This window comes from Pelmatolapia mariae, linkage group LG1, assembly GCF_036321145.2.
Source record: "Pelmatolapia mariae isolate MD_Pm_ZW linkage group LG1, Pm_UMD_F_2, whole genome shotgun sequence".
Lineage (NCBI taxonomy): Eukaryota > Metazoa > Chordata > Actinopteri > Cichliformes > Cichlidae > Pelmatolapia > Pelmatolapia mariae.
This window is the reverse complement of record NC_086227.1, coordinates 14352217-14413164: the sequence shown is the minus strand read 5'-3', so window position 1 is coordinate 14413164 and position 60948 is coordinate 14352217. Positions and strand designations below refer to the sequence as shown.

General features: G+C 40.4%; 1 long non-coding RNA gene and 2 pseudogenes across 1 annotated transcript; 1 reads left to right on the top strand and 2 right to left on the bottom strand.

The window, feature by feature from the left end:
* Window positions 1-3171: 3171 nt before the first annotated feature.
* Window positions 3172-18636, bottom strand: LOC134636555 (uncharacterized). The gene is made up of 3 exons (XR_010095020.2): window positions 17187-18636; window positions 9186-9369; window positions 3172-6242 (listed from the first exon to the last, which is right to left on the bottom strand). It is a non-coding gene; the product is annotated as an uncharacterized LOC134636555 (long non-coding RNA).
* A 2507-nt stretch (window positions 18637-21143) lies between these two features.
* Window positions 21144-39139, top strand: LOC134644105 (serine/threonine-protein phosphatase with EF-hands 2-like; annotated as a pseudogene).
* A 6348-nt stretch (window positions 39140-45487) lies between these two features.
* Window positions 45488-60036, bottom strand: LOC134627169 (phosphorylase b kinase regulatory subunit alpha, liver isoform-like; annotated as a pseudogene).
* Between the last annotated feature and the right edge of the window lie 912 nt (window positions 60037-60948).

The window sequence follows — 60948 nt, the reverse complement described above, 5'->3', positions numbered from 1 at the left end:
GGTCACATGACTATGTGAACTCTGCAAATTTAACCTTTTTTAGTTTAAAAATTTCTGTGTCTGTGAATTTACCATGGGTGTGTTATTAACTGCTTTGTGTTGCTCACAGAGATGACTGTGAGAAAGAGTGTATACAAATGCGCAGCGCTGACATTTAAATTTCTTTTTACAGCAGATGGTTAATCATGTCATTCGATCATGTGATTTGTAGTAGGACACATCTTAAAGATGTTTTTCTATCACAGGATTACTGAGATTTTGTGTGAAGAAAACTGGTTACAGGCTGTGTGTTGGTGATTAAATTACACTGTGTTGGAGAAAATATGAATGTTGCAGGGGAAAAGTGAATAGAGTGACACCGTGTTTGAAACCAGTGTTACTTCTTTTTTACAGCATCTCTGGAATCTGGGTGGCCGACGCCTGACCACCAGGATGAACCGTGTGTTTGGCTAATGTTTGTTTTTCTTTAAGAGTGCTTGTAAAAGATTCAGCACAGACAGACAAGTGACAATTGAACAAATGTGCAGTGGTTACAGAATAGTTGAATATGGGGCTCATTAGCTAGCCACTATTAAGCTCACAGTGATAAAAATGAGTGGAGTGACATTGCTTAAGGGAAGCCACCGATTAAATTGGGGCAGGTAAAACAGCTGTAATAGTCTGAACCGAGCCAACTAACGTACGGCCTGGAATGACAATTTCATAGTCAATGGGGTTAGAGACACCTAGTGTTATGACAGGTAAAGTACCCTTCTTAACTTTAACCAAAGTGTCAAAAAACTCAAGATTGTCTGGCCATTGAGGGTTTAAGTCTGGCTCAAATATCATGACCATGTCCTGTTTAAATGGCCCTGCTGCTATACGACCCTCAACATGCATGTGGCTCTGTTTAGGTACAGTAATACAGTCTTTCTTCGTCATCACTTTGTACTCGTCAACTGTATCTGCACTAACAGCCTGTATAAAAGCTTTCACCTTGTGTCTTTTGAGGCTGGGAAATGCTTTTCTCACTGTGCTGTACAGTTTAGCTTGGTCAGTCTTATTCACAATGTATTCAATGACATTGTAACCTATAATAGGGCATGTGAGCTGAAAACCTTTCATTACCAACATGGGGATGGTCAATTTCTCCGTTTGTTCAGTTCCAGAAACAAGTTGGAAGGTTGTCTCAACCCACCCAAGATATGGCATGTTGGTCCCATTTGCTGCAGTCAGGGTGAGTTCAGATGTGTCTATAATATCGGCTACATCTCTCAGCTCCGTGTGTGGCAGATAGTCCTTTTTCCATTTCTCATCAATGATCGACACCTGTGAGCCTGAATCCCATAGAGCTTGAAGCCTGTGGCCGTCCAGGAGACACTCAACCAGACATTGCCTGCCCACCAGAGATGTGACTTTGTGAGTTTTACATGAGCTGGCGGCAGTGGTACCTGAACAGTCTTATTGTCTTTGTTAGTCTTTAAGCCAGTGCATTGTCTCTTATGTTGTCTCCAGTGTTGATTCTGGCATGCTTTTGAACAATAAAGTGCGTTTTTACATGCTGAACACTGTCTCATGCCTGACTTTTCTTGTTTACAGTTGGAGCAATGTTGGGACTTGTGGATGATGGGCATGGTTAACACTCGTCCCTCGGTGGTAACCATTGCTGGTTTAAATGTTTCTCTGTATATGGTCTCATACCTCTGCTTCTACATCCAGCCTGAAAGTGTTCTCTACTCCCACAGAGGTAGCAGTGTGTGCAGCTAACTCAGTTAAAAGCTCGGGTGGTATCCTAGCTTTAACTTCTTTCACAGGGTTCTTAGCAGGTGACACATCATCTGACTGCACTGCACTCACACTTGTAGCAGTCTGTGATGCTAAACATCTTTTCTTGTTTTTCCTTTCTGCCTCATTGGCACAAGCCATATTTAACCTCTCTAACAGGAGTTCATCAGGTGTCTTAGAGTCTAACAGGAGTGGCTGCATATCTATCCTGACACTGTCACTCTGGAACCCTGTGAGTATGGTGTGTAAACACATACGCTGGACTAAAGCTGGGTCGTATTTGAGTCCTGACTCTGATTCTTGGGAAGCAAATAGGACTTTCTGCTTTAGATCTAAAACTCTCATCAGGAAGCTTTGGGCAGTCTCTTTCGGGGTCTGTACCTTAGAGGCAAGTTGTTTATAGAGTTCGGTGGCGCTCTTCTCCTGGAAATGGGAGCGCAGGATGCGGCGTAGAGTCGGAAGGGTGAGTTGAGCTTTTCCCTCCAAATAGCTGCGTAGTTGTAGACCTGGTAAGATAGCTCTGATGACAGCATCTACAATGTCAAGCTCTGAGTAGCCTCTGCTCAGTCCATTTTCGATCTGGTGAGCAAGACTGGAAAATGTCAGTTTATCTTTTTGACCTGGTTCGCCAATCTGGCCTGATATTTTGAAATCTTTCTGCCAGTAAGGGCTTGGTCGTTGGGGGGCACTTGACACAGATGAGTTAGGGATAGAGTGATTAGCTTGGGAGTGAGAACTAACAGCTGTGTTAACTGCATTAGCTGTCTCCGTTACCAGTGAGGTTGCAGTGTTTAGTTGCTCTCTGTGCCCTGAATAACGTCCTTCATTTGCATTTGGTTCAGTCTCAACAATTGTCTCTTTCATTACTTCAGCAATCTTATCATTAAACAGTTCTGACATTCCTTCATCCTCAAGTTCTGTTATACCTTCTCTCTCAATGTGTATTTGGATGTGTGTTAGGAGTGACAGTCGTGTTTTTCCGCTAACATCTATTTTCTCTGCAATGCCAAGGAACTCGCAGATTGACACTAGTTGATCTTTGGACAGAGTGTGCATTTCACGCACAACCTCTTCTCGCAGCTCTTCCACCGAAGACATTGTGGCAGTAGGCAGGAAGAATTTTACATGTACAGGTGACGCTGAGCTGAGTCGTTTTTGCAGCCCCTGATGATCTCTGGCTGGCCTCAGGAAACATGCGCTAAAACACAGCTACCAGTTCGCCTCGACAGCAACACTTTCCTCACTGCAGTCTGCCTGGGTTGTATGGGGGGATTTGGCTGGCTTGGACTACGATGTGCAGATTGTGGACACCGGACATCTAAGCAGCGATCCCAGAGGTGCCTCCAAATGTTACACCCCTGAAAACAGGGGGAAAAGAATCACGAGAGTGATTATGACTTGCGTCTCTCATGCAGTGGTTTATTGCAGTCAAAATGAACAGAAACATTTCACACTCTGCACTGCTCAATGTCACATGGTGGAAGAAAACACCAAACAATAAACCAAAATACCAAAGTGCTTACTATACAGATACCTGAGCAGGTTTCCTGACAAAATGGCTGACAATAGCTGCGTTTTTAGCTCTTGCCGTTATCTTAATGGCCACCACACAGTACAAAACTGAGGCTCAAAACCGCCACGTATATGTGCACAAAACCCGTAATATAATGCTTCTAAAGCTTACAAAACAATGAAGGATTATCTCTTAAATATCTTAACAGTGTACACATTGGAAATATATCAACTTTTAAACACTTTTACCTGAAAACAGGGGGAAAAGAATCACGAGAGTGATTATGACTTGCGTCTCTCATGCAGTGGTTTATTGCAGTGAGGAGAGCGCGCGAAAGCCCCCTAGTGGAGAATAGAGACACTACTAATCGATCCCAGAAAAGGCTTACTAGATCACTGATGTATAGATTGCAGTTCTCTTAAATAACATGAAAGCCATTGATATAACATGAAAAATAATAAACTCTTAACCATTTTCTTACCATATTTACATTATCAACTGATATGAATTATTATTAACTGAACAGTTTTATATGCAGTAGTCCTTCAACAGTAGTCCTTCAACCTGTCACATATCCAAGTAATCCTTTCAGCAATCTTCACTGCTATGGTCGTCGTCAGCATCACCCGATAGGGACCACCGTGGACTGGACCAGCACTTCCTCTCCATGGCCTTATCAAAATCCAATCTCCAGACTTCAGACTCTGCTCCTGTGGAGAAACAGAATCATCTGGCAGATCATTTGTTCTCAAGACTTCTTTATTTTTAAACATTTTAAGCATCTAATCTGCTAATATGCTCTCTCTTCTGCTTCTCTATCATCACTACAGAAGACTAGAACTCTAAATGCTCTAACATATATAATCTCAACGAGTCAGACCGTTCTCTGTTGGAATAATCCTCATGTACATCTCAACTAATTCTACACAGTCTAACCATGTCCTGCGTCTCCCTAAGTCTTAACTTTACTGTTCCATTAGTTCTCTCTATCAACCCTGCACTTTGTGGGTGATATGAACAATGATGTTTTAATGTTATCCCTAGATGTTGTGCCATTAATCTAATCACTTCATTTACAAAGTGTGGACCATTATCACTAAACAATACTCATAGTTATTACAGTTGGACAGCTCTATAGTCCATGTGAATAATTTGTAATGGGTGACTGGGTCTGGGGAATTTCCCTCTCTTATGTCTCAAATTACCCTGAGAATTGTGCTTGCAACATATCATACATAACTTGCAAAATTTGTTTTTTAAGGGTATTTAATCTTAAAGTATAAATTACTCATCATCTCCCTCCTGTTGCGACATGGCAAAGCCCATGGCGCAAAATAGCAGCAGTCTTATACAAATTCTAAAGGCAGTATTGGTGTATCACACAGATAATAAACACCATCCTGCAAGCTCGCTCCTTCTTTAAGTCACACCTGTTTTCCCTGCAGTAGGTGAGTGGGCCTGCATGTCTGCTAATACATGTGGTATAATAGACAACGTCTACTGGTGTTGCATTGCTAAAATGTTAACATCATGTTCTCCTAAAGTTGCCTCTTTCGCGATCTTATCTGCAAAAGCATCCTCTAATGCAACTGGATCTTTCCCTCACATGTGTGCTACACATTTACAAACGGCAATTCTACTGGATAATAACACTGCCCAGAGGCAAACATTGGTTTGCCTCTTATTTGTAGTTATTTTTATTTAATTTAATAACTGTACAATACTCTGTATATAGTAACTGTATAAGATAAAGGTCTAATCGTCTCTTACTTTACTCAGATTGCACAGAGTGTATATTTGTTAATAATTTGAATTATTTTGGATAAGGATAAGTGTAAGATAATGGGTAATTTCAGTTTTTTCAGTTTTTATAAAGCAAAATTTCAGTTTTTGCTTTATAATTTTGTTTAGCGTAATTTTTACGGTTGTCACACCTCGTCTCACCCACTGCTACAGTATATTTCTATGTAAATATACTGTAGCAAATGTATACTGGCTATCAGTGTATATTGTCACATCTTGTTTCTCTGCAGCTTAACACGCTTCCGTTAAAGCTATTATCCCTGCTGCTCAAGCAAATATGAAACATGCTAGTTGTCCTGTACAGATAACTTTCTCACTATCTACTACAGTAAAACCTGTTTTAGTCTGTCCCTCTGCTGTTGTAAAAACTCAAACCATCAACAAACCAAACCTTTCCCTCACCAAGTGGCACATCTATTAAGTCATCCCTCGGCTTACACTCCTTCTCTACGCTCATGAGAAGTGCCCTCTTCTTTCGTTGGCAAAAGGTTTGACGGATTCAGAATTGTGCATCACTTTATGGTAATATGTGGTTGTGAGAGTAACAGTAACATTAAAGACAAGCGTCTTGTAGGTGACAGAAATGTAATTTTAGCCTGCAGTAGTAGACATCTACCTCGTGTGGAACTAACAGTGTCAAAAAGGTGAAAAACTACATCCTGAAACATTGTACAGCTTAAGCCGCTGCACATACTGATCACACGCATGGAGGTAAAGCACAAGGAACTACAGCTAATCTTTTAGGATAGTAAGTTACTGGCTTCACTTGTGGAAAAAGTGCTGTTAGTTATTTCACAGTCACCTGGCATTTGTGCTGTTCACAGAACCACAAGTCCATCGCTGGACCTCCTCTGCGCTGTCACTTTTTGGAGCTTGGCACGCTCCCTCAGATTCTCATGTTCCAACGCTGCTGAAGATTTTAAAGGCAGAGCACGTCGTACACCTTAGTAGTCTTCCTCAACGTCAACGTCGAAACTCTTTTATCCTATTCAAGATTCTGCTGTGCAGAGTCTCCTCATGACGATCTCCTGGAAGCCCAGTAGCACAGCTCTCTGTGCTAAAGGTGATCTCCGATCCTCCTGAAGACTCTCTCCAGGCCTCAGCTTCCATCTTATCGATGATCCTCTCAGTCACTCCTTCTCGTCATGGCACCTCACGACATCTGCAAATTAAAATGACACTCCTCTCACCACATGGCTTTCGCCATGTGTCAACTCCCCTATGAGACATGTACAAGAATATTGCACAGTCTCCCTAAAAAAAAAAATCTCCAGGGTTTCCCACTTGGAGCAGCCATACTCCAACCTGTAACTCTGTGTAAAAACATCAGTCAGCAATTAAATGTTTAGCTTGTCTAACTCTCAGCTCCACCTGGAGCCTGTATCCTGGAAGATAAAGTCTTTAAGTTAAAACAACTACACATTTGCAACCAACTATAGATCATAAGAGTAATAAAGTATTCAGCATAAAAGACAAATATCATGTGCAGGTTTTCTCCAATCATTAAATCACTATTATTGCCATAATTTGTCCCAAATCATGAATCATCCCAATTTATTCCACAATTTAATCGGTGGCTTCCCTTAAGCAATGTCACTCCACTCATTTTTATCACTGTGAGCTTAATAGTGGCTAGCTAATGAGCCCCATATTCAACTATTCTGTAACCACTGCACATTTGTTCAATTGTCACTTGTCTGTCTGTGCTGAATCTTTTACAAGCACTCTTAAAGAAAAACAAACATTAGCCAAACACATGGTTCATCCTGGTGGTCAGGCGTCGGCCACCCAGATTCCAGAGATGCTGTAAAAAAGAAGTAACACTGGTTTCAAACACGGTGTCACTCTATTCACTTTTCCCCTGCAACATTCATATTTTCTCCAACACAGTGTAATTTAATCACCAACACACAGCCTGTAACCAGTTTTCTTCACACAAAATCTCAGTAATCCTGTGATAGAAAAACATCTTTAAGATGTGTCCTACTACAAATCACATGATCGAATGACATGATTAACCATCTGCTGTAAAAAGAAATTTAAATGTCAGCGCTGCGCATTTGTATACACTCTTTCTCACAGTCATCTCTGTGAGCAACACAAAGCAGTTAATAACACACCCATGGTAAATTCACAGACACAGAAATTTTTAAACTAAAAAAGGTTAAATTTGCAGAGTTCACATAGTCATGTGACCCAAGTTTCCTCTTGTGGTCTCCTTCTGTTCCTGCAACAGAAGACACACACAGAGATGCGTCCACACCTTTGTCAGGTGGGGGTTAACTTCACACAATGGTGTTAAGTCAGTCAATCTTGTCAGCTTTTGTCAGTCAGTTTTTCCACTCATTCTTTCATTCTTTCTTTCTTTGCTGATAGTGGAAACTATCGTCGAATTCCGTTTCCACCCACAGCAAAGTGACGTCATTTCAAAAGGAAAAAGAAAAACTTTAAATCGGATTACCTCTCTGAATCCTTTTTGGCAGGGACTTGTTTTCTGATTGTCCCAAATAAGTGGCTTTCTCCTAAGCCTATTTAAATTTTTGGAGAAACTCACTTTTACAACAGTTTTCTTGACGACGAGTCGTATAGCATTTCTGTTCTAATCGTGCATATGTGCTCAAACAGAGATCATCAAACGAAACTTTCAGTGCACCATGAAAGTAACAAAATAAAAAGAAAAGAAAGAAAAGAAAGGAAAAAGGAAAGAAAGGCCTTGTTTAAATCATGACACGTGTTCTTCATGCCAGGGGGATAAATCATAACAACCCATTTGGCAGGCTCAACTTAGTAACAAAAGACAAATCAACAGCTAGATCAATTTCAAACATTCATCCAATCAGCCACACACAACATACAGCATAACCCTGTTGTCTCATCACATAATAAGTTTCTTCTCATGTAACCAAACGTGTGCCATGGTAAAACTTCTTCACACACCAGAAACTCACAATCAGCTCACTCATTTAAAACCCCTCATCAGCATTCTGTTTTCTCCCTATGATGCGGTCATCTGTCCTCCTATAATATTCAGTCCACTAGTCTATGTATCACTTTCATCTTACTAGTGACTTGGACAAGATGACAAACAGAATCTCATGCTTAAGATGCTGTCTGGTCTTCATGAGTATCATTTATTGTGTATGTGCATGTAGGGTTAGTATGGTTGATGCATTTTCTGTATGTTTTTGTGTTCCTCTCATCACATTTTCATTAATCTCATCACTGCTTAAAACAAAACACATCTCTCTCTCTCTCTCTCTTTTTTATTTTTTAACTGTCCTTTTCTCCAAAACAGAAAATAGCATTACAGCTGTTTCAGGCTGAGAAACACCAAACACTCTTTGTGTTATCATTCATCCACACAACTATGTTATTTCTTTGTCCGCTGGGCAGGTGACCTACAGAATCACGTCTGCCCCAGCTGGACACCTTTTCACACACACACCGTGACGTCAGACACACTCACACTCACTTCTGCTTAGAGCACAATTTCACTTCATTCTTCAACGATCCACACAACACGTGCTGCCCAATAAAAACTTTGCAGTGTATTTCATCCTCTTTCAAGGCAGACTTCTTTTATGTTTGCAGCAGGCAACGCGACTTACACCAAAACCCAGGCTACGTGTACACAACAGGTCACAGAATTCCATTAACACCGCTTAGGTTTCCTTCTGTGCTGCTGCGTTCACTTACTGGCACTCACACACATATATGCTCATTCACACTCTTTTTAGGCCCATAATCCCCCTTACTGCGGCGAGCTCTTTCCTCCTTACCATTGGTGGAGAAACCATACACTCAACGCCCTTAACTGCGGAGAACCTTTTTTTTTTTTTTTTTTTTTATCTTTATAGAGCTCTATCCTCCTTTCGGTGGAGAAACCGTCCTTACCCTCCTTCTATTCGGTGGTGAAACCTCTTTAAACCTCCTTCGGTGGAGAAACCGACTTAACCCTCCTTAAATAAATCAAAAAGATTAATAACAAAACAAAAACACTGGCGGAGAAACCAGGCAGCTTGTGTCTACACGCACAGCTTGCGCACTCACGTACCTGCTTTAACGCACGGGCACATAGCCGCTCTCTAAGGCCTTCTGTACTCACTGTTCGTGTTGTTTCCGTTCATGGGAAGAGTCTCTGTTCCCCATCAATCGCCATCCAGAGTGCATGTGAGGGGTGGAAAGTGTCCTTCACACGTCGGATGATGTGTTTGTCATAGAGTTGGGAGATGGGCGGGAGAGGGCCTCCAATGATCCTCTCTGCTGTCCTCACTATCCGCTGCTGACCTCTGAAGAAAATGAAGACAATCAAAATTCAAAAGCCTCAACAGTAGAGAACACTTTGGCCTTTTCACATTTACAGTCTCTGATGCCCCGTAACATTAATAAAAATAAATAAAGTTCTTTAGTTAAAAAGAACTTTTTAACTAAAGGTTTTTAGCTCGTGGAATTTACAGATGAAAACATGAATATATTTAATGTAGAGGGTCAATATGCATAAATAATTAAATATTTAAATAATGAATGAAAGGTCTCATTAACTAATGTATTCTTTATAGTTAGTTTCATCATGTACAGTTAATAGTAGAATATTATTTAGTCAATTTTAAAAAAAACAAAAACAAAAAAAACCATACCTATTAAATTGTTTCACTATTTCAGTAGTTATTTCATGGTGCCTGTGCCATAGCACCTCACCCATCAAACACAGCCTACTTAGCAGGTACACAAAGTTCACAGTGAGACAGCAGCTTGGCTGTTTACTGCCTTTTCACCCTAATGTTAACAAAGAAAATAGTATATAACAGCGACAGAATGGGTGTTTTCTTATTTTTATTTAGCAGACTGATTAAAATATAGAGAAAAGAGTTGGATAATTATTTTTAAAAACTGATAATATGATCATTTCTGATGCAGTTTGATATCTCGATATAGGATATCCACGAACTGCACCAACATGCTGCTCCAGATGACAATGCTATCACTTTCCTCATTGTAATAAAATATTGTTTTAATAGTTAGTTTAAATTGAACGTGCACTAGTAAACAAGATTCAGAAATTATTCCATTCAAAAGACTTTAATAGTAAATATCATTTCAGTGAGAAATCTCATAGACACTGAAATTATAATGTGAATAACATCAGTAAGAAACTGTTCGAACATTTGTTGTTTCCTGAAAGTTAACTATTATTATCTTTCAGAAACAAGCTACAGTTTGTAAGCTTTGTTTCCCTATCCTTTAAAACATACATACCTATTACTGCCAGCCAAACTATCAATATTGTGAGAGGAGGAAAATAATACAGGGCTCACAAACCAGAAGGAATAACATAAAACTACATGTATTTCAGGCATTGGGTCTAAAATACAAAATCCTCGATTTTAGAAGCTAAGCGAAGTAAATATCCATGATGAAAGGCAACTAAATATCTTGAAAGGCAGGGAGAACACAAGAAGAGGGCAGGACCACAGACTATTAATACAAACTGACACACTTGGACTAAGCAGGAAATGGGAAACAGGTTTGGAACAAGGAACCCCTGAAGACAATTAAGAAAGCAAAACAAAGGAACCTTGAAAAGCATATAGAACATTTTTCAATATTTGCATTTGCAAATATGTTTGTAAATATCCTCTTTGTGCCAAATTTGATGAATAAATATTAAGCACCTGTTCACCTGACATATTCGGCAACTATTTAAGTTTAGCCATTTAAAGAGAACATGTGCAGTATAGGTTGGGTTTAAACTTTTAATTTGGGCAATTTAAATTGTATCATTATTATTATTATTATTATTATTAGTAGTAGTAGTAGTAGTAGTAGTAGTAACATTATAATTATAATTATTATTATTATATTTACTGATAACTGTACACACTATACCAAAAGGACAGCATACTGTTTTGTCCTACGTGGTGCATTGTTCATTAGTCTAAACACCAAATGGCAACTCCTTGGCAAATAAATAAATAAAATAAAAATGATGAAATAAAATGATGCGACCAAGACAAAACCTGTGGTATTTTGTAAATATGACAAACGCGAATTCACTGTGTATAACTTTATTAGCAGTGTCCTCCAACAACATTGAGACTAACGTCCTCCTCTCTGCCCCTTTATGCTCTCTGGTCGCTATGGTAACGCGTAAATATTTCTTTAAAAATAAGACACACAACTACTACACGGAAAAAGACCCAGGGAAACCGAGTTAACGACAAAAGCAAAAAGAAACCCTGAAAACCATAAATTTTACGCTGAGCCTCAACTCTCGTGGTGCGGTACCAAACGACGCACGGGCCGGACCGGTTGGGGACCGCTGATTTACACAGTATATTCAAGGTTACGTTACGTCAGTCCCACCAATCACGAGTTGCAAAGCGAGAAATACATTTGACACTCACCGCGTTGTCCAATTAAAACTCTGACTTGTGTTTGGTGGTTGTAGAAATCTTTTTATGAGCTTTTAGCTGAGATTGAGAAGTCTGAGTGCACCACACATGCCTGTCTATATTTACACAGCAGACCTGGCATTACAGCCGGTAAAACCATGCGCAGTTGCCCCCGCCCGGTATCGCGGGCCTTGCCCTAGGTTAGCTACCTGACGCCATCTTGATAGCAGCGCTATCAAATGCTAAGACTAGCTAAAAGTCCATGGTGCATAATATACACATATGCTACATTTCATACCCCAAAAAACGCTTACCTGTATGTTCTTAACCCTTTAGCGCATCCATTAGGCTGCTCCGAACACGAGGACATTTAATGTTCAAACATGTCTTGCTTTGCATACTAATAATCAAGGAACTGACCTCACTGTTCATTCACTGGGCTGGCTTCAGTTATTGTGCAAGTGTACTGTTTATAAGGTTGGGGAAAACCTGCAGTCAGCTGAGACTGAAGTCCCTTGGATGAGTGACTAAACGTTTCTCTCACTGAAAACAGAATCAACCTTTTGGAAAGGTTTAAACCAATGACTGTTGGTTTAAACACCTACAGCGGACGGCCTTTAGGCACCGCCCAGCCAAAATGTCATGTGACCTTTTCTTTATGACATCATCACTCCTTGGTTTAGAGTGATGATGTCATAAAGTCAAATTTAGAATCTTAAATCCTTTGAAGTTTTTCCTTAAATAGGACCGAGAAGCAGCAATTTTTAGTCAGTGTTTTCACAGCATTCAAACGTTCACCAGAGAAACATCTGAAAACCTTTTCAAAGTCACTGTAGTGTATACAGCCATGAGTCCACAAAAACACCAAAAACGACAAAACGCATCCCTGTCCTCTCTTTGCTCTGTCGATCTACAAAACAAAATTAAACGAGCTGAAGAAGAGATGCTTGGACTTCAGGAGAAGTGCATAGAAATGGAAGCACAAATTAAACGCCAGCCTGACTTAGAGATCATTAATGAAGGCTGGGGAATCAGGTTTGGTAAAGCCCGAAATGATATTTATTCCATGAAAAAAGACTACAAGAAACATATGGGTCTTTTACAACAAGGGTCCGACAAGCTTGATGCAAATAGTGCTACTATAGAAAAGTTAGAAGAAGAGCTCAAACACACACACAAAATTAATGAGGAGCTCCAAGAAAACCTCTACAAAGTGCTGGAAAAAAATAGAGAAATCCTTCAACAGAAGGAAGAACAAGACATAAAGCAAAGAGACATGCAGTGCAAACTCAAAGACATTGAGGAAAAATACAGAGAGTCAATGGCTGAATTTCAGACTGCAGTCTCTGTCCTCATTACTCCAGAGAATATCTTACCTGCTGTCAGTGAGTGTTTCAATCGGTTCTCCCGAGTACAATGGGGGACGATTGAACATGGAGTCTGGGACTCTGATCTCCAAGCAGCACTGGCTGACATGATAACTGAAATAATTCAGACAGTTTCTACTGGCATCCTGAACTCGGCACTTCCCGTAGTTCAGAAGTTTATGACACATGTGTCCCAAACAGATATTAGCATACCTGTGGTAAAAATAGCTCCGTCGCTGGGAGACTCTCTCTCAATGAGCATTGCCATCTCTCTTAACATCCCCCATGACAAGTATGAGTCCATTAAGACGCTGACAAAACTGATTGAAATGGAGATTTCAGAAAAGGTCAACTCGGCTGTGACTCTACTTTTAAACAACCCGGATTTACGGTCAGATCCCGCTGTTTATGTCAGCGGAAAAATTACATGCATAAAAAACCTTCGACGCATGGTCTCTCATGCAGCCTCGTATCTGAAGAGATGTGCAGGTAAGCTAAGCTGCCTGTGCATGCGAAAGGGGGCCAGTTCGAGTTCCCCTAGTCCCTCTGATTCAAGTGCAGAGAGTACTAAATCAAAGATCCGTGAGAGGGTGACACGTGATGAGGTCAGCATTGCTCTCACCAAATGGAGCACAGATGCAGCAATCACTGAGGACAAAATGGAAAGTCTAACCAAAGTGATCGCAGCTGATGCTGTCAATAAAATACTTGACAATCTGAATTATTTAGCTGAAGATGCCACAGGAATAGAGCAGTGCACAGATGCTGTGGCTGCTGAAAGTCTGCAGCCTCCCAGCACGCCAGAAGAAATAGCTGCAGCTGATATTGTCAACACAGTAATTGATAATCTGCAGTCTTCTGATGGTGAAGATGTCACATCTAGTAACAAATGTGGCTCTTGCAAACCTTTTAATGTGCAGCTAATTATCCAAAAGGTGAAAAACTTTTTTGCCTCATGCATCCCACCCCTAAAAACCAATGAACAAAAGCTGCACAAAGACCACTTCTGCAGCTTTGCCAAAAAGCAGTTTTATAAAGTGATAAGAGAGATAAAACACCTGGTGAAGAAAAACAAAAGGTTCTTCATCTGTCTCCAAGATCCGGTCAAGTCACCTGATAATCAGAGAGCAGATTCTATGGACAGCTACAGTTCTTTCTGTAGGTATGTAAACACACCAACTATGCATACCAGGTTTAAAAGTTCTTCCTCAGTTGATTTTACCAGTTTCAACCCTTATCTTGATCAACTGTTTAATAAATTAAAACAGACAAAACACCTTAACCTTATCCAGAAACCCATGGAAAACGTAAATGCATTTGTTGAAGTTGAGACGTTTTGCAGGGAGTTGACAGATAAAATTTATGACCATCTCCAGTCAACTCAAAGATATTCACTCCCTGTGATGCTACTGGGAAGAAGTCTTTCAGACTCTGTGATTTCTAGGTCTCCAGAGCCAACAGGTGAGTTACCCTTTTCGCCCGAAGTCCTCTATGTAACTGTAGAAGACTCAGTGCAAAAGTTTTTGCAAAACATTCTTCTGTGGTTAGAGAATGATGCTTTGGATGAAACTGTCCAAAGTGACAAAGTTTCTGGTGCCGTGGAAGACATCCAGGATGTGATTTTACGAGCACTAACCCCAACAGAGCAAAGAGAATGCGACAGACTGTCTGAACCAGAGTCAAGTCCAGTTTCTCCTCACAAAAATCAACCCATCTCCTGTGTGAGTGTACTAGAGCAGGACCTACCTCCAGAAAAAAGCCCTGAGCCTGAGCCAGTCGCTGACACTGGGCCTACAGAAGGTCAAAGTCAGCCATCAATCTCTAAAAACTTACAGGAGGAACCTTCAGAATTTTTTATATCACCTTTTGCTGCTGAGAAAATTGCCAAAGACTTCAGCGCCGTTCTGTTACCGAGTCTCCTCGAGAAATGCAGTTTTGACACAAGAAAGACAGTGAATACAGAAAAAAGAAAGGCCATCACCAGGCGTCTTACACATCTGGTTTTAGATAACGTCAGAAGCTCAGAATATCTGAGTGCTCTTGAAAATAACAAACTTCAGATTGTAAAGAAAATGACTAAAGCCCTTAGAAAGGAGCTTGGCTCTTTAGATCAATTCGTACATTCTGTTCTTACACCAGATGATTCAACATTTGCTCAACTTTTTCTGGCTCATCTGGAAATCATTATTGAGGTTGTACTCAATCCCCCAATGAAGTCTAAAATTGCTAGGTTCTTTCGAGCAGTGGGAAAAGCTTTAATGAAGCCGTTCAGCTGCTGCTTTAAGGGCAGCAGTGATGACTAAATGACCATCTTGACTTTTTTCCCCACTAGCATGCTTCTTTAGAGATCTTGAAGCATTTGGCCATCAGAAGTATACTTCATCTTGTCTCCCTATATTTTCTTTTCACACCCCCAACCGGCCGCAGCAGATGGCCGCCCCTTCTTGAGCCGGGTTCTGCTGGAGGTTTCTTCCTATTAAAGGGAGTTTTTCCTCCCCACTGTCGCCAAATGCTTGCTCAAAGGGGATCTTTTGATTGTTGGGTTTTTTCTTGGTAGGACAGGGGTGGCCAACTCCAGGCTTCAAGAGCCCATGTCCTGCAGGTTTTAGATGTGTCCTTGATCCATCACAGCTGATGTAAATGGCTACATTACCTCCTCAACATTTCTTGAAGTTCTTCAGAGGCCTGGTAATGAAGTGATCATTTGATTCAGGTGTGTTGACCAAGGGTGTTATCTAAAACCTGCAGGACATCAGCTCTCGAGGCCTGGAGTTGGCCACCCCGCTGTAGGGTTTTCACCCTACAGTATAAAGCACCATGAGGAGACTGTTGTTTTGCCGTGATGCTATATAATCTTGAATTTAACTGAATTTTAAAAACATCTATTATAGCATCAAAGTAAAAATAAACGACTAAAGTATACTTCATTCAAATGAATCAAAACCTGACATGAAGAAAATATTATTCAGCATCAAATAAAAATCCAAATCACAAATACATTCTGATTTTCTTGTGTTTTATTGTGTTGTCAAGTATGAAAAAAAGTGTTGCATTTGTGCGCTCTGATCATCAGTACTGGCAGTGGCGGCTATGGTTAGTGTTGCAAAGAGCAATTTCACCCCGGTTCGTGTATTCGTCAGGCCTCCAGAAAGAACACCGGGACTCAGTAGTCAATTAACAATATTTTTATTAATACACACTTATTGATTATACCTTCTAGAAGGGAGATGTACAGAAGGGAGATGTACAGAAGGGAGATGTACAGAAATCTGCAGATTTCCTCTGCAGATCTCAACTCCTTTGTCTGTTACATGCAGTTTTGTATAAGTGACCCCCCTTCTAACCCTTCTACGAGGTGCCATAAAACTAATCACCATGTTTACATGTTTGTGTGTGTGCAAGCACGTGAATGCCTACATGTGCGTGCTCCCACGTAGCTACGTGAGTGTTCGTGAGTGACTATGTGCGCCTACCTGTGTGTATGTGTGTGCACGTGAGTGAGTGTGCATGTGGGTGTGGGTGCGTAAATTAAAGCACTGTAGGTGTGTGTCTCAATGTAGTGACTTCCCGGAGGTCATAAAAACCCATCTCCGTTCCAGACCACCGTTATCAGGTCACAAATGTTGACACCCCCACCTAAGTATACCCTGAGGAATTTCCACTTTACTCCTTTTGTCTTAGTTTCACAACTCAAGTGGGGGAGGGCCTCCTAAAATCTACTTCTAAGTTCATGACACAATCAGGCCTTTATTACATTGAGGGCAGTGTCAGTGTCTTTACAATAATTCTACATTCTAACTAACACATTCCTAAACTTCTAAAATAAGCTAAACATCCCTACATTAGCTAACCCTAACAGCTGGCTGAAAACTTCATTCAAGTAATTGTTTTTTCCTTTAACGTAATTCTATGATGAAAATTCTGAAACTGTTACATAATTTATTCTGTTCATTGTTCATTTGGTGTAAAAATATAATGTTGGGTCTAAACTCAGACCCCGCTGTATCCAGGACTTATTCCCATGAAAGAAAAACAAGGCTACAGCGTTCGATTGATTACTTGCGCAAGGGAGGCCTCATCTGTATCCAGCACGAAAGAGACCCCAAATCCGGCCTCCTCTCGCTGCCTTTTATTGAGAGACAGTTCACACAAAAAGTAATGCCCACATAGTTTCTAAGACAAGGCATTGTGTGTGAACTTCTATATGTATGTAAGTGTGTGTGTGTGTGTGTGTGTTTAATTACAATCAATAATTTGACTGTTTTTAAGTTATACATTAAGATTTTAAACACCATTATATTTCAAGAGACAGACTTGCTAACTAGAAAAAAACACGTAGCACATTACCAGCCTTTTTCTTCAGGCCCGTCCTTGGTAGTGCAGGGGTCCTGCAGAGCAGCTCGACCTCATTCACAGGACAGAAGAGAAGTGAAACTGTGTTACCGAACACGTGGCAAACATGAATAATAAAACGCCGGTGTAGCTTTCGGAAATGACTCCTCTCTCTGGTTTCTCCTCACAGAGTCACACTTCTGATGCCTGCGTTCAGACCCGCAGGGAGTCTGACAAGCGGAGCTCCAGGCTGGACCGCCGGCGGGCTCGATCGGCTGACCTGGAGAAGATAAGACGCTTGCAGCTGATGGTGGTGGACGACCACTGGATGACAGAGTACATGCGCTGTTTCTCCGCCCGGCTTAGGTAGAGATGGGCTCCACCTAGAATCCCTAAATAACAAGTTTCCTTACGTGCAAATATCAGGAGGAAATCATGTATCATTTTAATTAATAATACAGAGAGAGAACCGTGTTGCCACAAGCAAACACCGCTCGCTGCGTTGTCTCCTTAGTTGACAGAGAAATAACAAATAAAGTGAAGAAGTGACACGAAACAAATCTAATTAACTTAAAATTAATTTAATTCCCTTCTCTCTGGGATCTTAGATAACTTCTCTCAGTTACTGGGTGAATTAGCGCTTCAGCCAGGAGGGTGTCACTCCTCATATGAGAAAGGAACAGTGTTACACGAGTGTGTCTGATCATTGAGCAGCAGTTATCAGCTAGACTGCAGAGTCCTTTGGAAGATGTTTGATGTAAGATGTGCCCTTACATCAGCGTTTATCTGCATTCACGACCTTGCTGCTTTGGCTTCCTGATGGAGACAAAAAGCTCTTAAAAGCAACTGTAGCAGAGGACAGACACAGCTCGCAGTTGTTAATGCGCCCCCAAGTGGTCAGAAGCTGCAGCTTTAAGCGCTAAAATGCTCCAACGCTCTTTTTTTAATTCAAAATATTTTTATTGAGTATTTGTGGATATAGTTTACAAAGAAAAAAAAGAAGACGGAAAACACAAACTGTTTACAATGAATACAAAACAGAACTTCTCATGTTGGAACATTTTTCTCCCTTATTATTTACCAAACAAGCAACGAGAAAAAAGAAAAAAAAAAAAAAGAGAGAGAAAATAAACGAATAAACATTTATTATGACTTGTGATGGTGTGGTATAGCCTTTCCCACATCTTCACTTGATGTCAAATTACACGGGATTATTTATGATAAACTATCGAGACAACAGGAACAGTGTTTTTTTGCTCCAGCATCCTGTCAGAGCGAATCGCTGCTGTCGAGAGAGAAAGAAAAATACTATCCTTAAATTTCAGACTAAAGCCCATTTATGCAAAAGTTATTAACCATCACCTTTCTTTAATTTTCTTTTTTTGTTGTTGGCTTTCCCTATGACAGTAACGATTGGATCTGCAGGAACAGTTCAGATTTCTGTTTCTAAACACTTTCAGATGAAATTGACTGAACTGTGTTTCTTTGGTGTTGTTTTTTGTATGAGAATGAACAATAAAAATGACTCTTTCTTAGATTTTCTATACATATCTACAAAAAAAAAACACATCCACGTCACTTTTGAATGTATTTAGTTTCTCAGCATGAAAGAAAGCTCAACTGCTCTGCTTTCATTTAGAGCTCATTTCCAACACAAATTCTTTTTTTCAGTTCTCTCTCATGAAGCCAGCTGTGTATTTACACCTCAGAGAGTTTGATCGGAGAAAGGCCCAAACTGGAATTTTTGATATCTGTGTATTTTGGATATGAGGAGCTCAGCTTAGATTAAAAGAAGTTAGAAACACATGATATGTCAAATAAAGCTCAAATCTAAGGTATTTTTACAGAAAAGGTTAGTATATTAAATTGTAATCATTGTAATTATTTAGATCAGGTAGCTGTTAAGCATACAGTATATTTATTGCAGAGTGTAGTTGGTGTGTTTTCACTTTGGGCAGCTTCTTTTTTTTAAATTGATTTTTAATCAGAAATAACCTGCGATTTTGACACAGTGTGTAGTGAATACTCCACAGGAAAAAAGCTTTTAGGGTAATTACGCAAAACTAGATGTTTCTAAAACTTTTAAGTGAAATAAGGAGCAGTCATTAAAAAGTATCGCTGTACTGCTGTCACTCTTATTTTTTTAAAGACAGCCAGAGCGTATCAGAATTCCAGTTTAAATCCAGGCGTTTCTGCAGCGTCCTGGTCCACCAGGGCTGAAACAGAGACCTACATGTTTCCATCAGCGTGAAGAAAAGCGCACGTGTTAAAGCGTTCTGAGTTTGTGGCGTCTGTTATTTGTTGATTTTAACTCAAGATTGTAAATACACTGTGAGGTCATGGCTGTGTCTCATGACTCAAACTGAGGGCTAATCGTCATTACGTACCAAGTTTACAGTTTTGCACTCAAATTCACTGAGAATGCTTGTCGTTTTCACACCAACCGAACCTCCTCACTCTGAATGTTCACAGCTCTTCATGTTTGTCCTGACACCACAGGAAGACTCTAGTATTTTCTAACAGTCCAACTTGTAAAAACCAGTGTTTGTGCTCAACCCGTTCTCACTGGAAATTGTAAATGTGGCATGTCAGGGGTGAACAACTCCAGGCCTCGAGGGCCAGTGTCCTGCAGGTTTTAGATGTCCTTGATCCAACACAGCTGATTTAAATGGCTTAATGACCTCCTCAACATGTCTAGAAGTTCTCCAGAGGCCTGGTAATGAACTCATCATTTGATTCAGGTGTGTTGACCCAGGGTGAGATCTAAAACCTGCAGGATACCGGCCCTCGAGGCCTGGAGATGCCCACCCTGTGATATGTGGTGAGATCACTATAACGCTACCAGCGTTAACGGGCTTCAGGATCGCTGTCTGACTACAAAAACAAAATGATACTGTTTTGTATGAAAATCGTCACACTAAAGCGGCTTAGAAACACTGAAGTAGGTTTTTACAGGTGCTTTCTCAGTCCAATCTGAAGTTTCAGGAGAGGCTGGATGATTCAACAATAGGGTTCAAACATCAGTAAACTTAAAAGGAAAAATCCATCCTTTGAAACGGCGAAGTCCTGACCTTAACCCTGGGGAAATGCTGTGGCATGAGCTTAAGTGCAAGTGTGGCTGGGTGGGGATTTTTCCAGGCTGCCCCCAAATAAAGGCGCTCTCTTGTCATAACTAGGATGAAAACCAGACTATTTTGAGTAAATGTATGTTTTTCTCAGGAGGACAAAGAAGTTAAAATACACACATCCGCTTTCAGGCCGAAATCTCTTCTCATACTTGGATAACAAGCTAATTAAACTGCATCTGAAAACTTAAAACGCTGTCAAAGGAAAAACAACTTCTCACTCGTGAAACACCGGCCCCTCCCGGGTTGAGGTTTCACTCCACCTGATGCCTCCGCCTCTTCTGTGAGCTCTCCTCCTGCACCAGTAGCTCCTGTTGCATGTAGAGCTGCTCCGGAAGCGCACCAGAGTCCTCATATCGACCTGTTTTTACCCTCAAATCGATTTCATAAGCTATTAAGGGAATATAGAGCGCAACCGTATTTTATTATTATTGGTATGAATGAACTGCATGACCCTGTCGCGCGGATAAGAGCTACAGGTAGGTTTGAACTGATGATTTTTGCCAAACAAACACCTCGTTGGAACACGATGCTGTCCTAAAAGGTAACGCACAGTAAGACTATGAGAAGCATTTTTGTTTTATTTTGGTATGATTTGACTCGATTAACTAGCAGGACAATTCTTACTGTCGCTTTTTTGTATTGTATTTTATTTTTGTAAGTTGAAGCCAATCCTGCACTGTGAATACATTGAAGGCAACATGATAATCGAGTTCTGCTTTAACGATGTGTCTCTATAAAGGGAGCACCTTCTCATATCAATCAGTGTCATGTCACCAAATGCCACCAAACAGCTGTGGAAGAAGCGGCTAATGTGAGCCCTCCTGGACCCTCTCTGTTAGCCATCATGGGATGTGGCACCTCTGTCGCCACAGAAAAGCAAGGGGAAACGCTGGAGAAAGGTAAGCATGTGTAGGTGGTTTAATGCTGGAGTACACCGGATATTGGGATTTTTATTGCCCCCCCCCCCTGTCCCCAGAGAGATTTGTTCCTCCTGTGAAAGGTGGGGAAAAACCCACATGCAAAGACGTCACACACACAAAACAGCCCATAGGTGTTAAACACTAATTGGAAAGCAAAGCTCATGTGATGTAAAACAGCATATGTATTCGTGCTGTGTAATACTGGAAATTTTGGTATAGATCTGATACTAAGTAAATGCACTGCCAATGTTACCAATACCGATACTTTTAAATTATAAAGACAGCTTATGTAGGGAAAAGCGGCAACTTAGCAAATGATTAACATAATTCAGTGAGCTACATACTGAACAAAGAAGATGAAAGCAAAGTATCGATCCCATCGCGCTTGTACCAATACCGATACCAGTGATAATATCGATATTTTTTAATGGATCCACCCACCTCTACTGTTTCTGGGCCCTTACAGAGACTTTGATTTCCCGTTACTCGAGTACAAGATAGTTTAATAAATGATTACACATCAGGCACATACAGTTGCCCCTTATTAAAAATGACTGCAGTCAGTTCACCTAAATTGCAGGGTGTACTCCAGGTGTTACTGCATGCTTGTGTTTATGCAAAGGCATTTTGTAATGCTAGTACTGCTACTACTATGCTTTAGTAAGTTACTAACCTGTTCTGCTGCAGCGAGTTGATGATAGTTATTTTTTTTGCTGCAGTAAATGTGCCTCTGATTTTGACAGATGATGCTTTCCCTCCTTTGCAGTCTGTCTTTTCTTCTCTTTAATGAGTGCTGCTGCTCCCAGAAGCTTGTTTAATTTGCTTAGTTTTCCCAATCCCACTGTTGCACACGACCTTCCTTGTGTCTTGTTATCTCTCATACCGTGTGTGTGTCTGTATATGCTCATTTGCACACAGTTTTATTCAATTACGCGTTTCACGTTTTCTCGCTGAATTGTAGTTTTCCCTTCATGCAGATGAACCAGTTAAGACTCCCAGCCCGGCTCTGAGTAAGACCCCGCTCATCCTTAACCGTCAGGCTTTTACTTATGTGGCATGTATATCTGTGTTTGTGTGCTTGTCTGTCTGCAATTTTACATTTTGCAAGAGTAACGGAGGGTTCCTGTGGCCTGTGGAGTTCTGCAGAACTAAAAGATGGGATGTTTGCTTTGAGTGTGCTGGTGGAGATGTATAGGGGAGGTCAGAAGGAGCTTCACTTGTCTTTGTGGATCTAGAGAGTATGAGGAAATAAGGAGTGGCAGAGAAGTATGTTAGGGTGGTGGAGGAAGCATATGAGGATGGTGAGATGTGGAGTAGGAGTGACACAAGGGTTCAAGGTAGGGTTGGGATTTTATCAGCGGTCAGCTCTGAGCCCCTTTTTGTTCGAAGTGGTGATGGACAGCCTGAGAGATGAAGGTCAGGCAGGAGTCTCCATGCACTATGATGTTCGCTGACATTATGATCTGTAATGAGAGGAGGGAACAGGTGGAGCCTGGAGCAATGGAGGTATGCACTGGAGAGAAGAGGAGGGGAAGTCGGTAGAAGCAAGACAGTACGTGTGTTAATGAGAGGAAGAAAGGTGTAACAGTGAAGCTACAAAGAGTACAGGTAGTAAAGATGCACGAGTTTAAATATTTGGGTTCAGCCATGCATGCAGAGCAATGGACAGCGCACAATGTCAGGAGTGATTTGTGGCCTGCTATGATGTATGGTTTGGAGACGGTGCTGCTGACAAAATGACAGGAGGTGGAACTGGAGTTGGCAAAGCTGAAGATGCTAAAAGTTTTAATACGAGTGACAAGAATGGACAAGATTAGAAATGAGTACATCAGAGGGACAGCTCAGGTTGAGTAGAGACAAAGTTAGAGGCGAGGATGAGACAGTTCAGACATGTTCATAGGAGGGATGGTGGATGTATTGGATAAAGTTGAGTATGGAGCTGCCAGGCAGTAGGAAAGAGGAAGACCACAGAAGGGTCATGTATGTAGTGAAGGAGGACATCCAGAGGGTTGGTGTGACAGAGGACGATGCTAGGGATTGGGGTGAGATGGAGATGGCCGAAAAAAGACGTTTTAAACATTTTCATCTGTTTTCATCTTTGTTTGCTACTACATACACTCACTGGGCACTTTATTAGGTACACCTTTTGCCCTCAGAACTGTCTTAGTTCTTCATGCCATAGATTTGACAAGGTGCTGGAAACATTCCTCAGAGATTTGATCCATACTGAGATGATAGCATCACATAGTACCTGCAGATTCATCTGCTACACATCCATGATGTGACTTTTCTGTTCCACCACATCCCGTGGGAGCTGTGATTTGAGCATTGTGGCATGGTCCGTTGTCTTCCTGGAAGAAGCCATCACAAGGGTACAAATTTTAGCCCTACAATCTGAATGTTTCAGCATGAAGCATGTTGCTATCATACAATTTTTGTGATCCTTGAATTGTAGCCACAGTTTCCTGTTCCTAACTGACAGGAATGCCACCTGTAGCCCGTCTATTTCAGAGATTGTAACCAGTGGTTATTTGAGGTACTGTTGCCATCCTATCAGCTCAAAGCAGTCTGGCCATTCTCCTCTGAGCTCTGGCATCACCCAGAGATCAGCAGTTTGTCACTAACAACCATGCCATGTTACTTACATCCCCTTTCTTCTCTATTCTGATGCTCAGTTTGAACTTCATCAGGTCATCTTGACCTAAATGAACTGAGTTGCTGCTATTTGATTGGCTAATTAGATATTTGTGTTGATGATGAGTTGAACAGGTGTAGCTAAAAGAGTGCCTAGTGAGTGTATTTTCTCACATGTTGAGCCTGTAAATTTAAAAAATACAACATTTTGTTGCAGCTATGAAGGCAGCTGTTTTGATCCAGCGATGGTACCGGCGCTACATGGCCCGTCTTGAGATGAGACGCAGGTACACCTGGAACATTTTTCAGTCTATTGAATACGCCGGGGAACAAGACCAGCTACAGGTGTCTCTCACTACAGGCATCTATTTTGCAAATTTCAGAAGTATCATAAAGCTTAAACATGTGTTTCTTTTTGTTTTTTCAGCTCTCTAGTTTCTTCACTTTCATGCTGGACAACTTCACTCAGCTGAATGGGAATGGGCCAGGTTAGGGGAGAAAATTCTAATATCTACAGCGTAAAAGGGTGTATTATTATTATTACTTTCACTATCATCATCATTATTATTATTATTATTATTATTATTATTATTATTATTATTATTTTGCATGTCTAAAACTTAGATTTTTGCCTTTAATATTTGGAACTGCTGAAGTAATGTTTGCTTCCTTTTGGAGTAAAATATCACACTGTAGCAGCTAAATAAATGTGCCTAATTTTAAGAAACATTAGTTTTCTTATCAGTTGGTGTTTAATGATTGTTCTTTTTAACTTTTCCAACACCCCCATTGCTTAAATTAACACCATTTTGTTTGTTATGCCACTGTACTTTAGATATTTTGATCTAGACGAGGAAACCCATTGCGTATACCCTGTTGCTTAGCAACTACTGTGAATGTGGAGGCCAATGTGTCAGTGTGGTGCGCTGAAACAGCTGTGGCTTAAGTGTGTATTGACCCGCTCTTCCAGCTCAAAAGCATAATGCTTCATTGACAAGCTAATCCTCAGGGAAGCCCTTTTTTGCTCATCATCTCCTGAACATCTTCTTCATGGGTTTTACATTAAGTCTACGTAAGGGATGCAAAGAGGCCAGACTCTGCTGTCTCGGTTTACTACGTACAGGATCTGTGTTTTTATATTTGTTTGTCAGAGACAATATAGAGGAAATAACACAATGGGAGAGGGAAATGGGCCTCTGGGTAGACGTCTGTCCCAGCACTGTTTGTTTGCATAATTTAGAGACTGTCAGGATTTGTTCTTATATTTGAAACATCATTGAGGTCTCAAATATGAGAAGAATATTTAGTATATTCTATATTACCTATATATGAGATTATAGTATAGCACCTGTATATGAGATTTGTGTAGTTTAAGACAACGAGAGAGAAGAAAAAAGCAACAATACACTCCCATTACAGACAAAATAGAAATTGTTGGTGACAAGCTTATCATTGATTAAGTCAGAAAAAGAAGAGCTGTGTGGTGGGTGGGTTGCAAAGCAGCTTGCAGATGTGCTGCAACTATAGTCATGTTAAAGCATGTTCAAAAGCGCCACCTAGAAAACATTTTGCACTGGGATGCTTAAAAGGGCATCAGCTAAGCCATCATCTCACGTGAGCTGGCATTAATAATTGATTGCTAGCTGAGGTTTTTAAGGGTTTATTTATTTTTTTCATATAACCAAATATTGCACATTCCTGTTTAGGATTTAAAGGATGTAAAGGTGAGGATAGAGGAAAAGGTACAGTGTTAGGAGTTTTCCTGTAAATTCAACTCAGATTGGAATAAATGACACTCAGAGAGGTTTTACAAATTAACGTGCACGGGAGAGAACTGGACAGGCGCTGTTCCTTCGCTTGACCTCAGTTGCTCTCGTCCGCTCTCCCGTAACACTGCTCTTTTATTGTGGTTACATGAATATGCATAGGTTCATTAACATATGACATCTTATAGGTATACATGTGAACAAAGAATACCCTTCGTGTGTGTGTGTGTGTGTGTGGTCATAAAATGACTTCCTAACCCTGCTGGCCTGGAAGTCCAGCAGTTCATCTAAACAAAATGCACTTAGAGTAAAACAGACATAGATACGTGTATCCTACCATAAAACAATAAGACAAGGTACGACCTCTCCCATGCTCCCAGGATGTGGGTGTGAAAGCCAGAGTGCTCTGGAATGCACACAAGCTTCCTAGGATGAGACATCCTTTCAGGATACTATCAACTACATACTTCTAAACACAAATGATTACATGCAGCATTCTACCATAAGTAAACCTATATAATTAAAAGGTAATACTGACATTATATTTAACATTCTATTAACATTCCCTCCTGTTGTCAGTTTAACTTTTAAATGAGATATCATTATGTAACATCTTGTTGTACATTTCTGTCACATCCTCATTAATCACACAAAATCTTCACGTTCCAACAGGACAGAGTCATTATCATCATTTGTCACAACTATGTATGCAGTAACACTGGAAACTATTATACGGTTAATCATGAGTTTTAGACATGGCAGGATACATGTTACAAAGTCACAAAATAAAAGTAAAAAATAGTCCAACTCCAATAAGTAGTCTTTCTAGCACCTGGCTTCAACCTTAAGTATTGTGTTTTTGGCAGGTCATAGATGTTCTCACATATTCTTTTACTGAAGTTTCAAAATTAAAATTAAAAAATAAAATTAAAAAATAAAGTGTAAAATTGTTGATTTATTATAGAGATCATCTTCCCTCCTGTCGAGACATGATTTAAAGCATGGCTCACTAGAGTGGCTGTTTTGTGTAATGATTTGGGAAGAATGGGAATTCCTGCTATTTCATATGTCATCAGTGTCTAATAATGCTCCGTGTTTTAGCCATTGCGTTTGTTCTTTTAATCGTGCTGCTTCTTGTTCATCCTGCAGTACAGACAGTGGGATAGTGTGATTTTCATAAGTCGTTACTAAGACTGTGGTTGCTATGGCTGCTGCTTTTGCAGCTTTATCAGCAAAATTGTTTCCCTTTGTAACTTCAGAGTTATCCTTCTAATGTGTGGTCCGCCACATATTTCTGCAGAACAGTTAAGTTCTGCAGTGCCGCATATATGTCTCTTCCAGTTGTTCCCATCACTGTCCATAGGATCAGAGTCCAAATGTATGTAGAATAAACATTCAAACATACCAGTTGAGTTTGTTGTTTGTCACATGGGTCTCAGCTATCTTGAAAGCTGCAGACCTCGCTCGAGTTTTACGGCCTCTGCCAACCCCCATCACCTTACTTCAGGCCTCCTTGTCCTGTGGGGGATATTTATGACTCCTCCATTGTCCATTCTCTGCAGGAAAAACTCTGTGGAAAGGGTGCTGGATCCAGTTATCTTACTGCTGTTATGATCCCAGCAGTCTTCAGTGTGCCATCGTATGCACAGTACAGTGACACAGCATTAGGTGATGTTCATAGGAAACTGCTGTCATCACCACCATAGCTTCTGGTTCCGTGCTGTTCACAGAATCATGATGCCATCCTCGAAATCCGCCTGCGCTGTCGATTGGAGCTTGGCACGCTCCCCTCATCCTTCAGGTGCCCGTCTGTCGTCCACAATCTCCTCTGTTGGTCTCTGGAAAGACCCCTTGGCACAGCTCTCATTCCAACGCAGCTTCGTGGTCCTTGCTGTGGCTCCAAAGTCTGATCTCATGATGGGCCCCAAACAGCTCGACCTTTGACCTCAACCACTGCCTTGGCTGTCAGCTATGCCTGGAATGGGTTCGCTTCTCACTGGGCCTCAGAAGATTTCTCAAGAGATTCCTTTCAGCAAGACTGCTGCACCTGTATTTCCTTGCTAGGAGGAAAAAACTTCTATCTGGAAAGCATGTCAATCATCATCAAACCACATTCTTTAGTTCAGTGAGCTCCATCTATGGACCATCAAAGCCTCATCTGAACATGGATGCACCACTTTGCATAGGTTTAATACCTGTAAATAAACTGTTAATCACACAAAAATCATAAAAATATAGTTTAGAAAACATAAAAAGATAGTTTCATGTAACTCTGTAATTCTGGACCCCTCCTGTTGACGCATGGACACTCCCATGAGTCAACTCATCAAACCTAGATTCCTGTCTGAAATAAAAAGTTAGCGAGATCATGTCCCAGGCAACATCAGGGTGTCTCCCCCTCTGGAGCAGCACCACCCCGGACCTATAACCCTGCAATAAAAGATGTTAGTGTGTTTTGCATATTAGGTTTGCTTAAAACCCCGCTCCGCCAGGAGCCTGCATACACACCATCATGGCCTGGAAAACAAGATCTAGAAGTAAAATCAACCTTCACACTTATAAACAATTGTATAATACGAGTATGAAAGCATTCAGCGTCAAGAGGACAAGTATCATGTGCAGGTTTTCTCAAATCAGTAAACTGCAATCATTGGCATAATTTGCCTCAGACATGGATCATCCCATGTACTCAGTTAACATTAATGTAATCGGTGACTTCCCTTAAGCAAAGTCACTCCACTTAGCTATCACTAGGAGCTCAGTAGTGGCCAGCTAATGAGCCCCATATTAAACTATTCCATAAACACTGTATCTCTCATTTGCATTCTCATGTTACTTGTCCGTCTCTGCTGAATCCTCTACATGTACACTTAGAAAAACAAACATTTAGCAACACACATGGACAATCCTGGAGGTCAGGCACAAATTGACAGGGTCCAGAGGTGCTGTAAAAAGACCATAAAGTTAGCCAACCATAACTGTGGACACAAGTGACACTAGTTTCAACACAGGAAATGTTTCACATGTTATTCACATCGTCAAAATAACCTTTACATTTCCCCAACAACACAGTGTAACAGCATCACCAACTCATAACCTGTAAACACAGTTTTCTTCACACATGAACCCAGAAATCCTGTAGTAGAAAAACATCAACCAGCTATCCTGGTATAAATCACATGATCAAATCACATGAAGAACTGTAATGCTGTAGAAATGTTAACGCTGCGCAGGTGTATACACACTTTCTCACAGTTACCTCTGTGAGCAACACAAGGTAGTGAACAACACCCTTGGTAGATGCAAACACAGAAAGTGGCATTTAAAAGGCTAAATCGTCATGCAACCTCGGATGGTGCTATCATCTTCCTGCTCCTTGTAAGAAGAAACACACATAAATTTATCTGCACCTTTGTCAGGTGGGGGTTAACTTTGCACAGTCGTGTTACATCAGTAAAATCGTGTCAGCATTTGTCAGCTGTTGTCAATCAGTCAGTTTTATTTCTCTTACTCATTTGTCATTCACTCATTCATGCATTCATTCATTCTTTGCTAAAAGTGGAACCCATCGACGCATTCAGTTTCCACACTCAGCAAAATGACGTCATTTTAAAAAGAAAAAGAAAGAAGAAAATTTCAAAAGAAGAATTTAGACTGGATTATCTCGCTGAATCCTTTTTAACAGGGACTTTCATTCAAATTATCCCAGATAAGTGACTTTCTCCTGAGCCCATTTCAATATTTTGGAGAAAGTCAACGGTTTTCTTGACATGTCGTTTAGCGCTTTTGTTCCAATCATGCCGATCTGCTCATACAGAGATTATCAAACAAAACTTTCAGTGCACTGTGAAAGTATCAAAATAAAAAGGCCTCGTTCAGTCATGACACACACTCCTCATCTCAGGAGGGTAAATCATACCATTAGCATGATTTATCAAACCATCATACTAATTGGCAGGCTCAACTTCACAACAAAAGAAAAATCATCAGCTAGATAAACACCAAACCAACCATCAGCCGCACAACACACAACATAAGCCTAATGTCTTATTAGCTATGATTTTAATCTGTACCTTTTTACTCATTTAGGCCAAAGATCTCATTTAGTTTTCCTTTTTTCCCCGTCATCATAAAACATGTGACATGTCATCAGATATTTCACAAAAGAAGTTTGTTCTTATGTACTCAGAGTTGTGTATCTGGGTGCAGGATTCACTCACACATCACAACAGGAAACTCAGTGTTTTAGAGTCTCCACACTAATAAACTCCAACACATCCCATTCACTCGTGCTAGAATTCAATCACCTTTCCTTAATCTAAGAACGATCAACAAATTTGCATATCAGCTATTAACCCACTAAGATGACAGGACAACAGAAATGCATGTTCAAAATATTATCACAAAAATAGAATTTCCCTCATACAGTAAAATATTTTGTGCTGCATCAATCAGGCAGAAAGCATCTCCCAATTTACTATATTAACAACTAAATTTATTGTCCGATCACTGGTTGTTCAAACCAGAATCTTTTTTCCCACAAAAATTAAACTGTTGTCCTGCAACCTAGAGAGTTAACTGTCAGCATTGGATAAATTCAGCATTTAATAACAAGTCTGTTAAATTGACATGATTTTAACACTGATGAGAGATAACAAGCTGATTTTCATTGCATATGTGTTTGTGTTATTAGGCAGGTTTAATCAATGTGTCTGGAGCTGCATCTCCAGCAGGGCATGTTCTTAAAGCTGCCTTTCCTACACACTTCTCTGCTATTAATTGATCATTTTTTAACTAACGTGCTATGAGTCCACTGGTCTTTGCATCACACGAGGTGACTTGGACAAGATGATAAACAGACTCACATGCTCAAGATGCTGCCTAATCTTCATGAGCTCTCTTGTGTTTATGTTAGTAGGGTTAACGCATATTCTGCTTGTGTGTGTGATTTTGTATATGTTTCTTTTTGTAGTGGTTCAGATTCCTTCACAATTTTCCTACTTAAGCAGTCAGTATTATTTTGCCCAGATTTGCTAACCCAAAATTTTGATTTCCCACATTAAACAATAGCATTCCTCTGTGTTCTCACCTGCTGCTCTCACTCTGTTGTCCTCTCCCACTTCAACAGTCCAACAGCCGGCAGTTCTTCTTCAGCTTTGTCCTGTGTTCCACTGTCTCTTCTTGCCATTTTCTCCAAAGGTGGCAAATGTCAACTTCCAACAGTCTCCTCAGTTCTCCTCAAACGTTCTTTTCACAAGCACAGTGAAGTTGCAGCTTGTTGGAAACACAGTGCCATTCATCAATCAATCAGGATGATGGGTTTGCTTTTCTTCTCTGATGCTGTTTGTCCACACTGCTGCTGCTTGCTGGGTCTCTTTGCTCAGGACTTTGCTGTCTCTTTATCTGACACGTTATTGCTCTTGGAACTGCATTCCTTGTCTTCAGGGAGGAGTGAGAGCTCGTTTGTGAGGTTGAGGGACACATGGAGCTGTAAATAAGTTAGCCAGAAACCTGGCCTGAATGTTTCCAATGATCTTAAACTATAACTTTATTCCGACCGCTGCATGTGGAAAATTGGTCCAGGTCTGCTTTAATCTGAAAGTGACAAAACTAAGACATTTTCATTATTATCATCACTGCTTAACTGACACACAGAACTCACTCTCTATCTTTTGTGAACTCTCTTTTCTGAAAAGCAGAAAATAAGACTGTAGTTGTTCTTGGCTGATAAACACAAAACCTTTTTCCTATGAGTATTTTTCATCTACAATGTAGATTCTGTCTCTTTTTACTCTTTTTTCTTTACACTAGCTGGTGACCTGCAGAATCACCGCTCTCATAATTTGTGACAATTACGTTTACACAACACACGCACACACTGCGATGTCAGGCACATTCACACTCACTTTTTTTTCATCTGCATAAATAATCATATGGCTGATGACATGTGCCATGGTGATCCATAAGTATGATCACAAGTTTATTTAATTATTTTTCAACCCAACAAAGCAAATAAACAAAAACATGATGCTGATGCTATGAACACTCTACACACGAGTCAAGATGCAGGAAAACTGCTGCGCATCTGAAAGGAGAAGCTGAACTCACGGATACGCTACATACTCGAGTTATCATAGTTCTCTTCCCCTTTCTTTGATGAGTTCTCAGCCAGCTCCTGATCTGATAATGTGTAGCTTGCTCATCAGCTCAGAAGAGACAGTAACGCAACCTCACACAGTGGTTGCGTGCTTTTGCCCACAGTGGCAAAGACTTACACATATTAATTTCAGCTTCTCCATCATGTAGTTTTAGCTGTTTTATACAGGGTTCAGCTTATTAGTTGTTTTCATAGGTGTGCTCTATATCTCAACAATGGCTCATATTAGAATGACAGTTTTTAAACAGGTCAAGTGCCTCTATGCACGTAATTAGGTAAAATATTTGCCTATTTAACTTCATCTCATATGTCATTGTACTGTATTTGAGCAACCTTAAGCTTAATGCAGATTACTTTTAACACTTATCCACCTCAATCAAATCTGTGGTCTGGAGCACAGGCTGTTGTTGATCAGGGCAAGCTAAAGAATCATCTAAATATTTTGTGTCAGCAAGGGGTGGGGGAAGCCATTCACCAGAGCATAGTTTAAAGGCTGCTGATGTGGGCTGGCCTTCTCCACACGCTCTTCGAGGCTGCTGTGTTTTCTGACAACTTTTAACATGTGACATTCTCCAACCACTGGTTTACGGTGATTACAGTTATGAGCATATAAATACCTCGCACTGCCGGGAGTAAATCCTTACATGAATGTGTCGTCTCCCTGTGAGACAGTCTTACTTGCTCGGGAACCCATGATAACAACAACAACCGTGTCACAGACCTCGCCTGCTCTGCAGTCATTCACACAACAACAACAACAACACAAAATAGGCCTTTTCAACGCGTACTACGTTTTACGGACAAGGTTTATCTAAAAATGCTTCCAGCCCTCTTTCAGGCGAGCCTTTACTTCTAGAAACCCTTCTAAAAATGCTTCCAGCCTTCTTTCAGGCGAGCCTTTACTTTTAGAAATCCGCCTAAAAATGCTTCCAGCCCTCTTTCAGGCGAGCCTTTACTTTTAGAAATCCGCCTAAAAATGCTTCCAGCCCTCTTTCAGGCGAGCCTTTACTTTTAGAAATCCGCCTAAAAATGCTTCCAGCCCTCTTTCAGGCGAGCCTTTACTTTTAGAAATCCGCCTAAAAATGCTTCCAGCCCTCTTTCAGGCGAGCCTTTACTTTTAGGAATCCGCCTAAAAATGCTTCCAGCCTTCTTTCAGGCGAGCCTTTACTTTTAGAAATCCGCCTAAAAATGCTTCCAGCCTTCTTTCAGGCGAGCCTTTACTTTTAGGAATCCGCCTAAAAATGCTTCCAGCCTTCTTTCAGGCGAGCCTTTACTTTTAGGAATCCGCCTAAAAATGCTTCCAGCCTTCTTTCAGGCGAGCCTTTACTTTTAGGAATGCTACCAACCCCTCTGGGCGAGCTTAAACGTTTTACGCGAGGTGTCTCAGAGTGTCAATATTCACCTGGTTGCTGATTCACTGCCGGTCTCTCAGGTCCGCCTTATCAACCCCCAACGTCGTGTACCACTTGTAATAACGCCAGCCAGAACCCGAATTCACGTCTCTGGTCTTTTATACTGTACCTAGACAGTAGCTGTCGACAGACTTCAGCGCGGGCTTCTCACGACGTCAGGACTCGATGAGGTTTTCCCGTAGGAGCACACAAAACGTTATGTCCTAACTCCGGCTCGGAGGACCAAATAAATGTTAGGAGTTTTCCTGTAAATTCAACTCAGATTGGAATAAATGACACTCAGAGAGGTTTTACAAATTAACGTGCACGGGAGAGAACTGGACAGGCGCTGTTCCTTCGCTTGACCTCAGTTGCTCTCGTCCGCTCTCCCGTAACACTGCTCTTTTATTGTGGTTACATGAATATGCATAGGTTCATTAACATATGACATCTTATAGGTATACATGTGAACAAAGAATACCCTTCGTGTGTGTGTGTGTGTGTGTGTGTGTGTGGTCATAAAATGACTTCCTAACCCTGCTGGCCTGGAAGTCCAGCAGTTCATCTAAACAAAATGCACTTAGAGTAAAACAGACATAGATACGTGTATCCTACCATAAAACAATAAGACAAGGTACGACCTCTCCCATGCTCCCAGGATGTGGGTGTGAAAGCCAGAGTGCTCTGGAATGCACACAAGCTTCCTAGGATGAGACATCCTTTCAGGATACTATCAACTACATACTTCTAAACACAAATGATTACATGCAGCATTCTACCATAAGTAAACCTATATAATTAAAAGGTAATACTGACATTATATTTAACATTCTATTAACATACAGGATACATACCATTTACTAATTTTTTTTCTTGACAAAGATAAGATTTCATGTTTGTGGACATCTAGCTTTCATTTTAAATAAATTATATAATATGTAAATTGCGTTTCAGACTTGATCTCCCAGCTGCTGGATCCAGTGGTCGACCCATGGTTAGACAGAGAAACCTGCTACAACTTGATCCATGTTCCAGAGTCCTACACCGGACCTAGACTGTCGTTTCCTCTCTCCGTCGCCGATACAAATGCACTCCTGAGTGCTTTTAAGGATCAGCAGGTACCAAATATGAGCCTTTCACTTTGTCTCTTAAACATCTGATTGTCTGCTGGTTTAGATTTGGGGTGCTCACTGCTTTTTTTCCACACAGACTCTCCATGCCAGATATGTTCTCCAGCTGCTGTATGAGACCAAAAAGCTCCTCAAACAGATGCCAAACATAGTCCACTTGTCGACATCCTACTACAAAGAGATCACTATATGTGGTGGGTCTCAGTGTCTCTTGTTAATTTAAGATTCAAAATTATAAGCTTTCAGGACCACAAAACAAAAAATTAAAAAAATATATATTTTAATCTCATTGTAGCCTATGCTACACTGCAGTGAAGCACAGACCAAATGAATGATCTCCATAGTTTTTAAATGATAGATGATGCCTTGTTGTTGTTTAAATACAGTTGATTGTATCTTACTGGCAGCTTCCCAAGAAAGGTAAGTCCTACTTATTTGCACACTGATCAGCCACTTGACTCCTCTTGCACAGCTTTCCTCCTCCTACCTTTGCATGTCATTAAACTCAAGAATACTTGAGTAACAAAAATGAAAAAACACACACTCATAAGGCTGAGGTGGAGCAATCCTTATGATTAGGGAGTTTTAGACCACTTCTGTAAACCCATAAAGCAACAGGACTTCAGTTTCTTGATTGCAGTGACTTTTTTTTTTTTTTTGTACAGGTGATCTGCATGGGCGACTCGATGACTTACTACTTATATTTTATAAGGTAAGGCTGCCCGTACAACAGCTTTCTTAAGCATCATTCGTGCATCATCTACCTCACAGCAATATCAGATTTTATGTAGATTTTTTATAAACAAAAGACTGAACCCTCTGCAGTTAAATCCTAAGCAGTCGCTATATGTAATTTTAATTTTTTAATAAATTTTTCTGCCCATCAGAGAGCAAAGAACAACTAACTGACATGCGTCACGAAACTACTCACATATTTATGTCCATTAGTCATTCTTTAGACTGTAGGTCATTGCAGGGGGGTTGTCTATGACGACAAACCTCAGATGGTTAAATAAGTAAAAGCTGAAGATCTGACTGTTTTCATGTTTTTGTTTTTCTCAGAATGGCCTTCCCTCTGCAGAGACACCGTACGTGTTTAATGGGGACTTTGTGGACCGTGGAAAAAAGTCAGTTGAAGTGGTTATCCTGCTGTTTGCCTTCCTTTTGCTTTACCCAGACTACATGCACCTGAACCGAGGAAACCATGAAGACCACATAATGAACCTCAGGCAAGTTTGGAAAAGGGTGAAGTGAAAAATATTTACCTGTCCAGGTTCACCATGAACACGAGGAGAATAGAGTATCAGGGTTTAAAGGTATGTTGTTTTCTTTTTTCAGATACGGGTTCACAAAGGAAGTCATGCAGAAGTACAAGGTAAAGTCCAAATACATGCCGTCAGTCTGATTTTTTTTTTTTTTATGTCCACAACTCAGTAAGCACTTTGCAGCTTGGTGACTGTCACAGCTGATTTTTTAAAATTACTGTTCTCGCCTGTTTGCAGACTCATGGCCGTGAGATCCTTCAGCTGTTTCAGGATGTTTTCAACCTCCTGCCCATCGCAACAGTTATAGACGGAAAGATTCTGATCGTTCACGGAGGAATTTCAGACCAGACTGATCTGGACTTCCTGAGCTCCATAGAGAGACACAAGGTCAGTGGAATCAGCAGGGTCAGAAAAAACAACTTTTTACATGCTGACACACTCATACCCACCACATATCAATGTAGCTGTGTGCAGCATGAAAAAAGTGGTTTGTAGTTTTATCCAGCAACAGGAGGCAGATTCCTGAGACTCATATCGAGACATGTTGGTTCAGCAGCTTCTGAGTAACAACTGCAAGGCTTAGTTATTGACAAGTTATTAGAGTAGCTTCTTTCTAGGTCTGCTACTGTTTGAATAGGGGTTAAAATGGGATTTGGCAGGTGGGGAGACCCTAAGGTTGGGTGTCGGAGTGCGGTGTGGGAAAAGGCATCGCTTTCCCTACTTCTCAGTAGGGGTGGCTGTGGCTCAGGCGGTGAAATGGGATTTCTACCCACTGGAAAGGTAGCGGATTGATCCCGGACTCCTCCGGTCTGTGTGCTGAAGCATCCTTAAGAAAGATGCTAAACCCTGAGTAGTGTGATTCTGTGTACGATGTATATGTTAGAAATCAGTCACATAAGCTCTAGTTAAATTTTATTTGTATGCAGCCTATAATCAGTTGGCCTCTGCTGCTGTTCCAATATTCACTGCTCCTTGTGGATTTAGCCAGCTGAATTCATTAAGATCTAAGCAGATGTTCTTGAGCTGGTTGGCTGATTTCCAACCCCTAGACAACATAAAGCTGGTAAAAAGTAAAAGTTAAAAAAAAGTAAATTGGTGAGTGATTCTAATCAACACCATAAATCTGGTGTCCTTGATGTAACCGAACACTGAAAACAAAAGCAAAGTGTGCTTTGCAGTCCAACATAGAGCATCGTTGTAAAGTTCACCTGTTTGTGTGTTTGTTAAACTGTTTGAAAAGTTGCATTTGAAATTCCCTGCATGATTACTCTGTTTATGCTCACTCATCCTCTATAGCGCTGATTAGATTCTGAATTAGGCCATCATGAACAAACTTTATTCACATCTGCACCTTGAACACATCACAGAGATGAGAGGTAAAAAGGGATGTGTTGATGGTGTAAGCAGACACGTTTAATTGCTCATTAATCTAAAGCGCCGCAATGCCTTTCCAGACATTTCCAGCCCACTTCAACCCCAGTTTGTGGGCTTTTATTATGGTATCAATCTGCATTCAAGATTGAGGTTGATTAATAAAACATTCATCATGAACATCAACATAATGAATATTAAGTAATGTTGTAAAAAGCTGAGATTAATCAATTTCATAATACCACCCACACCATGGAAAATACTGCATATTTACGATGTAAGATGAGGTAATATTGTTTGTTTTTCAGATAAATTACCAGGAAATTGCACAGTACTTAAATTTATTTGACTTGTTACCTCTTATTCTAGTGTGCTTACCTTTAAGTATTTGAAGGTAAATATATTTCAAATGAAGTACATTGCCTTGTTGAGACTATTTGCATATTATAGCACCATTATTAGCACCATTATTTGCACCATCTTCTCTGCGTCCAATTATTACGAGGAGGGAAGCAACCGAGGAGCCTATGTCAAACTGGGGCGAGAGCTGGTGCCTCGCTTCTACCAGTACCAATCAGCCGGACCACTCGCAAACTTACACTGACACAGAGGTAACACGGGTGTCTGGTGTGTCTGTGTGAACTGTGGGGCCGATGAAGCAATGCTCAGGGTAGTAGCACTGAAACTAATCATGGCAAAATCATTTGCATAATTTTATAATTCTATTAAATGTGTAAGAAAGGTTCGTTTGTGTCTGCAGAGTGCGAGCCGCTGAGGGCTCTGCTCTCAGAGCCTTAAAGGAGAAGCTGTTCGCTCACCGCTCCGAGCTGATGGTCGGCTTCCAGCAGTACGACCAGAATAACACAGGTGCTCTCTTCTCACTCCATTTTCTTATAAATTTCATGTTGTTTTAATGTTCAGGTTTGATTCCCAGGCTGACATGTAGAGTTTCTACATTTGCACACGCCTTGCTTCAGGTCGTGTGTCGGTCTGCGAGTGGGCTCTGGTTCTGGAGTCTGTACTGAGACTGGACCTGCCGTGGAGGACGCTTCGTCCACACTTAGCCCGTCTGGCACCAGATGGCAGCCTGGAGTATCAGTCCTGCTTCGAGGATATGGGACCAGGCATTCCCCTGCCGCAGGTCAGAAACGAAGGGGTAGAAAGGAAACGCGTACATTCGCTCGAGTACTGACCTTAAAGGAAAAAGGAGATGAAGGAAAACCGTTAAAGTTCACTGTTTTCATCTGAAGTTATACGCTTAATATAAACATCCCTTTGTCTTATTATACAATACTCCAGTCACAAACATCCAGATTATTGAAAGGCTAATTACCTCTTCACAGCATTTTTTTTACATAGCAGTTCTTTCTCATTTGCACTTTTAAAACGAGTCCATTTTACTCCTGATCCTGTTCTTTTGTCTACAATGTTGAACTTGTATCTGCGAGGAGGGATTCTGCCCCTAGTGGTACAGTTACTTCTAGCATCGCAGTACATGTTCTTGCACTGCTGCTGTTAAACACAGCTGGTAGCACTCCTGTTTTTTTTCTTTCAGGTCACTCCAAATTTGGCCGAAACTCTGTTCAGATACAGGACAGACATTGAGATAATATTCAACATCATAGACAAAGATCATTCAGGTAAATAAAAAGCCAAAAATCTTTTTCGAGATAATGTTTCAAATAAGCCAAAACTGACTTGTACGTGAGTGATGTTTGTTTTAACCTGTAGGTCTAATTTCCATTGAGGAGTTTCGTCAAACTTGGCGTCTTTTTAGCGCTCACTTAGGGGTTGCCATCGACGACAGTGCCATTGATGACCTGGCCCGGAGTATTGACTTTAATAAGGATGGCAGTATAGACTTCACTGAGTTCCTAGAGGCATTTAGAGTGGTACACAAACTGGACAGCAAAGATCAGCAACTGCATGAAAAGATGGATGGAGAGAAGAGGACAGGCTGAATACTAAACTGTGGAAGTACCGATGTAGGATACTGTAGGATATAACAAAGAATACTTGAAGACCATACCACTGGAAGTGATTAGGCCATGATTCATTGGCAGATTTCTCGATTGTGGTGTGTGGGTTAAGGTTAGGAGGGGTATGGCTCCGGGAATGCCAATATCTAAGGCTGATTTAAATAAAGTGATATATCTCAAATTTTATTATGTCTTTTATTGCACCACCAGCTTTTTAGAGGGGCTGACTGTGGAAAAAAAACGTCTTAACAACTGCTGGCTCTAGTAAAATGAATATTTCAAAGAACAGCACAATAGAGTGAAAAACCTTTACAGTGAGCTGATTAAAAAAATCAGCTACAAAATCAGAAGAAGCTCTCGAGGCGTTGTGTACTTCAGGCACTGTTTGATTTACTTTTATTCATTTTCTTCCACAGAAATTGAACTGAAAAATATGGTGCGATTGAAAAAGCTTGTACAGCTGTGCCTAATAAAGTTGACTGAATGTAGGTTTACAAGTATTGGTGTAAAAAAGACTTCCTTTTTTTTTTTCTTAATAAAATAAAAATAATATTTGTGTGTGTGTGAGTGTGGACAAGTGTCTAAGACAGACTGAATGTTCAACTCTGTTTGGCTCAAAGCTGGTAGAAAGTTCAGCTGTTGAACTTTAATCCGCGTGCTCAATAAATACATTTAGAGAGCGAGGAAGAAGTCCCTGGGATTTTCAAAGTAAAATAAGCCCACTGAATGCACTATGGAAAAATGTCTGAACCTTTTTGTGTTGACTGTCACATCAATTTAAAATATTTCTAAAGTACCCAAAGTGCTTTGGAGAGAGGCACATTTACATTCCAGGTCTCCAAAGAACAAAAACAAAATACACAAGAAGCTGAAAGATGTGTTTTGTTGTATTAAATAATTATTGTTGAAAGTAAAACCCACTAAAATGTTTTCAGAATTTGCAAATTGATGATGATCATTCATGTCATAAATCATGACACACTGTTCTTCCCCCACACAAGGTTCTGTTATAAGTTAAAGGTCTTGTTATTGGCATTATTGGCTGTTTTTATGTGGTGTGGTATCAATACTACATTTTTCAGTAACACACAGCACTAATTAGAAAGTCTGGATGGTCACTCTAGAGCAGGCCTCAGAGATTTCAAATCTCCACTGATGTATTAAATAATACACATTTGACTGGATTGATAATACCCCAGGGACCAGGTGATAAAAGGAACCGAGATGTCTTGACTGTGGTACTTATGTTACTGCATTAAAGTGGACGGATTATAACCACCTTTTCTGAAAGGTTTTGGCTGTGGATGGGCATGCACAGAATTATATTACTTCTAATTCCTGACCTTGCTCCCTGTCACTTGTAAAAAATGGATGTGAACTTGTTGACGTCACCTTTGAAATGTTTTCCTGCGAGTGTCTTAAGGTCAACCAACGCAGCAGCACTTTAGATTATATTTAGCAAGAAAACAAAAAAGCTGAAGAGAGAGCATGTTGAGTACACCGGAAAGATTTGGGACTTTGCTGAGCACAAGGCCCAAAACATGAAGCTCTGATGGGCGAGTAGTTTGTGTCTCTATGAGGGATTGGAACATTGTTACTGCCTACATGTTTAAATTATTCACTCATGCTCACTGGAATGACACTGGCTCCTGGCTATGTCACACCTCACAGGAGTTCAAAGGACCAAATGTCCCACACCCCAAATTTAGATTAAGACAGATTTAATAGTGTCCACGTGTAATAAATTAGCAGGTTTCATTGTTCACCTTCAAGACTCATATTTGTCAATATTGTTAGAGTAAGAAAAAAACAGTTGTTTTACTTGCTACAATGTCCTTATTTGTTTGATTAACAGACTATTTTTGGCTGGGCTCCTCCAAAGCAACCTTATAAATTTATGATACGAACATTTTAAAACAATTTGTGTTTCAGTGTTGTAAGTGTTTTTTTTCTAATGGTTATGTTGTTGTTAAATGTCACCTTGGCACACTATAATACTATGTAAAAGTTATATGAGCGCTTTTAAGTAATCAGTATGATTTGATGATTTTTTTATGATTATTTCTTAAATTGTAAAATATAAATATCCAGCAGGAGATCCCTAAATTATTTGCCCAAAACTATAAGATGTTTAGTTAAATGTATTGTTGTCTCCGTCAGAGATGGAGAGTAGGCTAGAAACTGCTTTGGCATCATTTGTATACACACATTTTCTCTTCATTTACTAGTTGGTCTAAATAACTATTGTTGGGTTTATCTAGGCACAAACCCCGCTGGAACACGAGACACTCAATAACTGCACAACAAAACAAGGCAAGACAGAGCTCTTTTGTCTTTGTGGCTCGCGAGGGAAGTCAGCCCAGGCCTTCACCTGTCCTTAGCCAACTTCAACTGATTCCTTCGCTACAGCCCTTTATATTGTCAGCAAGCAATCATTCATGAATATGCAATTACAAATACACGTGACATTCTTAAGCAGTCATATCTGAACAACATCAGTGTCTGTATTCTGTGTGTGTAGGTGCATGTAGGTGTGTGTGTTTCCAGCCATACCATACATAGACATACGACCTTTCAATGAACTTAAACTGTGTGTATGAGGTATGCAGAAAAGCAGAAGTAAGTGTCTTGCTAAACTATAAAAACAGGAACTTGCATGTCATATCTCAAATGAACATTTAAAGGTGTGAAGTCTTGCACCTCAAGAAACAGAACATGGTGCTTTCCAAATGTATAACATAGTTCGTCTCTGCACTAAGCTGCACTCTAAAGAAAGAAAGCACATTTTGTCAGCACAGACACAGATAAAGGAAAATTTAGAAGGTTGAAAATAAATCCTCTGACTGTCTGGCCTTTTCTTCATAATGATAGCCATTAGAGGACACATAAAGGCAATGATTATATATCTATATATTTTAGCACAAATGACAATATAAGAAATATCAATTCTAACAACTATAATCATAGAAAAAATAAGGAGTGTGTATTTTTATCATCATCATTATAATTATAATAAATAATTATTATTATTATTACTTGCTTAAATTTGAAGCAATTATATGATAAAAGGAGATCGCTTGAACGCACCACGGTAATTTGACAGATTTTACACACAGTATTTGAAAGCAGCACAATTGTGTCGACACAGCAACGTTCAACTGCATTTTAGAAGCAAACAACACACAAAAAAGCTAATGTTGGTGAAGAAGAACAGGGACACAGGCCATAGATCTTTTCAGATACCTGTGACATGGGATTTGTAGTGTGATTATCAGACCAGTGCTTATCAGAGGATCTCTGCTAGCAGTTAGCGACAATTGAAAACCTTTACATCACAGTAGCACTGTTATGCTGCCATCTTTCGGGGAAATTATGTCATTACACCGATATGAGTTTGGGTATAGGTGGATTTTTTTTTGCTCGTGAGTTTTTATAAACAGAAATGTCCACGAGCTGCAGTGAGTTAACATTTTGCACAAATGTTATTCAAATCCCAGTGTTTGTTTGTTTTTTATCACATCTCAGGATTTTAGCCCCATGTCTTAACAACAACGTCCTGGTAACGTTTTTAGTGTTTATTTTAATTTTTATTTGAATCAAAATTAAAATTTTTACAAATGTTTTTAACTTTTTCTTGTTTTTTTTTAATGTTTTACAAAATTTCAGTTATGAAGCACTTTGCAACTTTAAGAAAATAGCTATATGAATATAGCAATTTGTAATACAATATTTATATTTTCAATTAACGCTTTATCTGGCAAGGAATCATAAATAGTTACTTGATTTGCATCTTAACAATGACCTTTTTTAAGGAACGATAAAAGGTAACAGTCTTGTAATATCCTCCAGTAACTCTTTAGGGTTGTGAAATTTACCATGTGCAAGCATTTCAAGTTCCCAATAAAAGGTTAAAAGCCGCAAAACAGCAGTCTTAGTAGGTCTGAGATGGTCTGACTTATGTCTTATATTCAAATCGGCACAATGAATGTGATCTCATTAAGTGATAGGCCTGCATATGACTAGGACAGTTTTGTAAGTCTCTAATAAAAGATGGGACTGTTTTGGAAAATGGATATGGTTCTAGACATGCACACTTTGAGTCTTAGATCTTTATGATGCCAAAATGCATCAGCAGCTACACTCCCCTGCTGTTCAATTCAATTTTATTTATATAACGCCAAATCACAACAACAGTTGCCTCGAGGCGCTGTTCAAACCTTCTGTTTGCTAAGAGCAGTTGCTCAAAAGGAAGTTGACTTGGAGGGTGATATAAAAGCTTGTTATAGAGAGTGAATGTGCACGGGTTGAACCAAAGTTCAGTACAAAGAATTACTGTCAAGCATGAATCATGTAATCATGATCTAGTAGTCCATGAGGATTTTTATAGAGTTGGAAATTAGCACAATAATTCTCCCTTTATCTTTCATGTTGGTTTTTTTTTTTTTTTTAGTTATATAAGTTCTTCTGTTATACAGAACTGACACCATAAACAATGAAGGCTATTCCAAGATGTGTTCCTATTCCCACTAAATTCAAAGTTCTGGCCAGGCCCAAACCAGGACTCAGTGACACTGCTGACCTGGAGTTTTGCTGCTCAATGACCAGTGAACAGGGGTTGTTTTTCTTCCTCTCTAGATGGGCTCTTTCTGATTACACAACAGTGTGCACTGAGGCGTGTTACAGCACCTCAGGGAAGCTTCTTAACATGTGTTATGTGTTTATGTCTGCTCCCTGATATCTCATAACCTTTGAAGGCTACCAGTGGACATAAACATATGCAAAGAAAGGGCACATGTGCAGAAAATTGTTAGTGTGGGAAAACTGAAGAGGAAGCGAGCAAACATCTTTGCTATGGCGTGTTTGTTACAAACGACAACAGCAGGCAAGCATGGAGACACATCAATGAGATTTCAGATTCCAGTTTGATTCAGAGCAGCAAGGGACATGATCAGCTTTTATCTTCTGCTCTTCTCTTTTATCTCAGTGCAGGCTGTTTTTTCTAAGACTGTCCATGCACAAGTGTGTGTGTCTGTAGTTTATGGATGTATCTCTGTTTGCATTCTCTTCAAATTGTCTAAATAGTTTTGTCTAAACGTAGATTTAGTGTAGCTTGTGGATGGGGCTGCAGTGGTGTCAGCTGAGATGCTGCAACATGTTTTGGCTCTTTTAAGTGTGGCTGCAATGAAGGCTAACTCATGACCAGGCCTGCTGTACAGGTGTGTGAGTGGCTGTGTGTGTTTGTGCACTTGTGACTGTTTCTATCATTTATGTCAATGAACTGTTTGGATATGCTAACACTCCTGGGAGCTTCCACTGCCTGTGTCCTGCACACCACAGTCTTCAGATTGCAGATGGCCTCTGCCAAGGCTGCAGAACATTTGCTCGATATAATGTACTGAATTGACTAACTATATTACTGTTACTCTGAGCACTGCTTCAATGCTGTTTTTCACCAAAGAATTACCTGTTTAAAACACTGACATTAGTACTGACTTCATGCACGCAGACTTTAGGCTTTAAATAAGAGTCCCACATTAAAGCCTGGAGTTTGACAGCAGTACAGGAGCTGCAGACTGTGCTGTGTCCATTCCTGTTCACCTTGTATCTCAGAGTTTTAGCACAACTCTGGGTCATACCACCTGCAGAAATACTCTGATTATGCAGTGTTGAATGTAATAGTGTTGGGCAGGAGGAGTACAGAGCACTAGTGGATGATTTTGTGGTGTTGTCTTGGGAAAATCATCTGTTTCTGAATGTGAATCGGATCAGAGGACAACTGTGCGACCCGTTCCTGGGAAAGGATGTTGATGTGGGGAAGGAGTACAAGTCCAAGGGGGCTGTTGTGGTGAGCACAGCTGTGGACTAAATAAAGTATTTTTCATCTTATTTCATGATCATGTTATGCAAAAATTCAAACTGTAGACAACTGTGAGTTGGTTCAAAGCGATTGTAATTCACTTCTTGATAAAGTCACAGCACTGTGCAGAAGTGCTATTTTGCATCCAATGAGCCACACTGTCTTGTGATTTTTAAACTGGTCTTGAGAAATAGTTCTCCAGGCTTTCTTAACATTCTTCTTTGGACATTAGCTGCTTTTTCACTTATTTTTTTTTTGCAACTTTTTGTTTTTAACCTGACCATTTTCAGAGGAATGCTTTTTTAAATTTAAGGTATTTAACACTCATCTATGAATCACTAAAGCATAAAAAAAGCACCTAACTGAATTGACAAACTGGTGTTGTGTGTACACATAACAGAGAAATTAGCAAACAACTGATTTTAAATTGTATCTCGAAAAGAAATAGTGACACAGAGACATCATTAAATGCACATGTGGTTACTCTACTGCGCTACTATTGCAGATAAAAATGTCAGCAACAAGAGGCCTACTATAATTTCAGCAGCTGGGAAAACAGACTAGACCCCCACTGTTAGTCTATGCCAAGGAAAACACCTGGCCAACTTCTACCTGTTGGGTAGTCGTTAACTTACTTTTGCTGTAAATTAATTACTACATTGAAGTCCTTTCTGTGAAACAGGAAAATGGATGTGCATGTTAAAAAAGACACATGAAAGCTTTTTTTCTTTCTTTATTTCATGCTAAATGAACAAACCTTTAGTATATGTTGAGGTAAAGTTGACCAGACATATCAGTAGCATAACCCTGGAGATTTGCAGAAATAGACTGATTTTTACTCTTTATACACACACAACACAGATTAAAAAAAAAAACTGTTCCCAAACAGAGTATTGTTAGTACTAAAACACGATTGGCTGCCATGAAAACAAAATAATAAAGAACATGGAAACTATCACATTTAAAAATAAATACATGTGTTGTTATGAATGTGGTCATGTGTGAGTGAAAAGCTAATCTGAGGGCACAAGTTGTAAATTTTACTCCTTTTTCCCACATATCTGGGGAATTATCTCATTAATTACAGCAGAACAATGAATTACAATGTTACTAAATAAAAAATAAATAATAACAGCAGAAATGGATTTGATTTATGAGGGATAAGTGTGCACATATGATCAAAATCTTTCCTCTGGTAAATGCTGGGCCTGAATACAACTGTAACATACGATAAATTACAAGACAGACAACAGAGTAAGATTGTAAGTGTCATAAACATACGTCTGAGCAGCACGTTCACAAAATAAATAGGTTTACAGTCTAGACTCACAAAGACTAAATAAACTGAAATACAGAGGTCTGCACTGGCAGCTAAGGCTATGATGTTAGATCAGTTATATGAGCGCTACACAGTTTATTAAAGAGTATACTTACAAGCACCGCATGAACAGTATGAGGTGATAACAGGAAGTTAGGTTTATGAAACATGCCTCTTCGGGTGTTTATAGAGTCTGTTGGTAAAACACACCAGTCTGCCTATTCACTGCATCAGGCAGCTGGAACTTGGCAGGAAGTCCTGGACGTAAGTGACTGCTGCTTTGGAGAGATAGGTCATGGTGCCATAGCTACCACTAGGAGCGCTGTCGTAGAAAAAGTTGCAGATTCCGGTTGCTGGGTCCTTCTCAAGGAAATACTCACTGGCGCCGTGGGATTTCTAAAGATGAAGAGGTAACGCAGAGTGAAGCCCAGTGAACAAATACTTGCAACAGACCAAAAACCTTTCTCTGTTAGTACCTGGTCACTGAGGAAAAGGTCATTGGCCAAATGCAACACGCGATCCACGTGGATGATGCCGCCGATGTTGTCCACGTCTACGTCCGCTATCAGGCCCACAACCATCACAGTCTCCACTAGCAGCTGCCGGTACTCTGGCTGTGGGACGTGGTTCAGCACAGATTCAACCTGCACTGCAAACTTAATCTCTCCTGCTGTCATCTAAACAGAAAACACAGAATTTAAACACACACATATGCAGGAAGTCCAAATCTGCAGCAGGTCTGCAAGTATCTACCTCTCTTGTGGTAGAAGAGGGCAACACGTATCCGTCGATGGACAGACCGTGGCACTTCTGCAGGATCTTCCACACCTTTTGGTAGAAACCCATAGGTACTCTGTTGATGGCACCATCTAGCCTGCGTCTCCTCAGCCACTGGCCTTGCCTCTCCTCCCAGTGCAGCTGGCCGTCTCCTGGACAAGTGCTCACCGGGGACAGCATTCCACTGGGAGTGGAAGGGCTGCTGCAACGCTGCAAGCCAAAAGGAAGACACTGCTAAAGCACATTTAGTGGAGCACTGTTCTTTTTTTCAACCTTGTCTCCATGTAGGTCAAATCTATTTGTTATGTATACTGTCGCATTTGGCAAGAGCACAGTTTTTAATCACGCCACTTTGATTCTTCAGTAGCACCTTCTCCTATCTGAGCTCATTTCCAGTTCAAGGTGCAAAGAACTGCACCTTCCCACTCTTGGCTTTATGATGAATGATATTTATAATGTGCAGACAGTAGCATATTTAGGGTTAAATGCATGTAAAAAAGGTTGAAATATTGTAGCACTTTTTTTTGTCTCACCAATCCACAAAATGATAGCTTTTCCACCTTTCATGCAGTTATCCATGCATACTGACACTCCATCAAACTTGGCAACAAAGCACTTTAGTATATATGCTGAAGGACAAGGCTGCTATTATTGTATTATTGGTGTTAATGATAAATACTCTAAAGAGCTTACTAACTAGTGTTGTAGCCGTAGTAACAGCCTGATATAGCTTGTGCCTTCACTAATTATCTTCCAAACACAGAAAAGATACTGTATACTGTTGCAACAGCTGCCACATTGCTTCATTTTGATAAACACACCCAGGGTTATTTTTGTCAAGCTATTATAAATGCAGACGTCTCCCAGACCCAGAGATTTATGATCACAAGCTACCCCAGGCTTCAGCCACAGTAGAGCCCGTGCTGATATGAGATCAAATAACAATGTTGTTTTAACTGAACATAATGCAAAGAATTGGAATCTTGTCTTGATATGTACTGTTTCATCATTTATAAATCGATGAAAGTTATCAATCGAGATCTAACACACTATACTTGTTAGTTCGGTACATTTGTGAGCGATTGTGTTCTCATTAAACCATTGTTAATAATAATAGATTACAAAATAACAGCATCCTCATCCTTAAATAAGTAAAGCCACGAGTAAACTGTAAGATATCTACATAAACTATGAAATCCGAATGAAGTTTGTTTGGTCTACACATACCTCCTATTGCAACCTTAAAACAAATAAGGTGATATGAAGCAGGCGAGGTGAAATGGTTTACCGTAGAGCGAGGAGATGTGACATTGCTACTCAAGGAAAAACCGCCACTGAAGATCTACACATGGATATGGATGACAGATGACAGAGAACAGTTTGAGATGGTTCACACGGCTGTCACACTGCAAATATGATGGCGCTGGAGCCACACAGAGCAAGGGCATGGGTAAAAATTACAACAGAGCTGCGAAAATCAGCACACGAGAAGGACTGCTGTAAGCAAAACGAAAGCTGGACAGGGCTGATCACAACAGAAATCCTTTAACAAACAAACAAACCATGCCAATCCATGACCAAATGCTATAACAAGATGGGTTATGGGGGTGGGGGGAAAACAGCTTAATGAAGGTCTGGACTGGTTCATCAAACTGCAGAAAAGTTATCTGAAGTCCAAGTCTTGTTCTCCTACTGTCATGGGATGGGATGAGAGTCACTCCAGCTATGGATTTAGACTGATTTAGTCATTTAGACCAAGGTCAGAAAAAGTCACATGATAGATAGATAAAAAGGCACTTGAAGCAGATGAAATATATATACACCGTACTTAAATTACAATACTTAGAATTCTATGTCCTATTATTCCCACCTGTTTTATCTCACTCTTTAGCTTGTGTATTCCTGTACGTTCAGTCTTTGTAGCTCCTGTGTGACCTAGTTCATGGATGGATATCGCAGGGCTAGTGGCTGCAGACTGGATTGGGCGCACTGATGAAAAAAAACAAGAGTCACAGGTCAAAGATTCAGGATTGTTTAAGGGGAAGTCAAATAAATTTTTTTCCTGATTAATCATTTTAAGTAACAAGGTTCATGATCTGGTGTAGAATACATAGACTCTGTGTGAGAGCAACAATATATATGACCATGATTATTACAAAGGTGTTCAGCTGTTCCTGAGGGATGAGGGATGGATGCATAGGGAACAACAAAACTCACTGCTTCTCTCCACCCCAAATTCTTTGCCACTGAGAATGTGATGCAGTAAGTTCTTCATGCCAAATGGACTCAGGCTCATCAAACTCTGACGCCTCCTCCCCTATAAAGACGTTACAAGCTTTTCATATTGCACACTCTGCAGACTTAATTCCTTTGCTCATCCACTCGGTTATGCGTGCATGTGTATGTGTACGTTGTGTTTGGGTGTTTTTTTCCTACCAGAACAGTGCAGGCTGCGAGCTAACTCAGTGGCCATCACTTGCATGATGAGTCCTATCCTGAGTCTGAGCATGTCCCCGAACAGAGCGGGCTGGGAGCGCACATACATGGCTAGATACACCATGATTTCCTACATGACAGACACGCACAGTTCAGAGCTGTAAGATCAGCGTGTGAAAAAATCATCAAACAGTCCAAACGGTGACTGACTTACCTGAGTGAGCACTGCTACACTGATGTCCTGACCACTGGCTTCGTAGATGAGGTTGTTTAACTCATCCGGTGGAAGAGGGCTGAAAAGAATCAGGACAGAGACCTTGGATTATTACTGGAAAATTTCTTCAGCCACATTGTTTTACTGCAATAACGGCTTACACTGTGATCACTCTTTCCCTGGGTTGAGGAGGTAGACCTACAGTCAGCTGCTTGTGATGGGAAATCAGATCTGTGCAGGCCTGCAGAAAAGACAAATACACGTGGAGTGAATTATTAATAAATCGCCATGGACACTGTTGATCCTGTTCAAAACACACCTATTAGGAACTTCCTAATTCTTACTTGCAGCATGAGTGAGTGACTGAAGCTGTTTGTTGCAGGAGGAATAGGGTAGGTCAACAAACAGACAGCAATGATTCAACAACACTGGATCAGAACAGAGTCCAGAAATCTGACCACAGTGACTGATCCACATGGAAGATACCAATGACACGGCTAAAGACTGACTATATAAGTATAAAGGATTTATGGTATATGTTTGTAAGGTCAATTTGTGGCTACATGTGGAATGGCATCATCATGCTCTTGGTGGTAGTGCTGTCTTACTACTTAGTGGTGTCCAAGTCAAGCACGTAATCTCTGCTGCAAGTTGCTGACACACTTAGTTTAAAATAATCTCTAACCAGGTGCTAAGCCACCTTTTTCCTAAGACACTGACCTCAGCGAGGACCTCCACCCTCTTGCGCAGTATTCCAGAGATGTACCTAATGAGCCCCCACTCTTTGCAGGCTCCGGCTTCTACGTACAGCTCCTCCAACAGTGATCGCACACTGACCCCACCCTGCCCAGGACCTGACAACTCCACCGGCCAATCAGCTCCTCTGCTCAAGAGAACAAAAACACAGGATGGGCAATTACAAAAGCAGCATTTTTTAATCAAACGTTTGCTCTACTTTTGTCTTGATGATCATACTTCATCACATAGAGAATGTAGAGGATGTCAGCCTGGTCCTGAAGAGTGGGGCATTCTTTTAGCTGCCTGACCAATGCTGCAAAGTCCGTGTTGCCCTGAGAGTCTCGAGGCAGATGAAGATCAGCAGCAGAGTGTGGCTAGTAAAGGAAAAGTGCCAGGGTTAGACAAATGTACTCACAGCAATACTGAAGTCATGAGAGAAATGAGTTTGCTGGTAGAAGGATATGCTGTGCCTACCTTGTGCTGTTTCGCCTGTGGGACGTGCTGAGGATGAGGAACATCAAGAAGGTTGAGAGATTTGCGATGTTTGCTCTTGACCGGAGTCACAGGCAGATACATGGAAGACTCTGAAAATATGTTTCATTAAAACAGAGCATTAAAAAGAGAGTCTCTGCTTTTTAACACACTGGCAGATTATTACAAAAGAATGCCTTTTAAGGTCTCTGCTTTGCTGTTAAACAGGGAGGATATCTTTGATTATTACTGGATTATTATTAGAAAATTCATTCAATCACAGTTTTTACTGCAGTAACAGCTTGCACTGTGATGACTCGTCCCTTGGGTTCAGGAGGTAGACCAGACCTGTGCAGGTTTGACAGGCTTGACAACGGCTTAGTGTTTTGACAAGATTTGGTGAGTCTTTGATGTCAAAAAATCTAACATCAGTCTTATTATATCATTACAGACTGCTTATAAAAGACGGATGTGCTAGGAGGGTGAAGCCAGTGCTCGAGCGCCATAAACCTGCCTGTCTTTCTAATGGCCAGCAGGGGGTGAAAAACAATTGAACTAATTGTAATGACGTTCACGAGAAAATTACCCAAGTCCTTGCTTAATGTGGGACCTCAGCAAACATTTTCAGTCACACTGACATTGTGCTTGTCTCAGATAAACAAAACAACAAAAATGCTCAAGACAAGGCTTCACAAACCAATTGGTGGCATCATGGTGACCAAATGCATCTTCTAAATACACACTATGGTTAGTGTATCTGCACTAGCATGAAAACTAGCTTGGTCATTACACTGTTGAGAAACTCACTGGGAACGTTCAGGCCCTGGACCTGCGCCATAAAAGACAGGATGTCTCTTGTGGTATGTTCTGGACTGAAGACGTGGTGCTGCCCCCTCTGGATGGGAGGAAGATGGCACTTGGTAGTGGTGCTGTGAAGGAGCTGGGTGAGGTACTGGTCAAATACATCTTCTGAGTCCTCTAGAGTTAAATAGAATTGAACCATGTTTAAACACAGGACAAATTAATCGTGCCACTCAACTGCTGTACAGTTCTGGGACAATAAGTAATTACCCGAGGGACCACAGGTATTATACTCCTTTCCATATCCATCATCATCATCGCCTCCATCCTCAAGTAATATGTCATCGTTCTCTTCATCCAGGAAGCTGAGACGAGTGTGAAAAGAAGTGGTCTGGACACTGGAGACGTCTGACATCTGCACCCTGTAGTGGTCAGCCAAAGTACTCAGACACAAACTTTTCTCTAATCACAAAATTCACATCATCTGCTGTTTTAAGCTATAGAGAGAAACAAACCTCGCTCCAGCAAAATAGCCATCCTGCAGTTTCCTTAGAGTTGACAGGATACATGAATCAATTACTTCTCCATCTTCATCTAGACAGAAAAAAGATGGACATTCATCAGGTAAAAAATTAGGAGCTACTCACAGTTCATGTGTTCAGCAGTGTCATCTCCTGTTTGAACATGCAGTCCAAACATCTAAGTTTATTTTTTATATTCGCTAAAAAAAATACAGTACATTATTAATTATATTATGTAGAACAATTACAGACTGATATGCTTTGGTTATTACCCAGCATGCTACGGGTGATTGGGAATGTGAGCGTAGGCCGTCCTGTCATCCTCCAGCAGCAAGAGAGATAGGCCAGCTCGGTCCGTAACATCTCCACAATCATCTGGTTGTCCAGAGCCAGATAGAAATGGTGCTGATCCAGAAACTGAACAAAGGGGGGCCCAAGCAGAAATTCAAATATTTATTGTTCAATTATTAATGTTAATGTGGATAACATAACAAGGTCACAACGTGCCCTAGTTTTACCTGAGGGGTGAATATGTAAGAGCGATTTCGGATCTCGTAGAATTTGGATGTTCCCAAGACACCAATGTGTCTGTATGGCCGCCCACTCAGATTCAGCTTCTTGCTGTTCCCTGTGGCAGAGACACCAGATGGTACTCTTATTTATTTTAATATGAACTCACATGCACAGCTGTACATAAGGAAAAGAGTGCTTGTTTACCCAGTCTAACATAGACGTGGCTCAGGATGCGAGCTGGCATGACCCTGATGGGCAGAACTTCTGCCATCGTCTGTACCTCGATCCCCAGATCTCTTAACAACTCCTGGATCTCCTCCGACTCTGCTAGAACACAAACTAAAAAAAAACAAACAAAAAAAAACAAAAAAAAAAAAACACAACATATAAAAAGCAATTTAGATATTTAAAAGATATTAAAAAATATTGGCAGTTCAATATCTAGCTGCTCCAGTCTGGATGCCAAATATCCTGGGGCAAGTTACTAAACCCAAGTTGCTCTCCGATGTATTTATTGGAATGTGAGTGTTAAATGGCCTGTATTTATATAGAGCTTTTCTAGTCCCTAAGGACCCCAAAGCGCTTTACATATCCAGTCATTCACCCATTCACACGCACATTCACACACTGGTGATGGCAAGCTATGTTGTAGCCACAGCCACCCAAGATAAAAAGCATTTAAGCATAAAAAAGTGCTTGTATGAATTGGTGTGCACATTGGTGCATTGGTGTGTACAAAAAAATATGCTGACTTTAGAACATCAGAAATGACTAATTTCAGAAATGCGACATTGGTTACTGAAGCTGAAAGTCCCTCTATTTTCAAAGCAGTGCTTAGTTAATATCTTACTTAATGTACCAGACTTTAACTCTCAGCCCATATCAGTTGTTTCCTACAAATTAATCACCAACCTTGTACCACAACATCTGGTTTGAAGCTTGTAGAGAATCTCCTGTTGAGTGGATCTATCTCTCCTGGTGCTAAAAAACCCTTAATCCGAAAAGAAAAGGCAAGACGAAGCAGAAGATTTATAACATTCGTTGAATGCTTATACGTATAAAAAGTGAGGTGGTTTGTGTATTGAATGTCTGTTAGAATACTGCATTATTCCCAATTTGTCTGCCATACACACATTGATAACAAACAGTTGCCTTGTGGCTAGCTAACATTTAAGGTAGTGTGTAGCTCAGGACCTACCTCAGCCAGAAGGCACCCCAAGATGTAGAGTGACTGTCCCCACATGTGTGGCAGCTGACCCATGGCTACCCTGTCTACTGAGTGAGGATTGCTATACTCCTCCTCAACCTGCAAGAGGTACATATTTTTTGGTATCTTGGTATTTTTGGTATCTTAATAAACAGATATATACACTGAAACAGTCCCTGTCTTTGTCACAACAAAGTTTAATGACAAACTATTTTGTGAAACAAGAATAAAACAAATAGTAAATATATAAATAATAAATAAAACATTTTTTTGGGCACAACCATTTTTTTTCCTTTTGATTTTTAGAGGACAATGCAACTAATTATGGTTAAACTTGATACTGAAAAAATATAAAATAATACACTACAATAGCATTGCACATGTAAAAGCTGCTCCTATGTCATATTACAACAGACATTTTAAAAGTATTCTTCATGAAAGACTCAATTTTGTATCTTCTACTAATTCACAATCTTGAGTCCCCCATCATTTTGTATATTTCACTAGGAAAATGGGAAATAGGTGCAGTGATTTAATTGAAATATATGCCAAAGAAATGTAGTAGACAAAAAAAAGAGTTTGTACATTTCTAATAAGCTTCTTTCGTCCTCCCCAGATAGTAACAAAATGCTTCAAGATATAATTTATTTTTTTTGCCAAGTTGTCTGTTACGTGTTGATACAACAGGTTCATCCCTTGAGTTATTTGCCTTTTTATGCCAGAATGATTCACAGGTCAGTAACAACAAACCATAAAAAGCATTTCTCTGAAAATGGTCAGGTATGAGGACTGGACTGAAAAAGAGGACGCCAATGACCAAAGACATACTTCGAAAGATCTTCAGAAAGCTTAGAGAATTACTGCTCAAGACCACTTGTGTCACAAAGGTAAAATTATTTTTAAAAATGCATCAGCGTCCAAATTTATGGCACTAACTGTATGTTGTGCTCTCCGTGAGTCTAGGATACCTTGTCAGGAGGAACAGAATAAAGTTCAGGCACCAACTTAATGCCATTCTTCCCTCTGATTAAAACACCCTCCAGTGCTTCACGGTACTCTTGCACCTGTGCAAAAGCAAATTTGTTGTTATTGTTAAAAAAGCCATATCCAAAGTGACTCAATGATTGTGTGAGTACAGCAGAAAGTGCATATGAACCAGTGTATTTGGTTGCTTTACCTGAACGTGATCACCAGCAAAAATACCATCCAGGATGAGGTAAGTCCAAAATACAGGCCACTCACACTCGATATTCTCAAATAGCTTCAGCTCAGCAGGATCATAATGCAGCCGAGATGGATCCTAGCGAGAAAGATCGAGAGCTTACATAAGCTTTCCTGCAAAAAAAATAAAAATCTATACTCTTCACTAAAAAAGAGCACCTCCTCCCTGTGTTCACTGCTGTAATGCATTTACATGTCCCATGAGCCTTAATACTAGAATATATCACCTCTTTGGGACAACGATATCCGTCCCTGATAAAGCGACAGCAGCCATAGCGACCCTGAAATAAAGCAAAGAGTAGAATTTAAAGAGTGCAGGTCAAAATACCAAACTACATACTTTTCCTTGGCAGAAATGTCCAGCTTGCTTATGCTTTGACTTCACCTGCAGTTTGCTTATGATCTCTGACTTCGTCACAGCCACCAGGTCAGCATCCTCCACAGCAAACGCAGGGAAAGAAGTGATGGACAGAAGACCAGCATCTATTTCCTTTGAAGTTGAAGCTCTTGGCAGCATGGAGCACAGAATAGACTGAAGGGGAAAAACAGCACACTGAATACAAGAAAGACAAACAGAGGTGATGCTACCATAGCTAAAGGCTAATTAAAAATGATACCTGACAGTGTTCGACTTCATCAGGCAACACATGGATTACTGACTTCGGCCCTCCGTGAGCACCAAACAGATCCAGCTCATCTATAGCCTCAAGCGCTGCCTGCAACGTGCATACGCAGATTAATCCCTATATCCATGAATGGACAGTACAGTGTATCATAAATGCTGATAATTATTAAATAACACATATCCTTTGTACCTTAGCCATTCCTACAGAGCTGGCATTGAGCTCAGGAATGCCCTGGTTAGTCTTGTCACCTCGTTCCCACATTCCATAGTCCTGCAGTGGTAAAAATGGTCATGGCTTTCTTTCTTTATAGCAACTCTCCAGTACTGAAACTCATCATGGCACTGAAAAGCCTATCCCACTGATTTATCATTCAACTATGATAACAGAAACAAAAAAAAACAAACAAACAAACCTCGGACTTTTTACTACTAATTCTTCTTTCATTCATTGTTTCAAAAACCTGTGGTTACACTACCCCGAAGTCAGTCCAAAACCCAGAAGTGTTTCCAAACATCTGGATGTGTTACAGTAGAAGACTCGACATGCACTTACTTTGGGAGCAGCTTTTATTCTGTGTCTTTTCATGTAACTACTCATATGTCACCCTCCAGACACCACATACCCAAACAAGACCTCTAAAAAACATTACCCACCGCTACTTTGTAGGCAGCCTCTATGTAGAAGACCAAGTTTTGGATGAAGGCTACCTCGTCCAGGTTGGAAACGATACGAAGACCTGCGGGATGAGATAACAACTATGTTCAGCGCTCAGTGACTGTTTTAACAAAGGAAAACTCATTCTTTAATAACATGATGTTACAACACCAAGGCAAAGAAAAGGCAAAAATTATATATATACATAAAAAAAGCAGTCTGCATCGCTATTGTACCTGAGGCTGTCATCTGTGCCAGCATCAGCAGGTAAATCGAGGTGGCGTCCACCTGGAGATGACCCCACTGATCATCCCTGACCACTGTGGCACAAGTGGGAGTATCATATTTGGCATGCAAGCAATCCTTTGTACTCTGGGTGTGTTTGAACTTCTCCACCTTGGCCACCTGGAGACACATGACCAAAGACTCATTGTTTTTTGTCGATAGCTTTAGCAAAGTTTATAATGAGTTTCTTCATAAGCTAATCAGCAACGTCAATAATTTCACAGTACAAAGTGACGTCATCAAGTCGTTTGTTTTGTTTGCCCAGCAGTCCAATACTCAAACCCAGGGTATATCTTACCTGTCTCATCATGCACTGCAGAAGCCCCTGCATCAGTTTCACCACACTCTGCCAGCAAACAAAAACAGCTCTATAAGTAAACGGCAAAAATCTCACCGTGATGCAATTTTCTATTTCTAGCAAGCTAGAAAGGAAACAGCTACAATCATCTCTTGTGGCTCTATGTATTTATTCTCACATTTCCCACAAGAACTCGTGGAGGGGGGCTCGAGACTTTTGCAATATGCTGTATTTTATCAAACAGGTTAGCAAATTTATCAGCTTGGACTATTAAACACTGACTCAAAGTTACAAGAGCTAAAAATGTACTTAATAATTTCTAACAGAACTATGAATTGGGGGTTTTTTCATACACATTAGATAATTTTTTAGCAATTCTTTTAGTGAATCTCAATCAGGAGCTTTTATCAGTGCTGGCCTGATTTTAAAGTTAGATATTATAACACCTTACTCTATAATTAGGGGCAGAGTGGTACTTGTTGATTGATGGCACTCAGTACATCCACTGTAGGTTTGTATGTATGGGTGAAAGCCTGTGCATGTTCAGTGCATGTTATGCCAGAGTGAAATAATCCTTTCCTCTTTCTTTAATCCTCTTTTTTCCTAAAGCCTACTAAAACATTACGATCGCAGTGCTGACCAAAACAAATGTGATTCTTTTATATTCCCTTTCAAGCTATTTAAGAGTAAAACAATATTTTCTGTTGAGCTAATGTGATACTTTAGCTTAACTAAAGCCCACATTCATTAAAGTTTTCCTATGTTTTGCTATCCTCAAATATTTAACCCGTCATAACTGAAAGAATGCACAGGCCCCTTTTTTACTCGCTCTATTTATGTTGCAAACACACCTGCTCCAGTTCGTAAGCTTTGGCCTTGTCTTCATCGCGGTCTGCATTCTTCCGGTAGGCCATACCCAGCCCCCACACCGCCAGGACACTGTAAACATTATCCCTCACCCAGGCGTCCTTCTTCTGCGCACTGGCAGGAAGAAGTCCTGTCACTGGGTTCTGAAACCAAGACACATGTGACATGTTAACCAATAGTAAAGACAGGGGTGGTATGAAGGATACAGTTGTGGTCAATAGTTTACCTGCACTCATCATGAGCCTGAATGTGATCATAATTGTGATTTAGGTTGGGGTTTTTTTCAGAGTTGAATGATTGTACCACGAACACAAATCTTTAACATTTCTGAGGTCAGGTTTTTTGGGAAGCCCATTACAGAAGCTCCATTCCAAAACCAATTCTGGTGTGTTTGGGATCATTGTCCTGTTGGAAAACCCAACAGTGTCCAAGTTTCAACTTTCTAGCTGTTGATCTGACGTGAAGCTGAAAATTTTGAAGATAGTCATCCTTCATTATTCCATCCACTTTGTGCAACGCACCAGTATCATAAGCAGCATTATAGCTACAGAGCATGATGCTACCACCACCATGCTTGACAGTTTGTAAAGTGTTCTTAGGTTTGAAAGCCTCAGCTTTACTCTCCCAAACATACATCTTGCCATTGTGTCCAAACAGCTCAATCTTTGTCTCATCTGACCACAACATTTTTCTCCAGAGAGTATTTGATTTGTCCATGTGGGCTGGTGCAAATTTCGGTCAAGCTTGAAGGAGCAGGAGCTTTTTTCTATAATCCATGTGTGAAAGATCCACGACAGATACACAGCTGCAGCTTTTTAGCTAGCAGCTGAACACTCCACCAACGACTACAACACACAGACAGGACCCAATACACACTTTAAGCCAACGAGGCGTGATTCTTCTTCACCTATCACAGAATCATAGCTATTATTCTTATATGTGTTATTGTGATCTCCTATGAGCAGAGCTGAAAATGAATGGAAGCATGGTCCCGCTGGTTACAATTCAAACTGAAATTGTTAAAAAGTATCAGAATCCTTTCACTGAAAGTTACTAAAAGTTAATGTGTGCCCAGTAATAATAATACAGCAGTTGCAGTTTATATTTGGAGGAGCCTGAGACATCATTGTGTCACCCCTCCTCTCTCACGAAACATATACCCCGACATGTCAGTACATGCTATGCGTGGAAAGCTGATGCCGTTTCCTATCAGCTGAGTACTCTCTGGGTCACAGTTTAGCATAGACAGCTGTTGATGGTGCCTCATGTGAGCTCAAGAGCCAGTAGATAACAGTACATAGCTTTCCAGTCCTCAGCCTGTTCCAGTGCCTGAACTTTGCCCACACTTTGTTTATTTCTGTGCAGCTCACTTTTGGCTGAACCCTAACCTATATGGGCTACAAAACATGTCCATACCTAGCATGCTTCTGAAGGAGAAATCAAGGATATGTGCATAACTGAAATCCATAACACTGGGTCCTGGTGTTGTCTCGTTTGAAGTTTGCATGACTTAAACGTTCAAATGGACTATAGTGTCCAAAATAATGTATGACAGTATTTCATATACAACCACGTACATTCTGCAACATCTAAACTAGTACACAGGTAGTGACGCATCAATAACTGTAATCACAGTATGCAACATACTTCATTTTGAAATAAGTGCTTCCACATTTAGATCTTGAGTTATTGCTTCATTCAAACGTTTCTCAATAACATTGCGAAAAAAGTGGCCCTCACTCCCTTTTCCTGCCTAAAAACGAAAATCCACCTTTGCGGAAGTGCTCCAGCTTTACTGCGCTGCCTCGTCTCTGCTGTATGTCTGGACTCACCTGATGGCACAGGATGGTCTCCTGGACCAGCCGGGCATAGCCGTCCAGCCGCACTCCTGAGTTACTGCGACTCCTCATCCTCTCTGATCACTGCACACACAACAACAGTTTAAGTCTCAGCGACCGCTTAAAACTCGGTATTTGCTTGTTTGTAAACGAAGCTTCGAACACCACCGGCTCTCGCTTAATAACTTAGGTAGGCTGTCTTACCAGGCAGCGACCCATCCTCCCAGTCCTGTTTCGCCGACTCGATCCCCGCAGAGGTTGCTCTGCTAGCGCTCGCTAGCCGGGTAGCATCCAGCTGTTTTTTGACAATATCAACATGTAACATTAAGCTAGCAGCATAAATTTTCAGGCACACACGACCACACGGCCCGGTCAAAGTGCCTAATAAGACGAGTCAGGGCTCGCAGAGGACAGGACGTGAGGTCTCACAAACACAGAGAGGCTGGAGGGCAGAAACGTCTGTGAGCGACTGTACATCCAATCTGTAAAAAAAACAAAAACATTGTGTTCTTGTTGTTTCCCTGCTCGCCGACAGGGGGCGCCAGATCACTTTCGTTCCTTCTACTCCAAGGCTTTAAGCCTTAAGCGTATTCACTTTATTTAAAAATGGGGAAAACTGACCGAGTATCCTGCTAGTTTATATGGCTTGTTTCATAAACATTAGATTTATTACATGTACTGTTGGGTTTTTGGGGGTTTATATTTTATATACAAAAAGTAAATAGTTTAAAGTATCTAGCTATTAAATGCATTCAGCTAGTTTCCCTTTATTTCCCTCGATTTTAAAGCAGCATTAAATGAAAACACTCGTTGAGTACCACAGAACTGTACTTTTGCACATTACTTAAAATGTAATTCATGCATTGTTCTTTGCCATTAAAGTCATCATCACTGTAAAGAATATACAGTTGGTGTATTGTGTAAATGTTGACAGTATTTAGACTACTTTTTACGTATAATCTGAGAAAAATATACCAGCAGAAAAAAAAACAAATAGACATAAACTTCCCTTGTTGTTTATTATTTATGTATACCAGGTCTATATTACAGTACTGTAGTGCAGATTCAGTATTTTAGTCCAGTACTCAAGTAAATGTATCTCCAGTATATCTTGATTTCAAAATCAGAGAAAGTAAAGAACAGTTAAAAGTAGCATTTAATTTAAGTCAAAAGATGTCATGGTAATTTGAGGCTTTTTATGATTTCTTCAAATCATAAAAAGTTGTTTTTCCAGGAATGACTGCTCAGCGTATGTCTCTAATGGTTGTTTAAAAAAAAAAAGAAGAAAAAACAGGAATTGGGTGCACAAGCTCAGAATTATTTTGGATTTTCTGGGGGGCTAGAGTCTATCCCATCTGCCACAAGGCAAGGTGGGGTACACCCTGGACAGCTCA